The 66,077-nt window shown below is 38.5% G+C and overlaps 1 protein-coding gene across 1 annotated transcript; it reads left to right on the top strand.

The window, feature by feature from the left end:
• Positions 1-5,363: 5,363 nt before the first annotated feature.
• On the top strand, positions 5,364-27,977 carry LOC150076303 (uncharacterized). The gene is made up of 6 exons (XM_090387537.1): positions 5,364-5,514; positions 12,480-12,544; positions 12,897-13,019; positions 15,201-15,233; positions 24,504-24,570; positions 27,838-27,977. The coding sequence occupies exons 1-6, from the start codon at positions 5,415-5,417 to the stop codon at positions 27,855-27,857; spliced, it is 408 nt and encodes a 135-aa protein (XP_090243663.1). The 5' UTR covers positions 5,364-5,414; the 3' UTR covers positions 27,858-27,977.
• Positions 27,978-66,077: the final 38,100 nt, after the last annotated feature.

The following is a 66,077-nucleotide window of genomic DNA, read 5'->3' as shown; positions in this document are numbered from 1 at the left end:
AGGAGTCGTCACCTTCAGAAATGTTTCAAGAGGCGTTTGTTTCCAAGATAACCTCTTTTCTTTATAAATTTCACGATTGCATGCATAAGCATTTTTTAACGGCACACACAAATTGCAGCTAACGCGATTCGCGTGCAGTAACAAGTTTACGAAGCTTAAAAATATATGAATAAAGAGAAGTTTCCGAAAATTTATGTTTTTATACGATTGAAGATTTCAGTAAAGGGCAAACACATTTCGCCATAACAACGTAAAAAAACCACACAATTCCAGTTATCGGTATTATAGCAATTGCAAGAAGATCGAGTTTACTACCCGTTTATAATTGTTTGCAGTAACAGAAAAGCCCGGGGCGCTTCGTAGCCAGGTGCGAAGGAGCAGCACAGCGTAGCACACGCTTCTTGATTAGACCGGGGCGGAAAGGTCAGGGAATGCCCACCGCATGTTCCTGGACCAATATGGCCTTAGTTGCTAATGCTCCTAAAAACCAAACAAACAGAAAAGCCCAATAAACGCGAAAGTGCAAATTGTTTTTATTGTTTTATGGTCGTGACCTCCAGAAATGTTCTTGAGAAAAATATCACAAAGGCGTTGAAAATTGATTTTTATAACGGAACACATGATAACGATGAAAGTGTAGTGCATTTGAAGTGTAGTGATTTGAATTGGTAACTAACACAATTTACAAACCACGCTCACGATCTTTTATATGGCCTTAAGGCTCGTGACCTTAAAAATACGTTTTAGAGAGATAAATAGCTTAGTTATACAGCGAAAATTTCAACTTCCGAGATCTTGAAACGAATTACCAAAAAACAAAGGTGTTATTGGGTTCACATTACGATATTTTAACGATACGATGGTGTCTCTGGAACTGATTAATATCGTAAAGGGAATGTACTGTATTGTATACCTGCGCACGTGGTTCGGAATGCGGTATTTATGAATGTTTAGCATTCATTATTTGCAATTAATGTTCATATTTTAGATTTTGTTGATACTTGATAGGAAAAAAAAAAAACTCGTAAACCCGGGAACTCGTAAAGCGAAAACTCGTAAAAGCGAGAACTGCCTGTGTGTGTGTGTGTACACACATATATATATACTACACACACACGCACACACACACACAGGGTGATTCACTACCAGTGCGACAAACTTGCAGGAGGTGTAGGGGGCACAAAGACGAATCGGAATCATATAGCATTGCAGGGTCCAAAATGGATTCCTCATGCGGAAGAGGACGTTGAACGGGTAGTCGCGTGAACAGCGATCCCGCTGGAAGTCAGCATTTGTGAACCGGTTCCCGAGGCAGTAGGATGGACGAGTATTCAAACGTTGAACTGGCCGACATGCACCTCGCGTATGGAGCTGCGGACTGTAACGGGCGCGCCGCTCTGCGCTTGTACCAGGAACGTTTCCCGCACAGGCGTGCTCCTCATCATACGATTTTCGCAGGTGTGCACAGAAGGTTACGTGAGACTGGTTGTTTCACGAGAGGTACTTTGAATCAAGAGCGAAAGACGAGGACGCCAGACAATGAGGAGAATGTCCTACATCTTGCAGAAGGCAATCCGAGTAAGAGTACTCGAGCGATAGGCCAACGATTGGGTATTTCCCAATCCACTGTATGGAGGATACTGTCGCCAAACCAAATGAGTTCATACCATCTGCAACGAGTCCAATCATTGGAACCTGCAAATTATCCACTCCGGAGGACTTTTGCTACTTGATTTCTTCAACAGAAACGGTTTGCAAATGCTGACTTCCAGCGGGATCGCTGTTCACGCGACCTCCCGTTCAACGTCCTCTACCGCATGACAAAGGCATTTCGGACCCTGCAAGGCTATGTGATTCCGATTCGTCTTTGTGCCCCCTACACCTCCTACAAGTTTGTCGCACTGGTAGTGAATCACCCTATATATATATATATATATGTATGCAAAAATGCAACTAAAACTACTAATGTGGAAAATTAATTTTGCGATTAGAGTTGTGCTTGAAAAGTGAGCTTCTGTTATGAGTACCCTAATATTTAAAATAAAATGGAACCACAAAAAACAGAGCAAAAGGAACAGAGCAAACCTTATCATGCACCACTGCAAACGTACGAATTCGCACCCACTTCTATAATAAATATAGTAAGATCCCCCTGTCTGCGAGGGCCACGTTCCAAGACCTACCGTGGATGGCTGAAACCGCGGATATAAGTGAACACCTGTTGACCCCATATATATAACTTGATTTTCTTGTACATACATACGTATAATAAAAATTTGATTGATAAATTAAACACAAAGTAAGACATTACCAATATTAAATACGGTAATAATAAAGTAGAGCAAATTCTCGATTTACCAGGATTGGATTAACCGCGACACTTCAAGATTCCAAATTAAAAAAATAAATAAATAAATAAATAAATAATAATAATCAACGAGAAATCATAAAATTCAAATAATAACTAGAATAAGTATAAACAGACATTTTGCAAGTCGTAAATAAGCGACAAAAACCGGCGTTATAAGTCGTGGGAGATTAGTGTACCTATTATTTTGCAACCCCCGCTGTCTTCACACCTACCGCTCAAAACAAAACGAAAAAAAAAAATGTTTAGTTTGTTTTAGTGCGTCGATTGTTCTGTTCCGTCGCACTGCAAAAGGACAATTTTGATTTGTTATTTACGTCAGGGATGTCGGTTTTTTTTTTTTTTTTTTTTTTGTTTAGAAATCGCGAAAATGATGGGCAAACACAAGGGTTGCGCTTTCAAGTTAAACGACAACTTAAAATTATTCAAAAGTTTGAAAACGGTGTATCGGTTAAATCTCTAAAGAACCATTATAATGTTGGTGACCAAACCATACGTGACATTATAATAATTAAAGGGAAGTATTCGATTTAAAATCGACATCGTAAAAAATAAAGGGAAGCAACGTAGTAGACATGCGAGTAGTACGTCTTAAGTTTTTTTTTTTTTTTTTTCGTGGTTAACACAGGGTAACTGAATCAGTGGATACGGGGGCACAATAGAATAGAATAGAATCTTTAATTGCAGCAATGATAGACATACAATTAGTCCCGTCACGGCATGGTGGTGCCAGGGGTTAACAAAACATATTTACAAAAGAGATACACATGAGAAAAAAAGATAAATCAGATTATTAACAAAGCACAGTTTTACATTTTCAGTTCGACGAGGATACCTTTCCTGTATTTTTTATTATTGACCACTTCTTGGAGGTCCCCGTCGATGGCGTGCAGTGAGGGCAGCATTTGCTTTGGCAGGAATCTGTCGGTTAGTACTAGCCGGTTACGGTTTGCTAGCAGCTGTGCTGAAGACCGGAGATAAGGGGGAGGAATGCGCCAAGAGCAGTGATCCCAGAAGTTCGGCTCTGTAATTTTACCGGTGGCCATCTTGATGGTGAACAGCAGCCTTCTTTCTGCGATGTAGGACCGATTTCAGTATACAACTGTATACTGAAATCGATAAACACCACAGTTAAGACAAATCAGGGGATTATACTGGTTTGAAGTATTTCTTCGGCTCTGTAAACTGGAGAGATAACTGTAAGCTGCTGGATACCCAGTGGAGAAGTACCGCAAAAGATGTCCAAGTGATTGACAAGAGGGGGGAGTTACAAGTTTAATTAAACAAAAGAAAACAAAAACATGGAATACTTAGACTATCGCGAAGTGATGATATACAAGTATCATAAATATACGTAACAAAACCACTAATGGGGTGAAACAGGCGAAGGCCAAATACGAGAAAAAAATCATAACAAAGACAACTAAAATAGAGAAAAGGAGCTTGTTTTTGCAGGTGAGTGAAAAACGGAGACAGTACTTCAAATAGGCCACTTAAATGATGGAAGTGGAAGAGTCATACAAATGCTTCGTACAAATGCTGTCGTTGTACTACAACCAAATGTACTTCGTTCATATAGTTGCGTCATTAACTCGTGAAAGAAAATATCTGTACTCCTACTAACTTGCTCTTTCTTGGAGAGCATTTAATCCTTTTGTAACTCTTGATTTTAATATTTTCTTCATTTGTTTTTAATGGTTTGTATGAATATCCAGAAACATCGTAACAGTTTCATTTTTATGGATGACTTTCTGGAAGAAACAATGTACAGTCAAATTAAAGAAATTTATATTGCTTGATTCTCACGTTTTCTTTCTGTGCATTACCACCTTTTTATGTACACGTTTCCACTCTGCATGAATAAACACGCTCAACAGAAGTATTCTTCTTCTTCTTCCAACATCGGTTACTGCTATCACTTCAGCCGAGTCCCAAAATGATCCCAATAAGAGGCGCCCACTGTACATACGGGATAAGACCAACAAATATTATACAGTTGAAATTAAACTGAATGGCAAAGTTTAGAGAACGTAAAACTATAGGTTTATTCTATAATCTTATTAATTGATAACGCAATAATTATTTTTACTTTCTAGTAAAACTAGATAACATTGACTAAAAATGAAAGTTCATTTTTATTTCGACTTCATTGTCACGTCTAGGAGAGTTGAAGTTACATCTACTCGCCAATATCATCTCTAACAGAATTGAAGAAAAAAAAAAAAAAAAAAACTAGTTCTGTTGATGACGGTCAGTAACGCAATTTAAATTATTTTTGGGGAGGGTGATGAATGAACAATACCACTGTAAGTTAAGCGTCGGTAACTTTCATGAACCCCTCAAAACAAGGAAGTACAATCATATAAAATGAAAATGTTCTTAGAGGGCTTTAGTCCTTCAGCCCTCCCTGGGTGTTCCCTCCCTATGGCAACGGGTACAGTTTCCAAGTATCCTAGAGTTGAAAACAATTTTAAAAGTAAAATAAAAAGTCTAATTTTATGCGATTAGGAATTCTTTGAACTTTTAATTTATTAATATATCAATAAACTATAATTTTTGCTTATAAACATTAAGTTAACAAAATTTATAAACGCAAGTCTTTCGTTTGAAAAGCACTGCTCTTAAAGATATGAGTTGATACTTATAATTTAAGTTCGATAAAATACTATTGTGCTCATATGAAGCCAAAATACGAAATTAGTTCAGTTAATTTCGGAAATAAAACTTATTTGAGAAAGTAGATCTTTTCAAGAAAACTAGATTGAAGAAAGAAGAGCATCAATTTTTTTTCCAGCTGTAAAAAAAATAAATAAAATAATAAAAATCCTCCCTTTTATAATAAAAAAATTTAAACAACTGCCATAAAGTCAATATTTATCAATACTGCCGGCAATGTGAGTCACTACCACGTGTTGAAACATCTTAAACTGAGTAGCACGCAACACTATTATCCTGAAGGAGATATAAAGTCACAGCACAGTGTCCAGATATCTGAAATCAGTGAAACCAACTTAGGCATTCTCTACAACTGTAAAAAAGGTGGAAGATGCACAGCATGGTGATTTCAGTTGCCTTCTCTATATTGCTCTGCTTTGTCCTCGTATCGACTCAGGAGGAGAAAAGCAAAACTCAGCAAGCAGTCTGCAGTAAGTATAAAATAGTTAAATTTCTTTTACTTTAAAAATGGGGGCGGGGATTAATAACCATATGAACTGAAGATCTGCCACTTCAGATTTGTTGGATCATTCTGTTTCACCGGCCCATTTTTCCGTTCATTTCTGTCTGTCAATGGTAATATTTTTCAATATTTAAAAATCACACAACTGGGTGATTTTTTTTTTCCCAAGAGCCGTCTGGATGTAAAGAAGACGAGCCGTGTACTTTCACAGTTCGTCATTTTCCCCTTAACCCTTCCTATTTTCCATTTATTTCTATTACGAATGATGGTGAATAGAAACTTCTGCAACGCCCGTTGGCTTAGTTTGCGAGACTAAGTGAAAACGGGCGTCGACTGTTACAAAAAAAAAGTGTGGGTACATCAGTATTAAGGAAAACATACCGATACCAATCAAAAAAGAAGAGATAATTAATACTATAGCTATAAAAATATATGAAAGTAATCTTTTCAATGGTACTAAAGAAAATATTTTTAATTCTTTATTACCCTTTTACCTTTCTTCAATACTGTTCTTTATTTCCCTTTATCTTAGTATTGGCACGCATATTATTCAAAATTTACCTTCTCCGTCAAAATTGGCAGAATGCTACAATATTCATTCTAACAGAAACCCTTTTTCTGCACATAAAATATATATATATATATATATATTTTTTTTTTTTTGAGATTTAGGCACATTTCAGCTACTTAGAACATAATGCGTTGCATCTATTGTATGTCTATAAATTGTGTTTTGTGGTTGAATTTTCCCCGTTGCTGAACGAAACACCCTAGTTTCTGGGAGAAATAAGAAAATGCAATCTTCACCTGACACCGACTAACTCAGCATTGAAAAAAAAAAAGCTCAAAAATTCCTAGCGTCATTGACAGGATTCGACCACCTTTTCCACCCGGCGTGAGAGGGACGGTACTTATAAGCATCGCGTTACTTGCCATTCTAGAGCATGATAATCTAACTTGTTACCAGTATAAAATGGGTGGAATGAAGATAATCAATGCTATACCTATAAAATCAATGCTATACCTATAAGAGCACAGCAGCTGATCTGAGAGATCAGCTGCTGTCCTCTTACGAGTGTAGTTCCCGATCAGATCCTAGCAATTAACATAGAACTATCATTAAACTAGTTTCTAGTGGGATCTGATTGCAAACTAGCACTGAATCACATTGACAGGGGTGGGCAACGTTTTTCGTATCATGATGCGGGCAGGAATAGATTGAACGATTTAACAAAAAAAAAAAAAAAAAAATCAGAACCTAAAAAATGTTAGATAGGTACATATAAGAACTACAATTGGGAATAAACATTTTTATTGTTATGATAACAAAGTAAATGCAGAAAACAAAAACTTTAATGTGAGGGAATGTTCCTGATTTATGATTTCATCAAAATTGGGATTCAATTCACTAGTTGCTATTCGTAGAACTGCTCCTAAATTTTCATCCGTTATTCTTGATCTACAAAGTATTTTGCATTAAAGAAAATGTAGTTTCGCATAGATATATCGATCCAAAGAATGCCAAATATTTCTGTGCATTATCCAGAATATTTTTAAACATTTCTGGATTTAATGAGGCATAAAAGTCCGCTATTGTTTTTTCAGCAAATTGATTCTTTAATATTAAATTTGATCGTAAATTTATCAGTTCCAACTGGATACAAGGTGGTGCATCACTGATATTAAAATTAAATGGTAGACTTACTAAAGATAAATCTTTAGAAATTTTCTGAAAATCATCAAATCTTCTTGTAAATTCATTAAATAAGTCACTTATTATAGCTTCATATTTCTTAAAATCAGCACATTTCAAGTTTTTTCTCTTTTCTTGTAAGATTGGAAAGTGAGTTAACTGTTTATTTTGGAATTGTTGCGAAAATAACTTGTTTTCTCGTAAACGATGTGACATTTGTATACATATCAAAAATAAATAGTCCTTTCCCTTGTAATAATAAATTTAATTCATTTTGATGCGAAAACATATCAACGGAGAAGAAAAAGTCGTTCAGCCATTGTTCATCTTTTAATTCACAAAATTCATTCAGCTTGTCATTAGAATTTAAGAAGTTTACAATTTCATCCAACAAATCATGAAATCGTTTTAACACTTTTGCAAGACTAAGCCATCTTATGTCCGTATTGTAAGGAATATCAGTAAAATCACATTCAATTTCTTTCAAAAATGTTATGAATTGCCGGTGGTTTAAAGCTCTTCCACGAATAAAATTAACTACTTTCGTTACAATCGATATAACATGCTTCAGTTTTAAAACTCTTTTGCAAAGGGTTTCTTGACGAATTATACAATGTAAGAAAATTATTTCTTTTCCTGGAATACGCTACGCTTTATTTCGAAGGCTTATTCTTTTTAATAATCCAATGTTTTTTCCTGTCAAACTAGGACATGTATGTATGTATTTAACTGTCGAAGGGTGGCACCCGGACATACATCCATCTCCACCAATTTATCATATAATACCATGTTCTCATAATGGCCTGTTAGTGTCAGTGTGTGTACAATGTGTTATAAGTGAAACAGGCTACTCTGCCACCAGGTGATAGTCCATTGGGCAATTACCACCTGGTGCCCATCCCTGGCACGAGGAGTTAAGCCTGGGTCTACTAACTCTGGCGGTGCATATTGCACCTAATCGGCACCCACCAGTAAGGGTGCAAGACTGGTGGGTGCCAGCAGTCCCGCTCCTGGGGTGCCACACCCAATAGCAAAAAAAATTTTCTCCCCTCCTCCAAGACAGAATGCCTATCCGTCCAGAGAGGGGAAGAGGGGGAAAAAAAAACAACAGGTCTTTAGTCAGTATTAGTAACCACAGGTATACTCCTTTTATTAAATGTCAACCTGCAAAAACCGTTGAAATTCTACAAAATTCCTTTCATTACACAGCCAAATTAATTCAGAACCCCTAATAAAATTAGGTACCAAATTAAAGTCTAATCTAAATTCTTCATACAAATTGCATTCATATAAGATATGATCCCATGTTTCCAACCTTCCACAAACACAGTAAGGATCTTCCACTAAACCAAACTGATGCAACTTACTTTTTAAGGAACCATACCCCGTAATCAAATATGAGCATTCCATACTTGGATAAAACCAGCAATGCAATTTGTTATTAAAATTAAATTCGACACTAGGTATAAATAAATAAGTTCCTCTAAAAGTACTACTGGAATCCCAACGGTCCTGCCATAATTTAATTAATTTCACCAAAATTTCTTCTTCTGTTTGCTGATTGCAGAAGACACTTCATTAGTAATCCACATAAATGTAATTTGTATTCCTTTATGGAAAAATAACAAAAAGCTCTATACACGACTGCTAAATCCAAAGGCAATACCCCCGCAATCGCCTGTAGAGCATTAGTCGAAACGGTCTTACAAACACGCAAAACAGTTAACAACATTATTCTTTGTATTGATAATAGTTTTCGTTTAAATTTTACATTGACAGTACGAACATACCAAATTGATGCAGATACGACACAATCGGAACAAAAATAGCTTTATAATATAGATACAAAATGCGTTTACCTAATCCCCAATCTTTTCTGGTAACCCTAACTATAGAAGCAGTGTAATTTTTTTTTTATTTTCCTACTTAAATAATTCAAATGCTGTGAAAATAATAACTTATCATCCAAGATAACCCCTAAATATTTTACCTGGGAAACAAGAGGAATTTGTTTATTGTGGTCTAATTTCCTTTTAATAATATCATGACAGTTTTAGTAGATGAAATTTTTAGTTTATTTAATAACCTCCATTCTACTTTCTAATACTGCTCGAGATCTTCCTGTCACGCACAAAACCAAATCATCAGCATAAGCCACCTTAAAAGTGAAACGAGGTGGAGATGAACTAACGTTCCGGGTACCGTCCAAGACGGCACCCGGAACATACAATATACTTACAATACAGTAAGTTCGGGCAGGACTTGCTGTAGAAAGATCAAGTATGCCCTACCGTCCAGACGAGAGGTCATAAGGTACGGTCCAATGAGGTGGTCTCCAACAATGCCGGCCCAAACATTGACAGAAAAACAGTGTTGAGTTGCAAGTGTTCACGTACCATGGGGGTTCTCCAAAGCCCACAAATGGGCGTAATGTTGACTGAAAGTTTCCTCTTGTGAAACTTGCCTCATCCGTGAACAATACGGACGCAGCAAATGCGCTGTCTGCCGCACTCTGTTGAAGAAACCAAGTAGCAAAAGTCCTCCGGAGTGGATAATCCGCAGGTTCCAATGATTGGACGCGTTGCAGATGGTATGAACTCATTTGGTTTGTCGACAGTATCCTCCATACAGTGGATTGGGAAATACCCAATCGTTGGCCTATCGCTCGAGTACTCTTACTCGGATTGCCTTCTGCAAGACGTAGGACATTCTCCTCATTGTCTGGCGTCCTCGTCGTTCGCTCTCGATTCATGGTACCTCTCGTGAAACAACCAGTCTCACGTAACCTTCTGTGCACACGTGCGAAAATCGTATGATGAGGAGCACGCCTGTCCGGGAAACGTTCCTGGTACAAGCGCAGAGCGGCGCGCCCGTTACAGTCCGCAGCTCCATACGCGAGGTGCATGTCGACCAGTTCAACAGTTGAATACTCGTCCATCCTACTGCCTCGGGAACCGGTTCGCAAATGCTGACTTCCAGCGGGATCGCTGTTCACGCGACCTCCCGTTCAACGTCCTCTACCGCATGACGAAGGCATTTCGGACCCTGCATGTGATTCCGATTCGTCTTTGTGCCCCCTACACCTCCTGCAAGTTTGTCGCACTGGTAGTGAATCACCCTGTATATCTGATGCTACATAGGCAAATTTGGAAAATATTAGTATGTGCCTGAGTTTTGATCACTTTATCATGTTGTACATATATGTAAATAAACTGTTATTTATTAATTAGTGCATTTGTTATTCTTGAACACTCATCCTTTCCGAATGGAATTATACATAATTGAGAAGTTCCCTGGAACCTGAATTCTCCTGTGAATCCAAAGTCAGATGTGTAAGTGGGGATATAAGACAAGGGGTCTTTATATCTATTAGGGAACAAACAAGATATTTAATAATAAATAAAAAAAACCAAAACCAAAGTAAAGATAACCCTCGCAACAAGGTGTTCAATCGGCACTTAGGTTGATAATACATGTATTACATATTATCAACGTATATAATATTACATATTTAGTACTTAAGTTGATTACAAAATATTATGAAATTTTCTTGTTTGTAATTTTTTAATAATTAGTAGGGGACTTCTCCCCCTGCTCGCACAAGCTTTTCTACGTAAAATGTAGAGGTATATGGAGTAAGTCAAATCGTTTCTACGTATAAGAACGCACTGGTCGATATCTAATCAGGAAATGACCTAATTAATTACCTGTGCAGTTGTAGTCCGCGGCATTATCAAGGGCGAATAAATATCACGGTAAAACTTCAGAACGGTGTACACCCAGCACGGCAACAAGCAAACAGTGGGAAAGCAGTGATTGACAAGCTGTGACTCCCAATATTTCGACAAACGGACAGGAACAAAGCAGTGATTGGCAGATGTCACTCATTTCCCCGCCCACTGTCCTCCTAGGTTTATATGCCTAGGGTGTTTTTCCCCACATTTTCTTTTTTTAATCGGTAACTCGTTTTCCCATTTTAAATCAGCGGGATGGAGGGATAAACACCTATTTAAGCTGAGCCTCCCCCGCCTCCTCGACGACACAAAACAATCAGAAAAAGGAGGTGCCTTCAGCTCTCAATTATCGCTGCCTTCCTCGCTTTCATCGAAGTGCCTGCCCATGTATACTATCCTGGACTTCAGCCAATAACACTAAGTAATTATTTACCTGCATTTACGTAGGTCACTTAGGAAAAGGCGTTTCGCTTTGAGTTCCATAATATATGAGGAATATTGTTGCATCCCAAAGAGCAGGACTGAAATATTTAACTGAAATATTTAAAAACTATACACTGTATTTAAAATATTTACAAAATATTACAACTACAGTATTTACAAATATAGAATATTCGTTAATATACAAAAAAAAATGTTACAATGGAGCATCAAACGTCAGACAGGGAATCACGTGCACGAGGTTGGCGAACGATATGGAGACAATTGTCAATTAATTGCATTTGCAGTGACATAATTGCCTCGCCCTCTTCTTCCATTGGCTTGAATAAATATCACTAGGAGGAAAACTTTTTTAATGTATACATAGATTATAAAATAACATATTTTCAAAACTTATGTGAGAGAAATTTTGAAATTTTAATGAATGGACGAAGATACGATAATTATTGTAATTTCATTAAAAATGATATATTTTGCTTTTTCTTTAAATTTATATTATTTTCAGAAAAAAATTGTTTATAAATTATTACGAAAGTAATATTATGATCTTCATTTCCATTTAAAAATATAGTATTTTTGTTAGCTTGTGTGTTTCATTTTCAAAGCACCTAGCTTTAGTTTGGAGGTCCTTTCAAAATTGATGATTCTTTTCGGGGTGAGGGGGTGGAGACTTGGGTCGCCAGATCTCCACCATCCTCCATTTTGCGTCACGGCTTAAAAAAGGTTAAGAACCCCTGCCTTATACACTCACGTACCGGTAGGTCGGGAACACCACTAAACGCGCGCAGTCTTGGAAACAGACTTGTTTTCGTGCAACAATCCTGCCTCGCTAAAAATTCGACATAGAGGGTTCTTCCTATGCCCGATACTGTACATACCTATCTGTACACATCCTCACGCTTCGACTATTTATTGCGTTCGAGAGATCTTGCTCTTTAATCCAGTGATGCAATCCACTTGCTCCCATTAGGATAAGCGATTCGTAAACCTTACACTACGATTGTTTATTAGCTTCACCCTATGATACGCTTCTGCAAAACTAACTGTAACATTTATTTTCTTTAGACTGTCCTGAAGATAAACTGAAAGAATGTATTGATGAGCAATATCCATCCGAAGCGCACTCTCAGGTAAGTATAACAAAATTAGGAAACAATTTGTAATTACTTTAACACTTTATATGTACCAAGATATTTTAAAAATATAGGGAACACAGTATGTAATGAAGCCATACTAAAGAATAATTTTCAATTGCTTCACTTCCAACTTAAAAACTTTATTAAAAATTTAACTTTTAATGAATTACTTCAAATAGGACCTCACTCCTTTATGAAGAATTGGTACCGTGAACAAATTTTAATAAAGAAAAAGGAGAAAATTTTTCCCATTGGCCCTTGCGGTGAACGTCGTCCGGTCACCTGGGCCAATACGCCACTGCACGTTACTTATTATTTTTTTTATTTCTTTTTTCTTTTTTTGCAGAAAGCTAAAGATATTTACCAGGAATGTGTGAGGAAAGGTAATGTGGAATGTAACGGGGACACATGTGGACAAGACTATAAGAAACTGGTTGATCTGTGTAAAGATGATAACAATTTTAAAGCAGTAAGTATATATATATATATATATATATATATTTTTTTTTTTTTTTTTTTTTTACTATGACCATATTGCTAACTGGGATATCTAAAATATAACAAAATATTAATTATATTTATTCATTATTACGAAAGCAAGATAATCTTACTTTCGTTGAAAACTATTGTATTTTTGTTAGCTTGTTTCGGTTGTGTTTAATTTTCAAAGCACCTAGCTATAGTTTGGAGGTCCTTTTAAAATTGTTGATTCTTGTCGGGGGGGGGGGTGCAAATGAACTAATAATTGAATTAAAAAGGACATCACGGAATCGTCAAAATGGACGATTCCGTGATGACTGAAATATCACGACTATCTGTTAATTATTAGGATTAATAAAAAAAAATATGCATTCTAATAATTTTGCAGTCCTATTAAAACAACCATCTTCCACGCTTATTCTAACATCGATAGGTAGACGCTTATTCTAACATCGATTTTAGTCTCTGGCTGAAATCAAATTTCTACAGATCTAATGCACTACGATTCTTTTGCAATTTAAATTTGTTACTTTTGTTTGTTACCTTTTGGTTTACTCAATACATTAAATGCCTTAAACATTTCAAATTTGTTGAGGTAGAGCTGCCGGGGGGGAATGATACTTTTTTAGAATTCCTCTTAGGTTAACGTCTGATAAGCGTTTAGTACACGAGTTCTCTTTGTTCCTTAAAATTCAGTTAATTTTGTAAGTTACTTTCCGAAATAGTTATTTTTAGTTCTTAACATTTCTAAATGCTAACTTCGGCAAAGCAATCGCTGTAGCCTAGTGGCTAAGTCCCCGCCTTCCTTCAAATCTCGCCAATGCAATAACCTAGGCGAATAACAGCTGTTATCCGTACGACGACGGCCAAACACGGTATTAGGTAGGTGATCATAATTCAATGATCACTCCGGGTAAATCCGTTGGATGAAGGCCGAATATGGACAGTGTCGTTGATTGAGGAGTGTCCCGTTATTTTTAACGGGACACTCCTTAAAAATAAACGAGGTGTACAGACCAAAGAAGAACCAATATTTTCTTTACTTTTCGAACAGGAAGGTACCCTCAGGAATAAAAAACCTCGTAACTTGTTCAGGGAATGAAGTGTCCCATCTTCTTTGCTAAACATATACAAGTTCATTCCAGATTATTTGCTTTTCCTTTTTAATATCGTTCTTTAAATTAACTGGGATAGCAAGAAATTCCGTAGGAATGCGTTTAAATACGTCATTATTCATTTTCTAAGAATGACTATTATAATTATGAATCATTAAATGGTCTTTTTATTTTAACTACTAAGACTTGAAAGGAATAATACAAATCTTCCGTATTAATTATTTAAATGTCTCATTTTATTATTTATGACTTCAGGATATTTTATTTTTATTTTCTGCGTTCTTCAATCACTTCTTCACAACGGCGTCATCATCCAAAAAAATTTGTACCACGGTTGCCATCCTTCATATTACTGAAAATGTTAGCCCAGGATCAGGGCTGCATGAACGTTTTGCTATGTACAAATAAAGATTTCTCTAATTAACCTTGAAGTACATTACGTGTTAATACTAAGCAAGAAAATTTGAGTAAAATGCACTTTACCTTATGAAATATTTAATATATTTATATCGATAAAAGGAGAATGATTTCAGACCTAGAGCAGTATCAATAACTGTATAAAATTGGCTACATTTAGGATATCTCTATTGAAAGTTCCGAAAACGAGATTTATTTTTTGGGACATTCATTACAGAAATTCCGTCAATGACGGGTGGACTTTCATAGGTCCTTTTTACAGCATGGTCGAATTAGTCTCAGGATTGCGTTGGGTAATTTTATCTCCCAGAATCTCGGGTTTCTCTTCTATCAAACAGTCGAAAGGAAACAAGCAAACGCAGCCGCATATAGAGATACCTAACAGCTTCGGCGCAACACACAAGCGAAGCCTGCTCACGTCATTCACTGCTTTTTGGTATATCTAAATCCTTTTGAGAGAATGTGTGTTAAGAAAACACAACCCGATTTGTATTAGCAATCAGAAAAACTTTACAAAATACATTTTCTTGAAGAAAAAGGTTTTTTTTGTTTGGCCAGTTATTTTTCTTGTATTTTGTTTCAAAATTTATTATATTAAACATCCAGGATTATTGATATTTATATCTTTTTCATTTCAGTTCGAACAGTGCATTAAGGATAACGACGCAGAAGTAAGTATGCTTGCTACATCTGCAATTCACTGTTATTAGAAATCGTATTTAGTAGGCTATTTTAATAATTATTTACATTCAGTGGTCAGTTTATTAGTTCCACCAGCTTAATAGTAATGAACAAATTGAGTTGCAATTGATTTACATATTGGATGGTTGCGGATCTCTTCTCTGAATATCTCGTTCCATCTCATCCCACCAAACTGAATTGAAATGTAGTGATGCAGGCCAGAAGGCTCAAATTACTCATATTCCAAAAACCAGTTCTATATAATTTTGGTATTGTAATGACAGGCACATTATCCTGCTTGGAATAATCCATTTCCAAATGGAAAAACTACTGCATCCAAAAATTCGTCCACTGGTATCCAGGGGCTCAAAATGCACTATGAAAATATTCGCAACACCGATAATACGTCATTTTACAAGATAAGTATGTGGACTCAATTATGTTTTCGCCATATTTTTCTCCTTCCAACACCATGAAGCAACAGGAACCGAATTTCATCAGAGCAGACAAGGCTTTTCCAACTGACCACTATCCAAGTGTTGGAATTCAAGAAACCGCTTTCGATCGTTGTATGCGATATCGTAACCATGACATAGCACGTCGAGTTTTGCACTGTGAAATGCCGCTCTGGCTACCACTCTTGTATTGAGTATTTTTTGGATGAGCTACAGACTTTCTGTTACTCTGCACAAGTCTCTTTTCATCCTCCGTTGGTGTTTTAAATTGAATTAGCTGTTTCCGACTTAAGGCTTTTTTGGTAAGACCACCCCTTCGTTCCTAACACCAATCTTGTTACCCTTCTCTGTACTCGTTCCAGCAACTCTACATCCTTCCTAAAATCACGCCGCCACACCTGTACCCAGTACGCAAGGCGTAGCCTGACCATTGCATTATAAAAAGTAATAATCACATTTTTCCTACTAGCAAAATTCCTGTATATCATTGACAATACCATATGACCTGCTCTGGCAGCCTGTCTGCACTGCCCAGAAAACTTCATATCTGACTGCACAATCACTGCTTGGTCTTTTTCATTTTCTACCACCCTAAATGTAGTAACCACACAGTTGGTACGTTTCTCGGTAGTTACTTCTACCCATATGCAGTACTTTGCATATGTCAATGTTAAACATCGGTTGCCACTTTTTATCCCATCTGACCAACTTTTCTAGATCCTGTTGTAGTAGCACACTGCCATTATTGTTATTAACAACCCTGGCAACCTTTGTATCATCTGCAAACTTCGACATCAAACGTGATACACTTTCATCAATATCACTGATAAATATACAAAACAGTGGGCCCAACACCTGAGCTGGGAGACCCCACTAATAATATCAGTATACGAAGAGCAGCGTTTACAACAGTTGGTGAGAATGTGTGTGTCTCAAGAAGTGAGAAAGCTTAAGGTTGCAGAATAAGTTTTAAAGAGGAAACACTAATTCGTACCCAACATTTGTTTCATATTTAAAATTAAGTTTAAAGGTTTGGGGAAAAAATTGGATCAAACCGCTGACATACCCGAAGCAGTATGACACCGGAAATAGAATTATTACCTAATTTTCATACAGTGTTTATCATTTCAAAAGCATAGTAATTAGTCGCTATGGTGCCCATCAAAAATTAGAACAGTTTCAACAGAACTTGGATTACGTTTAAATTCACCCCCACCGGTAGCACACTGGTTATAACCATCGTCCACCCACATGGGTTGGAACAGACCCGGTTCTACTTACGTTAATAAAGTGAGGAGTTTTAATATGTATTTGTTTTTTTCATGGTTGAGTTAGTCAGTCTCATGGGAGGATTGCATGGTTTTATTCCTTGCGGAAGCTTTTGTCCAGAAAACAGCAAACCGAACAAAGAATCAACGCGAATACAAATGCCTCGCAGCCCTTTGCTTTTGAATTGAACATGCAACTAACATACCAACGTTTAAATTAAGTAGAATTCATTACATTAAAGAAATTTCATATGTGACCTCCCTCCTGAATTATGAGGGAGGAAGAAAGAAAAACATCTGATATAAATTTGGCAGTCCATATGCGCTTTACAGAAAGATCTGATAAGGCAAATACTTTTGGTAAAATGATAACGATTGATCTGGAAGAAATACAAATTTAAATACTAAAAATTTCAGCAGACACGAACTTTGAAGGAGATATTGATGTTCAAAAAATATCCCTTTCTGAAAACAGAAATTCAACAATGATACTACAAATTTCCATAGTCTAACTCAGTTTCTTAACCAGGGAAAGATTTCAGGAGGTCCGTGAGCTTGGTTGAGAAAAAAATCAACTCATTAATTTCCTTCACTTATGAACATATGTAATAAATTACAATTTTATTAGCTGTATCTGTAGTCACCAATAGAAATAACAGATATTTTCATATCATATTATAGTTATTGCATATCTCGAAAAATCGCTTACGCTCATCGTTACTTTTAAATTACGGCAGACCTGCCCCTAGGTCGCACTTGATTGCAGTCCTTCTGTGGACAGACTATCGTGCGACGTAGTTGGCAAACTATCCGGCAAATCAGCGCCTAGTAGGCCACTTTTAACACGAATAGACACGCTGGCCATGAGTGTAAACCAGGTATGTTCAAACACGTCCTGCGGTTTAGATAACAGTTGAAGTGTGTAATTTAACCTTTTCGCTGCTATGCGCGTGTATACCGGTCCAACGGTGGAGGCCCCTGCAGTGCTACAGGCGTGTTGCACGCCCACCATGTGTCTGTTGATGCATACAGTCTTCGTATGTCTTTCTTAGTTGCTAATATTGCATTAATTATTTAACATTTGTTACAGACCATATTTAAGTTGAAATGTCGAAGAAAAGGAAGTATGATGAAAACTATGTATTATTTGGTTTCACTTGCATTAATGAACTTTACGGGCCTCAAATACCGCAGTGTTTTTTGTGCGGAAAAATTCTTGCGAACAGAAGTATAAAGCCAGCAAAACTGAAAGATCACCTCAAGTCTGTCCATGCTGAAAATGGATCTAAAGATGCTGGTTTTTTTTCGTGCGAAAAAATCAATTCAGAAACTTGGATTTGCCATTTCACAAAAACCTTTTTTTGAAGCATTCTATAAAGTTGCTTATCGGATTTCTAAGCAAAAAGAAGCCCCACACTATTGGAGAGACTTTAGTAAAGCCATGTGCACTGTAAATGGTCGAACTGATCTGTGGACTTGAACAGAGAAAAAAAACTGGAAGCTGTTCCCTTGTCAAATGATGTAATACATTCTAGAATAGCTGATATGTCTTTTAATATTTTGAAGCAGGTCATTGAGGAAGTGTAACGTGTGTTTGGGGTTAAACGGCACCAGGGGTTTCCCCCATCTCCGCGTAGTTTACATTGTCGTGTGATACAGTACGCTGTAAAGGCCAGAGATTTAAAAGTGTATGGATATTGTACATGAGTAATGTTGTGTACCGTTGTTCTTCTGGCCATTTAGCCGCCAGGCCTCTGCTGAGGCCAGACGTTGCCCACACTTCGCCTCCACGGGGCGAAGTGTGATACACCAATATTTTAAATAAGTACTCTGGCAGGTCCTGCCACCTAGTTTCCTGAGATTTCAGTGGCTAGGACCTAAAAAAAAAATAATAAATAAATAAAATAAAAATAAATAAATAAATAAAATAAAAATTAAAAATAAAAATAAGTAAAAAAAAAAAAAAATTTGAGAGGTTATCTCGTGGTAGTTGTGCTAGAATTGTGAGGCCGAAAATTGTGGGCGAATCTAATTTGGCTGTAATTAAGTTTGGATGTGTGGGGCATTCGCTTGCGTGCAGGTAGAGTGGGAGGGAGACTGAAGGCTGGGGGAGCGACAGACAGAAGAATGGAGTCGATAGAGAAGGTAACTCCAAGATTTGGTGGGGCATGCCCATGCCCCACCAGAAGGGAAAGCGTGGGCGGCAAGGAGACAGAGGGACCGTCACCTCCCCCCCCCCGCCAGGGAAAGGGAAGAAAATTGGGGCAGGCAAGGGCGCCAGGTCAGATCGCCAATAAGGCTAGTGTGCAGAGAGGCTCTGCGGTTTCTTCAGTCGGTGGAATGTCATTTCTTGGACATTGTCCCATCCGAGGTTTACAAAAGTCCAGTTTATTTTCTAGCCATTCATTGGTTAGGATCCCATCCGAGGTTATTTAGTCCAGTCAGTTTGGATGTGCATTTGCGATTTCATTTTGTTCCTTCTGTTATGAAGTCGGATCCCTGCGGGTTTGATTTGTTCTGGTGGTCCTTAGTGGTGTCGAATTGTTTTTCAGATTATGGGCAGCTTTGATGGGTACTTGCATTCTCTTCATTGCAGTGGTTGCGGCTGGGGGAAGGTCCGACTTCTGCTGAAGAGGCCCTGAGCGAATTTTGTTAGCGCTTTGTAGCTCTCTTCTTCTTCTCGGCAGGCTCCCGGAGCCTGCCGAGGACACTTGGCCACCAGAGAGTGTCAAACGCCCCAGCAAAATCTATTGCGATGACGAGGAAGTACTTTCGGTTGGTTGTGATTGCGGCGTTAACAATATTTTCCAATGCATGTACGGTGGAGTGTCCTTTTCTGAACCCGAACTGATTTCGGGATTGAAGGCCTGCGTTTGAGTAGTGAGTTTCTATCCGATTTCGTAGAAGGTGTTCCATCAGTTTGCTCAGTACAGACAGTAAGGCTATGGGTCGGTAGGACCCTGGGAGATCCTGCTGCTTTGTTGGATTTTTGAGGATGAGCCGAAGCGTTGCCGTTTTCCAGGTGTGTGGGAAATAGCCTTCTTTTAGGCACTGGTTAAATAAATTTAGTATTTTTTCTGGGATAGTCTCAACTGCCTTTTTTACGATTTCTGGCTCTAATAAGTCTGCACCTGGTGATTTCCTGTTTCTTAGTTTGGCGGCTGCAATTCGATTGTTGTGTAGGTACTATTTCTTAGGCAGAGCGATGTTTGTTCTGGGGTAGTTGGATCCAAGCGTTTCTGGAACATGGCTAGGATATTATTGATGGATTCCTGCCACGTTTTGGTGTACTCCCCTTGTGGCTTCTTGGTTGTGGGGATGATTTCGCCTCTGGGGAGTTTATTTGTGGTCACTCTCTAGACCACTCCCCAGGGGTTGTCGTTTCCAACTGTGGATACTAGGTGCTCCCAGGAGCGTTGTTTTCGTTCACGGATCTTTGCTGTATATTGATTCCTGGCCGTTCGGTACTGTTGTCGTAGTGCTTCCACCTCTACTGCAGGCCAGCTACGCCTGGCACGTTGAAAATGTTTTCGGCAGGTGTTTACCACACGTCTGAGTTGTTGTAATTCTGTGGACCACCAGGGAACATCTCCCGGAGCAGGTTTTTTCCGCTTTATGGAATTGTTTGTTGCATCTGTGATAAGCTTGACAATTTTAGCTTGGTGTCTATCTGGGTCTAGTCCTTCTGTGTCAAGTGCTTGAGCAGCTGTACGTAATGACTCCAGTATATGTGTTGCATTTGTCCATGTACCATTTCTCTATTTAGTTTTCGGTTTAGTTGAAAGGTAATTGTTCGGTGATCAGATGAGGTCCAGTCTTCTCTGACAGTCCAGAATGCAATGTGGTCCGCTAGAGATCTGGTAGCCAAAGTAACATCAATCGTGGCCTCCCACATCGTGTTTGAAAATGTTGGTAGGTTCTTTGGTTTGTTAAGGATCATATAGTAACTGTTTGCCAGATACTCCTCCAGGTGTTGTCCATTTACCGCGCCACGTCGCTCCGGGGTTTCACTAAACCACGCCGGCGAACGGCAGTTTGCATCAGCGCCCACTACGATTTTAGCGTTCGGGAATTCCTCCAGAACATTTTGCAGGTAAGTTATAGCTGGGGGGATATCTTCTCCTGGCCGACAGTAAAGCGATACTGCATAAAATTCGCCCAGTGCAGTGATGACGTGGGCACATACAGCCCATGAGAGACAGTAATTTGTGATTTTGGTGACTGTGTAGTCTGGATTTCTGATTAGAATGGCCGCCCATGGCGTTTCATCATCAGTTTGCACGATTTTGTACTTCAGGGGATATCCCTTGACCTTCTTACTGTGCGTATATGGTTCCTGGATGAGCAGGATATCCAGGTTTTCCTCGTTTGCTGTCCTGGGCAGCTGCGCGGCAACTGCCTTGGACCTCTGGGCGTTTAACTGTGCAAATAGTACCCTGTTGTTATTATATGGTCTAAGATGTGTACCCATAATCGAGTCTCAATTGGTATGTACTCCTCGTTTTTTGGTATATAGGGCACTTATTGTCCCTGATGGAGTGATCCGCCTGCAGATTTTGTGACTTGCAGTTTGCACACGTAGGTGGTTTGTCCTTTTTTGGGCATGATTTAAATTCGTGGCCTCGTTCAGCGCAATGGCCACGTGTAGGCTGGGTTTGGACACAGGTATGTGTTGTGTGCCCAAAGCGGCCACATCTAAAGAATTTGAGTACAGACACATGCTCCCTGTAGCGGTGGTTGCCCCAGTTTATAAATACTCTGTTTTGCTGGCTGATGGTTTTCCACGCAGCTGGCGATAGTTCCACGACCCAATTTGTGACCATGCCTGATCTGGATCTCGTTTGATGTTTTGGTGTTATTAGGCTTGTGGGTTCCATGTCTGGGTGATCTCGCTGGAGGTTTCTTGAATAGAGTTCATCCTGCAACATTTCTGGAGTCAGATCCTTATCGATGTCGTAGATTACGATGCTTGGTCCTCTTCTTTTTGGTGGTGCTGCTTCCAGGCCAAGGGTTTGAATCTTTGGATTTGTAATTATCTTTTTAGCATCCTCTGCTGTCTGTGTCTCAATTATCACACCTATATTACGCGTTTTGCGGACTGACTTTATTTTAGTCGTTTTTAGATCGCCTGCGAGGTTTGTAATGACAGTGTTTTTTACCTCTTCGCTTGTGGGATGTTCCTCTGTGGAGGTTGGTCGGACGAGGTCATCGAGGAAATGGCAGCTTCGCCATTCCCCTTCATTATGCAAATGGATGAAACTACAGACATTTCTCAATGTAGCCAGCTCCTTGTTTTTGTTCGCTATGTGCATGCTGACTCCATCAAAGAAGAATTTTTATTTTGTGAGTCTCTTTCGGAAACTACAAAGGCCGTCGACGTTTTCGAAATGGTAAAAAGTTTTTTTTTACAAACGAAACTTTGAATGGAAAGGAAAACTTCATTCTCTTTGCACTGATGGAACTAATGCGATTCTTGGTAATACATCTGGTGTTGCCACTTTAGTGAAAAAAGAAGCTCTTCAAGTCGTCCTCACTCATTTCTTTTTACACAGACATGCACTGGCAACAAAGACTCTTCCAACAACCCTGAAAGAAGTATTGTCAACAGCCATAAAAGTTATCAACTTTATCAAAAGAAGTTCTCTGAATCATCGTATTTTTAAAAGATTTTGTCAAGAAAATGGGAGCAGAATATGAAGTGCTTCTCTACCACACAGAAGGGCGCTGGCTTTCAAGAGGAAAGATTTTATCCATGGGTTGGCTTACCTGAAAGATATTTTTCACCATATGAACGAGATAAATCTTTCCATTCAAGGTCATGAAGTCACCATTATGGATGCAACTGAAATATTACAAGCTTTCTTGGCTAAGTTACCAATATGAAAGAAGAGAGTAGAGACCGACATTCTTGCAAACTTTCCACTGTTGCAGAAAGTGCTTTACCAAGATGTAGTTGAAATGCAAACTTCTCTCTCAATTTTCTTGAAAAGAGATATCTGAGAACACTTGGAAACATTACAGAACTCTTTTAAAAGTTATTTCTATCTTGATGGCATGAAAATTGAACCATGGATCCGAAATCCATTTGTTTCTGATATAAACTGTATCGAAGATGTCGACTTAACCAAAGATAAATTTATTGATCTTAGGTCAAAAAACTTACGATTGGAGTTTACCTCAAAAAGCCTTGGAGAATTCTGGTGTTCCATGACAGAAGCCTATCCTCGTCTTGTAAAGCGAGCTATTGAAGCTTCGATACCATTTTCAACAATATATCTGTGCGAATCGGGATTTCCAGCACTTGTAACAATGAAATCAAAAAAATCAAAATCGATTAGATGTCCACATGACATGCGTGTTGCCTTGTCAAATACCACACCACAGTTTAATGTTCTTATTCAAGAAAAAGTCTTCACACTGATATGTCCTTAAAAAATAAAATTTAACTTCAACTTTCCTATATTTCAAATGTATTGTATTATTATTCAATGTGTTAAAGAAAGAAACATATTACTGTACAATGTTTTTTTTTTAAATTATTTTGGTAACTATTTAATTAAACTGGTTTTTTTGTAATTTTATTTTATGCATTTTAAAACATTATTCTGAGAAGGGGTCCGTGGAACTAAGAAGGTTAAGAACCCCTGGTCTAAATGAAATGGTGTAAAACCAACTGATGTCCAGTACTAGCTTTATCAGAAATAGCCTGTCAGGGCAACTTTCCCGTGATAAAGATGCTGTGGCAGACTATTTCCATACAGGTAATAGATTTTAAAACGGAAAAAAAAAAAAATCATTAAGAAGGCAAACGCAAACTGGAACCTTCTTATACCATAAGCCGCCAGCGTCTTAGATACTGAGAGATCATAACAAAAAAAAAAACTACAAAACCACCCAAAACAAGATCATTCTCTCACAGTAGTACCGAGGAATGAACTATAACAAAAATTCTTTGAGTAATCACACCTAGGGATGATGTGCACGTGTGCTAGGCACAGATTTCTTCTGTAGATGGAGTCCCTACTCTGTCTCCAATATTTATGAGCAAACGCAGGCTTCAGAGTGAGAAAAAAAAAATGGACGGTATAACGTCGATGCTGAATTCAATGGTTTTGAAACTTTAGGCAGCAACTTTCCTCTTAACGCAAGATTTGATTGCAGCATTCTCCCTTGTTTGTAATGAATAATTTACCCGAATAACCAAACAGCAGCCGTAGAATAATTTGAAATGTGCTATCTATTTATATACAATTAGTACAGAATAGTTAGCGTTTCTACAATTTAATGATTGCTTGCTAGTATAAAATCATGATATCATAATTTATTCCAGCATTTACTTAGAAGTCACAGATGCATCCATAGATATGCAGAATCTCCTGGATTTTTTTTTTTTTTTTATTTATTTCCCCCCCCCCGACGGAATTATTTTTACATTTTGAAGTGATCTACTATAAATGGTAAATCGTTTTCATCGTTTGCTATTACAATTATACCCATTTGGGTTCGACGAGCTTGATTTTCTTTTTATTTCCTATAGCTGAAAAAGGAATGCAAACCTAAAGAAGTCATGGATTGCTTGAAAAAGAATTGCAGACCAGGTGGAGGTAAGAAAGTGTGTTAACTTACGTTAGAAGTAGGCTGTTAGTTCCCCCTCTCCCCGTTTATCGAATGCATCAAACTTCAGTTGTTCAGATTAAACGAAACAAGCCAATGTTCTCGTTTTCTGTTTTGCACTCCGGTTATTAAAGATAAAACGTATAAACGTAAAACGATCCTTACATCGTTCCCTTAACCCTTAATAAACTAAAACTTAAACTAAAGTTACATCTACATACCGGTGGTTCAATATCATTTTAGTTTATTTACAAGTGCATTTAGAACTACACAATTTTATGCCGAAAGAAAAGCATCGTTTCAGATTGGTACAGAGCGAGCTGTTCAGAAAATGAACAGCGCAGAAGTCTATACTGGTATCACTTTCACTGCATCTTGCTAAGTAATTTCCCTTTAAACTCCTTTGAGAAATTACTTAGCAGAATGGAGTGAGAGTGATACGAGTAATATTTATATCAAGAAACGTTAAGAAGTTAGGCATTCTTATATTCGGTGGCAGTTTTCTGCCCCAGAGAAATTTTCCCAGAAATTAAATATTAACGAAGGAGAGAATAAGTATAATTTTTTAATAAGAAAGATAGAAGATATGACTGAAATGAACCAAGTTGTTTGCAATGTCAGATTACCTCTAAAGCATCCAGTAGTGCTATTCCGATACCTACAGTTCTTTTTGCAATCCAAATAAACCGTAAAGAGAAGGAATCACCCAAAACAAGTTTTCACAAGAAATTTTTCTTCATTTATTCTAGAGGAAACAAAGAAAATTGAGGCCATAACATCCACTTTCCCCTCTTCTAATGAAAGTAATCCTACAGAATAAATCCTACAAGAGCAATTAATCGTCCGAATGGTACAAATTGAGATGTGCTTCCCAAAAGAGAGGGGTAAAATGAAACCTTCAAAACAGCAAAAAGGAATCTTTCGATAAAAGTAAAAAAGTAAAGTGCAGCCATTATCAACCCACTACAGGATGGAAGCCTCCTCAACAATTCATGCTGAGGGAAATGGACCATAATCTGCCACGCTGGTCTAGTGCGGGTTGACAGATCGACCGTATTCAGCAGTCAGGGGCTTGAATCCCGGTCTACTCAAAGAGCGTGTGCTAGTGCACTCCCGCTCCTGCCCACTCGGCTACGGGTAGCATTCATAAATTCAAAAACAATACTAAGGATAAAGTACTCTTGGGAAATCCTTGTACTATCATCTGTAAATATGATTTATATTTAATGGAAGAAACGGACCGATTTTAAAAAAAAAATTTAAAAGAAAGCGAAAGAAGAAAATCCGTGCTGCTCAGCCATTAGTATCCGATATCCAGAATTCTTAATTAGTAATACTTGTACAGAATATTCAAGATTTGTTATAATAACCACTTTTCTACCACGTGATATTAATATAGTTTATTAAGCCTACAGCCGAAACCACTATACAGAACACCTACAAAAGTTTTATGAAGACCTTAACAACAATCATCAAAACAAAATTTAAAACTGAAACAGAATAACAGCAGGCCTCTCCATGACACCTTGTCCACCAGAAAACCCACGGAGCTACTATGAGAATCTACAGGAAGCCTAGAGACACTGGACCTTCTTAAACTACAAATCCTGCCACCAGTTCTCAGCAAAAATCAGGGTTCTCAAATCATTGATCCTCAGAGCATACAGAATTTGTAAAGAAGAACATCTCCAAAGAACTCCAAACTATAACCATGACTGCCTTCAAGAACGGATTTCCTCTACAAGTTATTAACAGAGCAATAGAAGATATCTCCAAGACCTATTCTTCAAATAGGCCTCTGGGGTTGAGAATGTTAATGTTCATAATGACTGCAACAATACTACAACCAACCCCAATAAACCTTTTATTAAAAAAAAAGGTACGATAAAACCCGGATTAAAATTAAACTGATAATAAAATAAAATACAATAGTATTTTAATGTATTGTATTTTATAACAGTTTAATTTTAATCCGAGTGTTACCATACCATTTTATTTTAATAAAAGGTTTATTGGGGTTGGTGTAGTATTGTTGCTGTCATTATGAACTGTCCAAGACCTTCACAGAAACTAAACCCAGCAGGGACGAAAGGACCCCCCCCCCTGCATACCTTAAATACCAACAATCCGTACAAAAATAGCAAAAGAAGCAAGAAAGTGTGGAATCACCACCTTCAAGAGAAGCTCAAGCAACGATGAGTGGATGCCAAAACAACTGCCCCTACTCATCAAATAGATGTCAGGTGGGGGGTCAGACATATTATTACCACATAGGAGAATCTTAAAGAGGACACCTGAAGAATTAAAGAACATAAAAAATGTGAAATATAGAAGAATCCTAAAATCCGAACACAGCCATACATGCATTCCAATGTGGTACCACATGGGACTTCAGCAAGACTAAAATCCTCCATACAGACAACCAGCACAACAAAAGAAAATTTAAAGAGGCCTTTTTCATAAAAATTTTCGGAATCTCAATCAACCAACAGGAAACAAGGAATATAATTTAACCCTCAATATTTCCGCCTATTCAACACGAAAATAAAGGAAGATATAGAAAAACTGGAAAAACAAAATACTCCAACAATCCAGAAGAACAGCCCACACAACCCCCAGTATCAGCTTGCAGATAATCTGAACACGAAGATAGCGCACCTCAAACAAGAATCACTGGATCCAGGAGAGAAAAACTTAGCACCCTACTATTGGTCAATAGACTTAATCCTATAATGTAAATTGTTGGCAGCACCTCTTGACAGTATGCGCAACAGTTTTGGTGGCATCGGCAATCAGGAGTCTTGCAGCAGGTAAGAATTTTTATGTATGCATGTCCGTGTGTATTTACCTTAATCTAAAGTAAAACACTGTAGTCCTAATGTAATTGAAAACCCTTATAATTCATAATTATTAATTAATTACAAATGTTCCCAAATTGTAACACCTGATATTTCTCATTCCGAACAACGAATGTTTCCTCTGATGATAGGCAATGGTAAGTTGTCTGAAAAGTCACCTTAAATGTATAGTGATTTGGGATATAAGCTTAAACTGTATTATGAATATCACGTGGTAGAAGAGTGGTTATTATGACAATTAATTTTCAAGGGGAAACAACCATGTAACGTCCTTCCCTAACTATATTCTCAAAATTGTTCAAGGGATTACTGATCATTTTTCGCCGTTATTCTTAATATTATTACCATTTAATATGAAATGAAGAAAGCAAATGATAGTTCTTACTTGGTTATTTTTAGCCCCTCCAGGAAGACGATAAAGGAAGTAATCTAGTTGCCGACTCCAAAAAATTGATTTCAAGACAGGAACGTTCGAGTCACGCTTTGGAAAGTAAACTTCAGTTTTCTTCGCCTCATGTATGACGTTAATCTCAATAAATGCAATATAAAGAATTAGTATTTTCTTTTTCGCTGATGTGTCAAACATTTCTCTTTAATAGGAGCAGGAGCTTACTTCGTAATACCAGTGTAAAACATTCAGCGAGCTGTTTGCTCTCCAGAACTGTAAGTTCTAGAAAATGACTTTACGATAGCAATTAATATTCATTTGTAATGTGTATTACAAATGAATGACTTTAGTTTTAATTTAAAAAAAAAAAGACACATTCTTTTACAATAAACTGAAAAAATTAACATTTACACCAAATAAAGGAGGTATATACAATAAGTTAGCATTGCATTAGCAGCGGCCCCTTGTTTAAGAATGGACTGTCTATGATGCTGGTGAAGGCTCAAAGTCGAGAACGAATGATGTCGAATTGGTTTTGATCGTGAAATGATTGTGGGGGAAAGATGTGCAGGTGCCAGCATCTCGACAACAGCTAACACGGTTAAGTCATTCCTGTTCTGTGTTGTCAAGAGTCTACCATGATTAGCGCTTAACAGTGGTCGAACATCCAATCAAAGGTCACACTTGGCTGTCCCACGTGCGACCTTTGATATAACTTTTTTTTTTTGGTAGTTGTTGGTGCATAGGCTTCTGTGGCCATAATGCACCTCCCAAGGTTTTTTCAGTACATTGATCCAAGCCCGAGGCGGGAATCGAACCCGCGACCTTTGGGTTGCCAGGCAGGCACTTTACCCACCCGGCTAGCCCGGTCGGCATATAACCTTTACACAGCAGTTATGCAGCACAGTGGCCTAACTAACCAACCAGTAAAACGTGGAAATAGTAAGACGAATATCTACATCGAGTTAGTGTTTAGGGTTACATGTCCTGCGGCCCCGAACGTTTCCCAACTCAGTGTTGTAATTTTGTGACAGTCCAAACAGGGGAGTTAGGATACGTTTCTGTGGGATTATGTTGGTATGTTGTTCATCTGGTCACTTAGCCTAGAGGAACATGAAATACCATCGTCCCCTGAGAGCGGAATAATTACGAAACTTTTAGCTCCAGTGAAAATATCACAATTAATGAGTGATGGTCACCAACACATTTCATCATAACGATAACGTTCACTAGAATGGCGTATAAAAATGTTTGAAATTGATTATATATTTGTTACAGAAGACAGATACAGTCATCACAGATCATTAGAAGTAATATTAAACTTTATTATATAGCGATTATTCGAATACATTAAGTTAGTATGACTGTTTTATTGATTTCGGACATGAACATCCACGATATAATCTATGAGTCTTCGCGATCTGAGAACAGGATAGTTGTATTTGAGCAGATTGGAGTAAAAACTATATTTATTGAAAATTTGTCCAACCAAATAAAAGTTTAATTATTTCAAGCTTAAAATACTTAATCAATATCCGAACAGGATTTCTTTAATATGTGGCGGTGTGATTTTCTTCGTTTTCTCAAGGGTGAGAGGATACTGATTCCTTTTGATGTGAAACTTCTTTAGGTGCGCCCCAGGCAGTTTTCATATGGGAATAACGTGCGTCCATGGATTAACAAAAATCGCCACGAAAATGCGACACGAAATGACGTATGCAGCAGCGATTCATGACGCAATTAGTACCCCTACATGTGGACATGTGTGTGTATAGGTAGGGTGGCTCTTAGAACGTCCGTTCAAATCCCCCTCGTATCTTTATACGTTGAACAGACTCTGCAAAACAGGCCAGCGTGTAATAGTGCCATGTTCGTGTAGTTTAATGCATGTTGTGTTATGCTGACCTCTTGGCTACCCAGAAGCAGCTATCACCAGGAAGGCTGCTTCTAGATACTCGTCCACACCACGAGAAGGTGGGCCAGTTCCAGTAGATGGGACACATCTCAGGTTATGAGACAACAACACTTATAAAAAAAAAAAAAAAAAAAAAAAAAAAAATTGGAGGCCCAATGCAGAGCTAAAAAAAAATAATAATAAAATTTAAAAAAAATAAAAATAACAATAAAAAATCCTCCTCATCATCACCACCATTAGTCTCTTGAGCATTCTGGACACACTTCAGTAATCTTTCCAACACACTATTCTGGTTCAACTGTTTAACAGGGGTTTCCTCAATTCAAAGGCTCCCTTTGCAAAATCCTGGAATAGTTGAAATACACTCCTATTAGATAAGAACATTTCTTCCCTACCTAACTCATTCTCAGCAATGATTTCCCTGATTATTTCCCTGACATTATCATAAATTGTACACACATAATATATGGTGCCAACTTTCAACCTCGCCACAAAAACAGAGATCTGTATCCGAAAGTCACAACTGAAATAATTTCGCTTTCATCGAGCCGTGACCTGTTACTAAAAATGATGTTTGTAAACTTGGTGTAAACCAACTTCGAACTGTTCTGTCACTTAAAAAAGTAACATCCGGAATAAATTTCTTTGTCACTCGACCAGAAGACACAGTGTCCCATCTTGTTTGCCACAAGTTAACAATCTATCATTTAAACATCTTCTCTTCTCCCTCTTAATGTCAGAATTTATATCAACTTCTATGCCAACAAGGCTAGTAGATATTTTCTTCTTAATGCCATAGCACAGCCCTCGATAAGCCACGAACAAAGCCAATGGGACTGCCCCAGCCATCACTTGAAGTGCAGTTGTAGCTACAGTTCTACATACCCTTAATATACTGAGAAGCATTGTTCTTTGTAGTGAGTTTAATTTAGCCTGAAATCTAATAAGAGCCACTCTGTGAGACCAAACTCCCGCTGCATACGTAACCATAGGCAGACACACCACCTTATAATATAAAAATAAAGTTTTATTGGACACTCCAATCTCCTCTTGATACTCTTATAATATAACCGGCAAATTTCCTGATCTTGCTATGTAGATGGGTTATATGCGCATAATAAGACAACTTGTGATCAATAATGAGCCCCAAGTATTTAGTTTCAGAAACCATAGTCAACTGTCTCCCATTTAATTTTATTTACGGCAGTCGTGGCGCCGCCGTAGCCAGGTGGGAAGGAGCAGCAGTGCGCAGCAAAACGCTTTCTTGATTAGACCGGGGTTCGAGCCCGTCATCACCAAATACGGAGGGTGCGGAAAGGTCAGGGAATGACCACCGCATATCCCGGAGCAATATGGTCTTAGTTGCTAATGCTTCTAAAAAAACCAAAAACGACAACGGCAGTCGTCCCAAATCAAGTTTTGTTTTAAAAACCATAATTTTGGTCTTTTGGGGGCTAATGGTAAACTTAAATCCTTGTGCCCAGGTATTAATATCATTTATTACACGGTTTGCATTTTGCTCCAAATTCTGTCGTGATCGATCTGCCACAATTAATGTGACATCATCAGCAAAAGCTATCACATGACAATTTACTTGTGGTCGAACCAGCCAGTTCTGTAGCACCAAATTCCAAATGGAAGGACCTAATACAGAGTCCTGAGGGCAACCTCGCGTAATTTGTCTTTGAAAGAGAAAATGTTTAGACCTTACAGTCACATATCTCTGAGAAAAATAACTCCTCAACAGACTGTATAACTGCTTAGAACACTCAGCACGACACAGTTATGAAAGAGCTGCCTCCCACCATACCGAGTCGAACGCACCTTAAAAATATATATATAGCAAGTTCATATTTTGAATCAGAGTTTGAAGTGTATGTAAGAAAATCCAAAAGAGCATCCTCGCACGATTTTCCCAGTGTAAAACCATACTGATTAGGTGTAATCATGTCATGGCGTTCTAACAGTTCTTGTAAACTGTATTGCCATTAACCTCTCTAACACTTTCCCCAGATTAGCCAACAAAGCAATTGGACGGTACGACTTAGACTCAATTAAAGGTTTCCCAAGCTTCCTAATTAGCCTCAATAAAGCAATCTTCAATTTCAATGGAAACAGTCCTTCCTCTAAGCACTTATTATATAACAGAAGTAACATGTTAGGTATCAACTTAAAAAACCTCACTATAAATGCATTCTCAATCAAATCTATTCCTAGACATTTTGCAAAATTAAGTTTCTTTAACACCCCTGCCAGTTCATCTATTGTAAACGCCATGGTATTGCCTCTAGCTACATAGAACTGATTTTGTCTCCGCAGTTCGGATTGGCACTGAGTCTAAGATGGGATCGTCAACCGGGAACAGGCTGGTTAATATTGCATCTACTGAATCCTCCCAGCCAATAGTCTCAGTAGAATCCTCTTGAATTGTATTAAATACCTTCAAACTTCTCAGTTTATCTCTTGACAACTTATAGAGCAAACCCCAGGGATCATTTCTCTCCGATTCTTTTACAAACAATCGCTAGGTTTCTCTCTTCCGAGTTGCCATGGATTTTCGAAATTATTTTTAAGAGATACGTAATTGTCATGCAATCTAGCTGCCTCAGAATGACCCCAATTCCGATGCCGCTGGTACTGTCTCCTAGCTCGATATACAGCCCGTCGTAAGACAGTCAGTTCGTTTGTCCACCATGGCCAAGATTTTAGTTTAATAACCTTCTTCCTACCTGACTTATATGCCGCTCTTACTATTGAATCCTCTATAGTATTAGCTAAATATATTGCAGATTCACGAACTATCTGTTGTTGTTTATCCGAGGAAAAGTCCCGAAGAACAGAAGCGTCATACATGGCCTAATCAAACGATTTCAATGAAAACATTTGATCACTTGATGTTCAATCAGGCATTACCTTCCAGTTACAAATACAATGTCTAATATCAGAAGTTGTTATAGTTAAATCAATATTAGATTCACCCATTGGACCACAGAATGTAGACAGTTGATTTGACTTGTTCATTACAAATAAATTATTGCTTGATAGAAACTCTTCCTTCCAGCAATAAACCTCTCATGTCAGATGTTGCACTATACCACAATGGAGACTTTGCATTAGCGTCTGTCGAAATAATCATTTGTTTAGATCTTAAAATGAGCAACGCATACTCTAAATAATCCACGCAATTATTAAAGTCCATTGGAGGAGCACAATACAGAGATGTAAGATAGAATTGAACATTTGCCGAGGATACCATGACACATGTAGCAAACTGGTTGCATAACCTATGAACAACCACAACGTCTACATCTCTATTATTGACCACAATTCCAGTTTTAGGCTCTTTCTGCACCGGTTGTATTATTCATGACGTTAAGGGATAACCAAGTATTCTAGATGTTTGCTCACCTGGAACTCTACCCCAATAAGGTTCCTGTATTGCCACCAAATCAATTTGAAAATCCTCACTAATCTTCCTAATCTCGTCCGCTACCAATCTCGATCGTTGTCCATTAATCTGCATTATTTTAATTCCTGTAGTATAAAAAAACTTCAGTTAACTCAGGGTCTTCTTCCAACCCCCTCTCTCTTCGTTCATTACAACTATTCATTAGCAGTCCGAGTTCGTACCATTTCCAGTGCTCTTTGATATTCTGGGCATCTAACGTCCCTTACTGAATGGCAAAAATCCCGCTTACGGCGCTTGCAGTTAGCACAGCTTGGCTCATGATCTTTGTTTGGGCATTCAGCATATACATGCCCCCCCCTCTTTGCACAATGACCACAAAATTTCGTAACGTGTCAATATCCAAGACATGGAAAGCATCTAGAAATTATAGTAAAGGGGCAGTGCCTATGCGCACTTACTGCCAAGTATAAACGATCCAATGTGGATATAAGGTTATATAACCTTGGGGAGAGAGTAATAACCCAGTGTACAAAAGCTGTACTTCTAGACTTGGTCGTAAACCTAAAACTTATGTCTTTCTTAACTTCCTCGAACGTGATCCCGCGTTCTTCCAAATTCTTACAGTATAATTCTTCAGTGATATCTTCCTGACTTAACTCCTTAGGAATATCATATAATCACAGATGGGTTGCCCTTTTTTGGGAACACCCGTTGTTATTCCAACAGACGCCAAAGAATCCGATGCAGCTATATTCACCAAATCCGTCTTCATAGCTGTTTCTAATAACACCTTTATTTCGCACCAACCGTAGCACTCGGACTTTCACTGACTTAAATTCATTTTTTAAAGCATTTGCCACAGCAGTTTTCACTTCAGACCTCGATTTAAGCTCACTACTATCAGAAGCTCGAAGAATCATAAGATTTTCCCCAGACCTGGGTATTCCTTCCTTAGGACGAGTACCACTCGCTATCTCCGCATAAGTACGCTTTACTTCCACCCCCTGCACTTGCACATGATCTTGACTACCTATTACACCCTCCTCTTCACTCGCTACTTTGTGGGCCTCAGTCTTACTATAAGGCTCAGATGAAAATTATTGAATTAAATGTTCTAGTAAATTCGCCCGTTTACTGATCTCAGCATTTAAAGCTCTAAGTTTTTCATTTTCTATTAATACAGCCGTAGTCGCTGTTTCTAACTTAGCCCATTTGTCCATAATTATGTCTCCTGCCTTCTTTGTAACCTTATTAACTTCTGCCAAGAGGAAGCTCCTAATGTCTTTCCTCATTTTAGAGATCCCCTTACACATTGACGATACATCTTGTACATTGTATGGCTCATCAGTCATAGTTTCAACATCCTGACTTGGTATAAGTTGCACCTCAATATTCGCAGCTACCAGTTCACTAACTTCCTCTTCATGCGCTAACTGAATAGCCGTATTCCCATAAGCTCTAAACTGATCCTGACTACGTCCTCTAGAGTATACAAACTCTCCATATTTTATAAACTCTTCCTGCGACTGTGGCATTTTAGGTGGAAGTAGGGGGAAACCGTCCTCCACTGTATGCTTCCTAACTGTGCCACTTGATCCTTCCATAATTCTTATTAAATTCAATTATCCAACTACACAACTAACAATGTTAGTTCTTATTAATTTCGAACAGTAAACTCTAATTACTTTGCAGTGAAAACTAATCAACTGCTAGATTATCAAAAAAAAAAACACACACACACACGCAGAACAATAAACCAGTACGCTATTCTTTTCTACTGATCCCTATTGATAATAATAAATAAATATCAGTTCCAGAAATACAGTTTTCAGACAAAACAGTAATTCTGACTATGTATAATCAGACTACTCCTCCCACCTCATAAACGCCGGAAACCCTACAGCGCGGCCACAGCGAACTCGCACGCGTGTACGCTTTAAATCAACATATCTCAGCTTCTAACAGCCTGATTTTAAAAATTTAAAAACCAAACGAAAATATTTTTTTCGTCATTCTCTACCATATTTAATAAAAAATTTCGACGGGAAAATGTCTGAGATATCAGACCGAAGACTAATAGTGAGGGTTGTAAGAGCACGTATAGTACACGTGCAATTCGACCAACCGAAACCACCTCCATTCAGTACAAATCGGTAAAAACTTTGTAACGAACTTGTAAAATATTAAACCACTGTAACATTAAAAAAAAAAAAAAAAATGTTTCAAAAGAAGTTTCACTTAACTTCCACTATTCGTGCTCGGCTCGCGCAATTTTTTTTTTTTTTTTTAAACAATCTAAATATCGTTACAGACTGAATGTCGCACTCGACAGGAGAATTCATTGTCTACAATCACTCCAAACTTTTACTTTGTGAGACGGAAAACACAACACCATTCTTCACACTAGTAGCCTATGAGGTACGATTGAATGCATATAAAAATAGTTTATTATTCAGTTATTTTTTGTTTTATTATATGTTTACAATCAACCTTTTTCTTTTTTTTTTCAGTCTGAAAAAGGTTGATGTAAACCTATAATAAATCGGTTCTGAGATATAAATTTTTAATTTTGGATACATATCATCCGGACATACTATATTTAAATAAGCTAGAATGTGAGGTTAAGGATCTATGGTTAGTTTTCTAAACCAAAAGAGCTCCGCGAGCAAAAAAACGTTTGTGGGAAACACTGCATTAGGTAAATGTCATTGCGACCATATCCCAGGAGAGGCTTCCAGAGGCCACAGTTTGTGTGTATATGTATGTATGCGCGCGCATGTTTTAAGTGTCAAAGCAATTAGAGCTATGAGGCGTCAATATTTTGTCTACCTGAATCGTTCAATCGATTTTCTCAACGAACAAGACCGAAACTTCGCATTGAGAAAAAAAAGTCGATAAAAGTTCCTCGCACCACTGACCGGATTCGAAAATGATCTACTCCATACGGTGTGAGAGGACGGCGAATATAACCGCTACAACTCGATGATAGACAACGAGAGAGTGGGCCATATAATGTATTGCTTGGTTAGTTTCCATAGCATTCAAAAAAAAAAAAAAAATTCTGGCTTTCAGGAAAAGAAACATAATGATCTAATATGATCCATGAGTGAAAAGTTGAATGGGTGCAATTTTCCGTTTAAGAAAAGAAATAAGCGCATTTTTCTTTAAAATAAATCTGAACGTATTTGCTAGAAATGAAAGAAAGATGCGTTTAGTGATAATGATCCCCTACCACTGCAGTGTCTGCGAAGGCAGACAATTTGACAAGGAAAATCTATCAGTTCACATAATTCTTGCTTAATTTAAATTGTTAAAAATTAAGGCACTGCTCAAATGGCTAAATACTCTAAGTCAGAGTTACCTTAACTCTGGACCGAGGACCCTTGGGGTTCCGTAGAGATACACCACGGGGTTCACGAATTATGTCCGAAATTTCACATATTTAAAAAAAGCTGGAAGAATCAACAGCATAGATAGAATTTTGTTAAAAACAGCGAAATTAGAAAAGATGTTGATTTGCATCGTTGCTGTGTTCAATTAGAAATCCTTAAAGACTGAACGGTTTCTTTATACGTTATTATAACGCAGGAAAAAGTATAATTTCTTTTCCTATAGACAAACAATGTTCGCTTGATACTGGTGTATATCTGCCTTAAGATATACCTTTTTAAGATAATTTAAGGTTGTTATTTTTTTGTTATACTGTACATATTTTTATATTACCCTATATCTTTGTCAAGCCCCTGGCCTCCTAGCTGTGGCGGGCACATTATTGTGTCCGTATTATTGCACATTATAAAAGAAGGCGAGGAGCGACAGAGCCATTTGCCTCGAGCACTACAGTTAAGAAAACTGATGATGACAACTCATATGATGCAGTTAGTTATAAAAGAAAAAAAAATCATTTCTGTACAGCTGCATTAGTGCCGACTGTTCGAATCCAGGCCATTTCCAAGGTGAACAACAGCAAATTATGATCACTATGCTAGCTTGGAACTATATTTCGTGGCCATACCCTACGACGTAGTGACATCTCTGAATTGCCTGTATTCAATTGGATAAAATCGTATACAGGTAACTCGAAATTAGCCATTTCTTGATTGCTTTTATGAACACTTGAACTACTAAGTTTGAGCCAAGTTATGTTCATACAAAGAGAGGTAAAAATAACATTTAATAGTTGTTTCTGCACAATTTCGAAAAAGATTTGAAGAAGGCACAAACGACATCCGAGTTTTTTATCATTACCTTTTTTTCTGGATCATAACCCCTAATAGTTTCGCTAAGTGAGAGCTAAGCATTATAGTATGGGGTTTGAAACATGCCTCATACACAAAGTGCATGTAATTTTTGCTGAGAAATATAATTTTATTAATTTTCGTGAACAATTTATTTTAAAATAAACAACCTGTTTTTACTCTATGTCGGACACATACAGAGGTCAGGGTATTTTTACGAAACAGAGAGCGTATGTATTGCAATGAAAGCGCATCCAGCCGTCAGAAAAAAGTTCCCCTCACAGATATTTTTGTTCTCATATATCAAAATGTTTGTAGTGTACGTAAGAAGATTGACATCATGGAGACGATCCTCCTTACAAGCGAAATCGACATTCTTTCCATTACCGAGATGTTTCTAGAAACTGATCAGGAGTGCATTGCCGTTGCTACACCCGCAGGATTTCAAGTTGAGTTTACCTCTAGAGAGTCTAGACGGGGTGATGGAGTGACAACCTTTTTTAATCTGTCAAAGTTAAAGTTAATTTAATAAGAAGTCCAGTGATTCCACCAAATTTGAAGCACTAATCTTAACCCTAGGTCACAATAAGGCCATTATTGACGTCTGCACAGTCTATGTTCCTCCAATTCCCAATCGAGATGTTATTACCGAAGTTGCTCAAATCACCTCCACCCATCCGCAGGTCATGTCGTGATGGGCGATTTCAACATACCAACTCAACATGAATCTTGAGGGAACGCCTAACTCAAGATATGAAATCCGCTCAAATTCTCCTCGTTAATGACATGCCCACTAGAGGGACTAACCAGCTCGACCTTATGTTCTCATCCACACGATGCACATTGTGTGAACCTCCTGAAACATCTTTTAACTCTGATCATAACCCTCTTGTTTCGCAAATTTTACTGCCTCCATGCAAAGAGACTGTCCATAAGCCTAGTGAACCTATATATAAGCGAAGTAAAACGTCCATCATCCGCCCAAATTTTATAAATACTGAAAAATGCCTTATGGCTGCTACACTCATTCTTTGGCATGTCCTCGAAGGGTGCGAGGTCACGCTTGCAACAACCATTAATTAAAAACTGGATTAATGCTGTTGCAAACTTTTCCGCCTCCAAGAAAGTTAAAATTCACCTCCCACTCGAAGGCGTGGTGGAACAAGAATTTCAATGCAGCCTTTCAACTGAAGGAACAACTGCACAAAATTTGGAAGGAAACAAACGATGTTCTTGATCGAATTTCGTACTCAAAAGCACGGGGCCCGTTTCGAGAGACAAAAATCATCAGCGATTGCTAATTTCTTCAATGCTCAGAGCCTTACATGTGGAAAATCCCCTATCGTCATAAATGCCTCAGCAACCACATCGTTATTGATAAACACTGACCCCTGGGGCATAGTCTACAAGGTGATAACCAATAAGCTGCCCAGGGGCAAGGTCATTAGTACTACCAGGACACCGGAGGGAAACCTAACGACTACCTGGGAGCAGTCAATGGGCAACATACTGGACAAAATCTTCAAGGAACCAGCAATATTAACCATGCAAGAACAACGCGAAATTTGCAAGGACAACGCAAACTATAACACCTCGGCAATCGAACCCCCCTTCACCCTGGAGGAGCTCAGCGAGGCTGACAGCAAAATCAGAAATCGCAAATGCCCAGGATTGGACATGATTGAACCAGAGATCTTGAAGAAAACTGCAGAATTTGCACCGCACTTACTACTTACTCTATATGACAGATGCCTGGAAACAGGAAAATTCCACACAGCATGGAAAACAGCAAACACCAAGTTGTTATTTAAAAACCCTAACAAAAAACCGGACTGCCCAGAGTCATATAGACCTATCGAACTGCTCTCAGTGGTCAGCAAACTATATGAGAGACTGCTGCACAAGCGAATCAAAAACCACCATGAGAGGACAAACCTGGCGGCTAGGAATCAGTTCCGATTTAAGCCGGGTTCCTCCACAGTGGATGCACTTGGAAACCTGCTTCGGGAGGCACAGGAATGCAGAAAAAAAAAATACCTACTAGTCATTTCAATTGATTTTGCCGGAGCGTTCGACGCACTATGGTGGCCGAGCGTCCTAGGCAGACTAAGGGTGGCTGCAGTCCCTATCAACCTATACAAAGTAATGGAGGACTACCTATCTTGCAGGAAAGTAGAAATAAATGCCAACTACCAAAAAGTCACAAGATCTGTACACAGGGGCTACTCCTTTGGACCATGGTCCTCGACGAGCTCCTGAACCTGGACCTGGGGCTGATCGGGGCCCAGGCTTTAGGGGACGACCTTATTCTTACCATTGAGGCTGACTCAAGAGCCCAACGGGAAACTACCGCAAACCAAGCTCTACAGAAAATACAAAACTGGGCTACAAGAAACCAGTTTAAAATTTCACCGAGGAAAACCACATCTATTCTACTAAAAGGAACGCTGCAAATACGGCGTCCACCCCAAATTAAAATAGGTGTGACCATTAAACTTGCCAACCAAATGAAATATCTAGGAGTTATCCTAGACAAAAACTTATCCTTTCAACCTCACCTACAATATATAAGGACGAAGATAAGACGTTACTCGGCACTGGTGGCGAGGGTGACGAGAAAAGACTGGGGATTAAAAAACAACAACACTAATGTTGTATTATAAGGCAACCTTCATCCTTGCGATAACTTATGCTACTGCAGTGTGGTACAGCAAAACGACGCTTGCAGTCAATAAGAGAACTCTGGATATGATACAAAGGACCATTTTATTAACAACCACACGAGCATGCAGAACAGTAAGCACACTGCGTTGCAGGTGCATGCTGGAGCGCTCCCCCTCGATTTGGAGACTGTAAAAGCTGGCTTGCTCTTCCTGCACGCCAGGGGGGTTGCTGCCACCTTCCAGAATTTCATAATTGACCCAGAGAGTAGTACAAAAACAGAAAAAGCCGATTACAGGCCTACCTACTTCGGGAGTGGCAACAAAGATGGACCGATACAACAAAAGGAGAAATCACAAGAAAATTCCTCCTCGACCTCAGCAAAATATACCCCAAACAACCAGCCTGGTACTTTCCAGGGAAGCACTTGACTTCGCTCCTTACTGGTCATGGCCCCATTTAAGGAGAAGCTGCTTGGGTTCGGCCTTGAGTACCCCAACTGCACGTGTGGGGAGATCGAGAACTGGAACCACTTGGTCTACGACTGCCCAGAATACGAAGATCTCAGAGGCATCCTGATCACAAAGATACACTACTTTCCGAAAAGACTGCAATCCCACTTCATTGACACAGAAGAGGAATAGAGAGCACTTTCTCAATATGCGCAGGACCTCTTCGAGAGGACAAAACTGCTAATTACCATAAATCGTGTCTGACGAAAGACCACCACAAGTTAAACTGTACAAGACCATAAAATACTGTCCAATGGAGTTACTACAGAGTAAAACCTTGATATACGTAAGTGAAAAACACAAGGACGGGGCTTACCCCATGAGCGACTGGACTGAAATCGACTCGACATTGCAGATTGTTATTGTTTGTTATTTGGTTTTTAGGAGCATTAGCAACTAAGGCCATATTGCTCCGAGATATGCGGTGGTCATTCCCTGACCTTTCCGCATCCTCCGTATATGGAGGTGACGGGCTCGAACCCCGGTCTAATCAAGAAGTGTGCTACACACTGCTGCTCCTTCCCACCTGGCTACGGAGGCGCCCGACATTGAAGAAAAGAGACTTAACGCAGCACAGCTGCCAAACGCCATTTGGCGACTTGAAGAGGACACCCTAGCCACCTTCATCTTTAATACCCATATCCCCGATGGGGGGGGGGCCGTCTTACTGTCTCCTCCCCTTCTCGCCGTTCCCACTTTCCCTTTTGGTGGGGCATGGGCATGCCTCACTGTGACTTGGGGTTGCCTCCTCTTTCGACTCCATACTTCTGTCTTTTCTCCTCAGACTTCAGTCTCCGCACCCACTCTACCTGCACATACGCAAGCGAATGCCCTACACGTCGGAATTGATTTAATCATCTCCAAATTACGTTTTTTGCCCATACACTCGGCCTTTCATAAATTTAGCGTTATTTCTCATCGAATTTACCAAAAAAAATATATATATATATTATTTTTTTTTTATTTATTTATTTTTTTTTAAGATCCTAGCCGCCGAAATCTCAGGAAATTGAGCGGCAGGACCTGCAGAGTAAATGGTGTTTCCTGGTCTGCCTCCACGGGGCAAAAGTGGGGCAACGTTCGGCCTCAGTAGGGGTCCAGCGGCTAAACGACCAGCTGAACAACGGTATATGACACTACACATATACAATATCCATACACTTTTAAATCTCTGGCATTTCCCAGCGAACTGGTTCACCCACAATGAAAGCAACGCGGAGATGGGGGAAACCCCTGGTGCCGTTTGACCCTAAACACACTATACACTTTATACTGACCAATGGATGGACCGCATTACCCGATTTCAACCGTCCAGCGTGCTGGCCGCAAAACTTGACATACCAGATTACATATCTCGATATCCTTCACAACTATCATTTCACTTCACCTCAACTTATAAAAGCCATCAACTCATTGGCTCCCACTGCTATTGCAGGAGCTGATAATGTTCCAAAATTCATAGTTAAGTGCCTCAGCCCTTTTATTATTCAACCACTGCTGTCTATCTACAATGACATATTGAAGATCAGCTCCTTTCCAGTTGAGTGGAACAGCTACACTGTCAGGCCTATACCCAAGATTCGTAACCCATTGCTACGCAAACATTACCGCCCAATCTCTAAAGCCTCAACACTTATGAAGTTATTGAAAAAAAATGCCGCTACCTGTCCTCACTAAACAAATACTCGCATATAAGCCTCCCCCAGATTCACTACTCTCTCTCACAGCGTTCAACAACAACAAACCTCCTTGTAACCACAAATATCATACTAGCAGCGTTCAGGAGCAATTGCGATCTTGCCATAACTTACATAGATGTTAAGGCTGCATTTGAAATGTGAATGTTGATGCTGTGAATGACCCTTCTCTTTTGTGGCTTTTAAAATCATACTATAACATCAAGGGACACATCTGTGCCTCCCATCCGCTCTCCTTAGCAAGAGAGGTTGTTGCGACTTGACACTAGAAGAAGGCGCTGTTGGAGGGCTTTACTGCTGGAATACCACGGGGGGGGGGGGAGGTATCCTCTCTGGATTATTGTACACAAAAATTATTGCCCCACTGGTGAGGAATAACCAAAAAAAAAAACCATCTCCTACGCAGATGACCTTAAGATTTTTTTTTTTTTTATGAAAACCCCAAACACGAAAGGTATCAAAACCTATAGTACTTAGTACCATGCATGGGTTGAAGGAGAAGTATGGGGGGGTGGGGGGTTCTTACCCCAATCCGGTCCAATCCCAACCTCACACGACCCTAACAACATTATTAATAGTCTTTTGGAAATCGCATCCTCTCTACAGCTCTTTGGCCTGACGATTAATGCTGTGAAGCCCAAAATAATGATGTTCTCTCTGAAGGCCAACCCTTCTGTAATTGCTCCCACTTTTGGAAAAGCCCAAATTCCTGTTGTTACTTCACATTCTGACTGAGGTGTAATCTTCGACTCTAAACTCCGTTTCAATACGCAACTAGATAAACTCGCTTCACGGGCTTCGGAGTCTTCGTTGGATAGCAAAACAAAATCTGTTACACATTAAAGATTCCAAAATAATCAGGAAATACATCAAAACAATTATCTACCCACCATTACTGTATGCATCGGAAGTCTGGGCGTGTGCGTTTAAGGCGCCAGACCCTGCCAACAGAAGGCAAATACCGAACGCCAATATGATTTAATACTTATGTTTGTTAAAACGACTAAAAACCTCTCATTACAGCTGAATATTGGCTACTCAAATGGGCCAATTGGAAATCCAATCTGCCGCCACAAGCTAGAACTACAGCAAATTAGCAAACGCAATGGGAGTTCCCTGTCTCTCCGAACTAATTGATTCCGAAAGGTTGGTCATCACAGTGAAAATGGTTGCAGGACCTATCTCCGAGTCATCCATTTGGGATACATGCTGTTGGAGAATCTCGATCTCTGCCTTGCGGACTACTCCGCATATAACACGCCATCTTCTTCTACAACCACCAAAGCAACTCCATTATCTTCTCCCTAACAGATAAACTTTCTCCAACCAAACGGCAATTCTAAATGCATTTGAGGCCAGATCAGAAATGGCGGCTGTTTATGCCGATATCGAAGCTGCTTTTGATGGACTCAACATCGCAGCCCTTCTGAATCGCAACCCTTCTGAAAATTGTAACAATTTTTTTCCAGATAAAAGGTGACGTTTTCGCTTTTCTGCACTCACTCCTCTGGAATAGAACAGTGTACCTCACTCATCGCAAACTCTCCTATACCCGATCCATTAATGTAGGTGTGCCGCAAGGTGACGTTTTATCGGGACTGCTTTTTACCGTCCTCCTTATTCCGTTTGTGTGTAACAGAGATGTTATTACCTACGCCGACGATATAAAGTTTTTACTGAAATACCACCATTAGCCGACAGAGGAGTGATCACATCGGAAATCTGTAATAAGATCATAGTTCTCTCGGAGTATCTCAACCATTTCGGTCTTAAACTAAACCCCCAAAAATCCGTTATTATGGTTTTCTCCCTGAAGAATTATCCCACATTCATACAACCCTCACTGAAGGGCAATTATTCCAAGTGTAACTAAACACAAAGATCTTGTTGTTGTTGTTACGGGAGTTTAATGGCGCATAAGCCACAAAGAGCTCTGTGTAACCTTCGACCCAAACCTTAGGTTCAACTGTCACATCGAATGTGTCCTACGCAAGGTCAGCCAAATTGCCTGGATTTTCCGTCAACATCGTCTTCATATCACAGACGCAAGAACTACAACCAGTTATCTGCAAACCGATGTGTATCCTACCTTTCTGTATGACTCTGAAATATGGGCCTCCGCGGTACTTTCTCTCACGAAGCCAATCCTCGCCAGTGAATACTGAAGTGGGCAACTCGCAAACATCTACCCCCCCCCAACGGAGGATCACCAGCATGGTCGACCAACTTCAAATCCCACGGCTGCCTCAAATAATCTGCATGAGGAGAACTGTGACCCGAATCAAAATGCTGGTTGGCACGATCAACTCCCCTGACTTCTGGAAGTTATGTCAGTGGCATGTTTCACTTCCTTCCCTAAGAGCCACCCGTCTTCTTCAGCTACAGCGGAACAGGCTGCAGATCAGTGACAGATTTCTACCCGGCCAAGTACTTCGTACAATACAAGCCCTGCTAATGATCGGAGTAGACCTCCGGAAATTCGCTTTGGATCGCAAATACATGCGCTCGCTAGCTGAACTTGTTCCGCTATTATATGGCCCCTGATGTCCCCACCTGCTATGAGGCGCATAGCACATACCTGCACGTCGCAGGTACACCGATGAACTGTTTCACAAGAAAATGCGAAACCAGATACGTAACAACTTAATGCACACCTGTGAAATATTCTGACTTTTAAGCATATACCGTATGTGCTTTGTACATATGAACGTGTACATATCTTGGTGTACTGTCTACCTCAGGACTATGTATATACTCATATCTATAGCATGGTTTAATGCCACGTTTGTTACTTTCATGTTATCTTTTTGTTATACTGTACATGTTTTTGTATTACCCTAAGGGCCACCGTAGCCTAGTGGTCAGGCGCGCGGGTGCATAAGTACACGTGCTTTGAGTGACCGGGGTTCAAGCCCGTGACTGCTGAATACGGTGCTGTTTCTTGTAATCTGTCTATCTTGTGAACTCCTCTGACCGTTTGGTCGTCCCGGAGTATAAACAGAAAATTTATTTATTTATAATCTTGTCAAGCCCCTGGCCTCCTGGCTGTGGCGGGAACATTATTGTATCTTTGCTATACAATAAAGATTTCTTCTTCTTCTATTCGTGGCTCCCAAGTCTGGCCGCCAGTAATTCGAGACTGTTCCTGACAGATCGATTCCTCCCTTTTCAGATGCTCTCCAAGGTCTACAAACTTGATGCTGATCTCAACAAATTCGCATGTGATAAAAGATATGATATCAAAAGAAGGGAGTTTTTCATGCAATGACATCAGTTGGACTGAGTTGTTTTTTTTTCTCTAACTTCATTTTGTATCAGTGTTAACCCCTGGCCTGAGTGCCATGACGGGTCGATTGCAATATTAAATTCTATGGAACCACATTCTTTTTTAAGTTGCAATAAAGATTTTCTCTCTCTTGCAATATCACGTAAATTGCAATAAGCAGCATGCGTGAGCGTCTTGCCACTCGCAGTTATCCTATGGATTGTTTTCTACCATATTATTAGTATTATCTTTATTTTCTCCTAAGAGACACCCGCTTACAGCTATTAACCAGGGGATGCACATTCATATATACAAATATAAGTTATATACATAATTATCCATTTATAAATTATACATTGTCTAATTAATTATATATATCATAATTGCCTTATTTTTACAAATATTAAAAGTACAAGCAGAATTTGCAATTTTACAAAAAATTAGGGAATATTCACATCTACACCACTATTTACAGCGAGATAACAGAAAGACAAGACATCCAATAGAAACATAACAGGAGCACCAGTGCGGAGCAAAAACAGTCCTGACCAGTTCATTTTTGATTTCCTGCATTCGCTTTTGTTTTCATCTGTGGGCATCACTCAACATTTATAGGTGGAGTAATGCATTCTGAACCATTTCAGTCTTGTACCTCTTCTCTGTGCAAAGCCTTTCTGGGTCTGCTTGAAGATCGTTGTAGATCTTAATGGTGTTAGAAGGAAAAAATCGCCGAAGGCTTTCCAGCTGCGTGAGCGCGCTACTGATTGGATAGGATGGTGTTCTATTCGCCCACCTTTGCGTCATGCGGGGCCGAGTCAGCAGGTAGTCAGTTTTCGGCAAGTCGAGTCTCCCGGTCAGCAGTTTTGCAAGCGTGAGAATGTTCTTGGTGACAATTATGTGAGACCGAGGCGTGACATCCAAGTTGGCATATAAAATGGCTCTTGAGATTGTAAATGGCTGCGCAGTGATCCCTTTTAACCATCTCAGCATCCAGTACTCTAAACCCAGGAAAGGCTTGATGGTAGCATCTGTGGCAGAAGACCAAATCTGAGATGCGTAGAGAGGGATGGGGATGACGCATCTTAAAATATATTGTTTAACAAGGTCAGGGTTCCTGATACCTACCAGTTCTTGTCTGGCGGTCCATAGCGCTGCGTAAGTTTTCTTCTTTACATATCTGAAATGGGGTGTGAAGTTTAGGTTTTCATCCCATTTCAGACCAAGATGAATATGTCCTAACTTTTTTGACCACGCGTATTGATATGTGGTTCTTTATTACCTTGTTCGTGAAAACCACGTAATGTCAGATGTGAAAAATGTTTAATGATTACTATATTGCATGATCCAGCGTCCCATTTTTTTTTTTTTTTTTTTTTGTCGATAAATAAGATAACAGGAAATGGCAGAATAAAAATTTAAAAAAATGCACTGACTATACAAACTTCCTGAATTTTATGAAAAGCTACTGAAAAGTAGCTCTATTCAACGAAGGCTGGATAAACAAAGTATGGATTCTTTAGATAAAGAATCTTTAGTATTTAGGCCTTTTCCTTGAGTATTCACCGAAGATCCAAAAAACAAGCAACCGGGTCTCGGATTTTCTTTTCCTATCAAACAGCCCAATAACTACTTCTGTTGATGCAGCTATCCTAAGAACAGAATTCATGTATGTGATTTTCCTCTGGTGGTCCGTTTCTGCCCGATTCAATGCTCAGAGTAGGCAGAAACGCAACGGAACACGCATTCAATTGATAATTTTCAATTAAACACACACCCAAAGTTTTATAGAGAATTAAGCTAAGCTATTCATGAACGATTGCAAATTCCAGCACATGCTTAATTAATGTTGGCGTTGCAATGCTTGTACTAATAAAAACTAGAAGTATCATTTCTAATGGATAAAATTTTGACAAAAAAAAATAATAATAAAAAGTAATATCGTTTCTATTGCCAAATATTATTATTGAAAAAAAGAAAACAGTTTAATGCGATATCACATTCAACACACTCAAATAAGCGATTCTCTCCATCCAAAATTTCATTTAAAATACTTCATTTGGAGGGAACCACAACTTAGACATAGTGTCACGAAGGACGAAGATAGGCTTGTTTTGTGCCTTCTGTCCTAATAAGAATAACCGAATGATGACAAGAAGACGCAAGCCTTCGTGTTATCGGCGTTTTTTCGTCTTTCCTCAGACTGTGCCGAAGTTGCTTTTTCGTCCAAATGAAGAATTTCGGATGGCTTTTTTGAGGGCTTTCTTCGTCCATCAATGAAATATAAGGCAAGATAGCTAAAATAATGGGTATCTTCATTGTCAGAGCACGTAAATGTTCATTCTAATTGATTCCTTCTTCTCTGTTCTTAATTGTTAAATTAAGAATATCATTCTTAGTACCGCGCAAATATAAAAGTGTGCACTCTACCCAGACCATTATTAACCATTCCTTTTATTATTTTTAGAAATGAAATAAAGTTCTTTAATTACAAATAATTTACAGGCGACAATTGATATTACAGACAGCCAGGGGAATATAAAATGTAATCTTAAAAAGCTATGATGTAACATAACATGCACACAAGTCTATTTAGAGGATTTTATGCGTTACACTAAAGAATAAGATAATAACGTTCCAGTAAGAAATTCAAATTTAAATGTCAAACTAAACAAGTAATCTGGGATTCACATTGCATCACAAAAAAGGAACAATCAGAATTATATCATGACGCAATTAATTAGGAATCCTGAAAAAGGCCTCTGAGGTTGGGCAAATTCATATATTAGCAATAGACTCATATAACAACCATGAAAATATAAGTAAGTACTTTACTGTAACTAAAATATTTACAAATAAAATAAATATTTACAAAAACTGCTATTATATTAAATTAAATTATGTACATTGTAAAAAACATTAAAACTATGATGAAATCCTTGCGATAAAATACACTAAAATAAACCGGATTAAAAGCGATAAAAATCTGGAGCTTTCGGAAGCATCGGCTTCCTTCCTCAGCGGTAACAGCAGGAAGGAAGCCGATGCTTCCGAAAGCTCCAGATTTTTATCGCTTTTAATCCGGTTTATTTTAGTGTATTTTATCGCAAGGATTTCATCATAGTTTTAATGTTTTTTACAATGTACATAATTTAATTTAATAGCAGTTTTTGTAAATATTCATTTTATTTTATTTGTAAACATTTTAGTTACAGTAAAATACTTATATTTTCATGGTTGGTGTATGAGTCTATTTATTGCTAAAATATTAATTAAGATCTTGAAGCCAGCAAAACCTCGATTCAAAGGTGTACTGCATATGGATAAGGTTTGCCCGCTAAATTCGCAGGCGGTAGATGACTTTCATCAACCGGTGAAATACCACCACTTTGCTTATTGGAGGCTTGAAGTGGTGAAACCCATGTTTAGTCTCTAGAGCAAAGTTTCCGGCATCCCCCCCCCCCCATACTTCTCCTTCAACCCATGCACGGTACTAAGTACTATAGGTTTTGATACCTTTCGTGTTTGGGGTTTTCATAAAAAAAAAATAATAATAAATAAATAAATCCATAGTTTTTTTTTTATAGTAACTTTTTTTTTTTTTTTTTGTTTAGAAATCGTGAAAATGATGGGCAAACGCAAGAGTTGCGCTTTCAAATTAAGCGAAAACTTGAAATTATTCAAAAGTTTGAAAACGGTTATCGGTTAAATCTCTAAAAACCATTATAAAGGTTAGTGACCAAACCATACGCGACATTATAATAAATAAAGGGAAGCTATTCGATTTAAAATCGACATCTTAAAAAATAAAGGGAAGCACCGTATTGGACACGGGGTAGTGCGTGTTAAGCTTTTTTTTTTTTTTTTTTTTCCGTGGTTAACACCGGGTAACTGAATCAGCGGATACGGGGGCACAACTGTATACTGAAATCGATAAACACCAGAGATAAGACAAGTCAGGGGATTGTACTGGTTTGAGGTATTTCTTCGGCTCTGTAAACTGGAGAGATAACGATAAGCTGATGGATACCCAGTGGAGAAGTACCGCAAAAGATGTCCAGGTGATTGACAAGAGGGGGGGGGGTTACAAGTTTAATTAAACAAAAGAAAACAAAAACATGGAATACTTAGACTATCGCGAAGTGATGATATCTATCAAGTATCATAAACGTATACGTAACAAAACCACTAATGGGGTGAAACAGACGAAAGCCAAATACGTGAAAAAAAAATCATAACAAAGACAACTAAAATAGGGAAAAGGAGCTTGTTTTTGCAAGTGAGTGAAAAACGGAGACAGTACTTCAAATAGGCCGCTTAAATGATGGAAGTGGAAGAGTCATAGAAGGACTAGTAGTAATGACGGACTTGTTGAATAAGTACTTATTCAACGGCGGCAAGCGAGTGCATTGAACCACTGAGGCTGGTTATGCAAGCATCACTAGACTCTGGGGAGATTCCCTTGGATTGGAAAAGTGCAAATGTATCTCCCATACATAAGGGTGGCTCTAAAAGTGAAGTGGGAAATTATCGACCTGTCAGTCTGACTTCAGTAGTAGGGAAAATCATGGAGGCAATGATCAAGGGTGGAATTCAGGATCATTTGGATCGAATTGAAATTCTCAAAGATACTCAGCATGGTTTTGTAAAGGGAAAATCATTTTTAACAAATCTGGTTCGCTATTTCGAAAGGGTCACTCACGAGCTGGATTTAGGGAATAATTTCGACATTATTTAGATTTCAGCAAAGCTTTTGACTCAGTCCCACATGAGCGGTTGCTTTATAAGCTGGAACAGGTTGGAATCACTGGGAAAATCCTTAGATGGATAGAAGGATGGCTTCAGGGCAGGAGGCAGAGGGTTGTGATAAATGGCTATTCCTCAGATTGGGTTGATGTAAGAAGTGGGGTTCCCCAAGGATCAGTATTAGGACCACTGTTGTTTTTAATTTTCATAAACGACATTGATGAAGGGATAGAGGGTGTGATGTCTAAATTTGCAGATGATGTTAAAATTGGTAGAGTAGTTAATGATCACTGTCAAGCTGAGCTTCTTCAGAGAGACCTAGATAGACTTCAAGAATGGTCAGAAAAATGGCAGCTATGCTTTAATCCAACAAAGTGTAAGGTATTACACCTGGGAAACAGTAATCCCAAAATAACTTATTCACTTGGTGGAGTTCAACTAAACCCAGTACTGGAGGAAAGGGACTTGGGTGTTACGATACGGTCAGACATGAAATTCTCTGAGCATTGTAAACAGGTTGCAAGGAAGGCCCATGGTGTCCTATCGATGATCTATCGAACTTTTGCAAGTAGAGATAGGGACGTGATAATCCCATTATATAAGGCTTTTGTTAGACCATGCTTGGAATACTGTGTTCAAGTATGGAGACCACACCTAAAGAAAGACATCGAGCTTCTTGAAAGGGTGCAAAGATGGCTAACTCGTCTGGTGAGATCGGTAAAAGAGCGTCCTTATGAAGAAAGACTTCGAATATGTGGGTTGCAGAGTTTGGAAACTAGACACCTTAGAGGAGATTTGATTGTGGTGTTTAAGGCTCTGAGAGGCATCAGTAAAATGAATGAGGACAAAATTTTCAAGATTATAAATGATGCTAGAACTAGGGGACATAAATTCAAGTTACGGGGGGAAATGTTTAGATTGGACTGCAGGAAGTTTTATTTTAGCCAGCGAGTTATAAATTATTGGAATAAGTTGCCTTCATGGGTGGTAGAGGCCGACAGTTTGGGGAAATTCAAAGGTCATCTGGATAGTACTTTCGGGTAAGGGAAGCGCATAGGATGATAGGATTAATTTCCTTTTTATTTATTTTTTATTTCATTTTATTATTTTTATTTATTTATTTATTAATTATTATTATTTATTTATTTAATTTTTGTTTTTATCATTGTTTTGTTCGGATTTTTTTTTTTTTTTTTTTGGCTGGTGCAGCATAAGCCATAGGCTTTCTTGCACCATACGGCCGTTACTAATACTAATACTAATACTTTGTAACAATCTGTACATTCATAAGACCGTTTGAAACCACAAGGGAATAAGGACAATAAGCCAAACTACTGAAAACTAAGCGTTTTATTAATCTTGGAGAAGAGTATTGGGGGGGGGGGAAGCTACGGCTTCGGGATAGTTCACATCCTGTTATACTTAAAAAGGGTTACACGTGAGTGTATCATCCCGTTGAAAATGTTAATGAAATCATCATTACACTCTAGGAAAATCTTCCTAGACTGGAGAAGCGGAAATATCTCCCCACTCCACAAAGGAAGTGGAGTGGGAAGATATTACGCAAAAGACAAGATGAGCAACTATAAACCAGTGCGCTTGACTTCAGTGGTGGGAAAGATCACCGAGTCTTTAGTTAACGATTCAGGACTACCCAGATACGAATGGTATACTGTACTTAAAGACTCACAGCACGGATTAGTGAATGGAAAGTTTTGCCTGACCAATGTTTTTAATTACTATGATGAAATTAACACATTCAGATTCAAGAAACAACTTTGGCATTGTTTGTTGTTGCACAGCTTTCAGGCGCATCAGTAACCTAAGACATATTGTACCGTACATAATGGCTCTAAATTGTGTGTGTTCTTTTTCGATTTGCTCTTTGCTAGTCCAAAAATCAGTTTTCGGGAGGAATAAACATGCTACCCTCGCCTGAGACCGACTTACTCAGGCACGTTGTGACAAAGACCAGTAAAAATTCATTCCTCGCGTCACAGACGGGACTCGAATTCAGGTCTTTTCCGCCTGGTGTGGAGAGATGATTATACCAACTGTACAAACCAACGAGGGCATTATTTACTTTGAATTTAGCAAAGCTTTTGATATTACTCTCCATGAAAAGTGGTTACATAAACTGGAATTACTTGTGGATCCTTCACGTAGATCAGGGCTGGCTAAAAGATAGGAGATAGAATAGTCTAATAAATATACACTTACCTCGTTCATTCTACTGATTCCCTAAAGGGAAGTGTATATTCACTGGTAGAAGAGAGAAGAACCAGGAGCATAAATTCAAAAGTTTGGGAAGTAACAGAAGGCTGGATCGCATGAAATTTACTTTCGAGGAGCGTTGTAGATAAGTGGAATAAATTTCCTGCCACAGCGCTGACCATGGAGACTTTAGTAAACTTCTAAGTGGCACCGGATCGCTACTTTTTGGCGACGAGTAAGACATTAGGCCCGACGTAGCCGAGTGGTCAGGAGCGCGAGTATGGAACGGGGTTCAAGCCAGTGATAAATAGTTAATCGTATTTAGCAGTAGTGATACTACTGATAAATACGATTAACATTTGTATTGATTGATTTATTGTAAACTCCACTAACCTGATGGTCGTGCCGGAGTATAAACAAGCACATCAGTGAGAGAATTTTTTTTATTCTCTCTGTTTTCGGCAGATGCAAAAGAGGCCGCTACCTTACTTGATTTATCCTTTATAATACTAACTAAAGATCGGTCTTTACGTGCAAATCGACACTCTTTCCCGTTTTCATAATTAACTCATTAGCTAATTATGAAAACGGGCAAGAGTTATATATTTTAATTATAAACATATGTGTATAGGCAGAAACATTAGCGGAAACTTCTGGAAGACACGTGTCTGGGCACTTTTGTTGAAATTTTTGTGTCATGAGTGGCAAAAAAGAAATATCAGCCAGTTCTGAATTTTTCACACATAGGCTTCATACACTTGTCACCTGTGGTTAGATTTCATTACTAGTTATCAACGTGCAAGTAATCGTATCTGAAGGAAAATGTGGTCAGTGATGTTTCCCTTACTTTGGTAATCACTTTCATAGGCCACACCTCCTTAAGCCCAAGGGTTGAATTCTGCCATGCTGAAGTAAACTGGCGCTGAGCTGTGCTGTGAAGTAGGAATGGTAAAAAATACAAATAAAATAATGGAGATTACGATCACCTGGTATTAAAAAAAAATCATATACAGATACTAGACAAGTCAGGCGCCACCTGTGGTTCCCCACATATGTACGCTGTGAAGGAAAACAGCACTACTGTAAATGCGAGAAAAGTGTTGTGTGAATGTATAGTATTGTATGGGGTTCTGTTGTGTGTCCTGGCATTTGGTCGCAGAGCCTCTGATGGGACCCCATGTTGCCTGCACACACCGCTTGGAGGTAGCCAGGCTGCCCATTATTCTCTGGCTGGTCTCCATCAGAGTCACCTGAGCGGAGACCAAGTTATTGTTATTTGTTATATTTTTTTTTTTTTAGGAGCATTAGCAACTAAGGCCATATTTCTCCGGGGATATGCGGTGGTCATTCCTGACCTTTTCGCATCCTCCGTATTTGGTGGTCACGGGCTCGAACCCCAGTCTAATCAAGAACCGTGTGCAACACACTACTGCTCCTGCCCACCTGGCTACGGAGGCGCCCGGAGACCAAGTAAAAAAAATAAATAAATAAATAAAAATAAAATAATTATTATTATAGTAGAGCATTATTATAGTATAGGTGCAAGAAGAGAGTAAAGTTGGGCGAAAGTGTGGCAGCTGTAGAAAGGCTGTTGTTGTTGTTATTTAGTTTTTAGGAGCATTAGCAACTAAGGCCATATTGCTCCGGGATATGCGGTGGTCATTCCCTGACCTTTCCGCATCCTCCGTATTTGGTGGTGACGGGCTCGAACCCCAGTCTAATCAAGAAGCGTGTGCTACGCACTGCTGCTCCTCCCCCACGTGGCTACGGAGGCGCCTACGTGTAGAAAGGCAGCCGCCCGAGTTCAGTGAAGCAAGGTCCACCAGGCGAAAGAAAGGGAACAAGTCCCAGGAAAGGAAAGAAAGTCACACACCAGGGGAGCCGGGTGATATCGCCAAAATCGCCGTAGTAGTAGTCAAAGATCACTGTCCTACTCTGTCCAAAGACAGGGTTGGTTAGAAAATCCTATCCCGATAAGATCGGGGTTAGTAGATATATTCGGCAGAGTAGGCTTTGAAACATATGGTACTCAGCTGGCTCAAGTCTAGGCATCATCATGGTTCCCAGTATGAGTAGGCGATAGGATCTTCTGCCTTGAGAACAGATCTTGGGCAAATTTGGTGAACGCATAATAGTACTGTTCTTCTGTAATGAGCAAGTGTTCATGTCCCTGTGATAAGTCTTGGATCCTAGTGTAAAAGATGCTAGGAAGGTCCTCAGAGTGGGCAGAAATATAATAAATGGTTCCAGTCCTCGATTTCTCCACAAGAGCAGTAGGGATTATCTATTATGCCCATGTATAGGATGCAAATTATCGAAAGTCCATTTATCGATAAATGATTGATAAAAAAAATTCGGATTATCGATAAATTTTCTAATTAAATTAGCTGTTTCATTCATAGAAGAAAAACACAAAATTATAAGTACAGATTTTAATGAGCTCATTCCACATTGTGGCAGCCACAGTTATTTAAACAGATTTTAGTTTTTTATCCTTATTAAGGAAGCACCATTTCAAAAAGCATAAGGCATTAATAGTGGCTGGAGAGAGACTGCATCGAATCTTCGTTATGAAAATTCCCGCTGAAGAAAATGTACGCTCTGCTTTACAGCTTGTAGGATTGACGGTCCTTAATGCATCGTACAATCGATCCAGATTTTCACTTCTTTTTCTTTACTTCGTACGTTGCTGAACGTTTTGCAAACTTTCCGCAATTTCCTGATCAAGCCAAAACAATCGTCTTTAAGTGTCAATGACTGAATATTGTTTTCTTCGCTGTCTTCATGAACATTACATTCGTAAGTCTCTTGTATCAATATATATATATATATATATATATATATATATAATAAGGTAAAAACAGTGTAAATAAAGGAAAAATAGTTAATTTTTCCTTTATTTACACTTCTTTAAAAAAGAGTTAATTCGTTCCTAGCGCGCGCTCGTAAAGCGGGTATTTACTTCCCATAGACATAAGGTTAAAAATAGGGGTTATGTTCTCAACAATGAAATCAGTTAGCTAATTAATTTATGTTTAAACAATGATTGATTTATCGAAAGAAATGAAAACGTAGCCTGTAAAATCAAGCAAATTATAATAATAAAGAAATTATTTCATGTTCCTCATCAATGATATTTTCCTTATAAAGAACGTCCAATACAGCAAAATGAATGTCGTGCGCCAAACATTCTTGGTGTTCTGGGAGTATTTCTTGGCCAAAATTGACCATGACAGATGCACCACCGGTTGTAGAAGCCGTGATGTGCTCATTCATGTCGAGTCCGAATTCTTTTAGTCTGATATTGACCAACTCCTTACATTTAGCGCTATTTAGTGATCCTCTGATTAATATCATTCTCAAAGACCAATGCTCATTTTCATCATGGACATTTATGTTCATAAATCTTATTTTGAAGAGACGTATATTCATCTAGAGTGAGAGAAAATCGTTGGCCATTTTTAACTTTCTCTTTGAATAAGTCATTTAATTCCTTTTTATTTTCCTCATAAAATTAAATAACCATAGTTTTTTACTGTATTAAGACAATTTGGTGGAGGATTATCGTATTCATCCCTTCGTTTTTTTGAGCTATTTTGTATAAAGTCAATTTTTGATGTTTAGAACTGAAACCATCAACACTAGCCATTTTGGAGACTTCTTTTTTCACTGAAAATTTAGTTTTGTCGAAGTCAAGAATTTTCTGTCTTTTGGTTGCCACTGCTGCATCATCACTCAAATCAATATGGTGAACATTCTTTATGCGAAAGGCTAATTCTGTTGTTTTACTTCCAGGATATTTTAATGTTTTATTGCATGTTACATTTAGCTTCAACACTAATAAATTTGGTAAAATAGTTCCAAACATTGTACTTTCTTCGCATTATTAGGACTATATATGTAAAAAAAAAAAAATAATTTAATTATATACTGTGTGAAGAAAACGTTTTGAGTGAAAAATAACACGCACCCTAACAAGACTTCATACGTTTCCACATTATGAATAATTAAATTCGTGGCACTTCAGTCAAATCTTACACTTTCGCGCTTCGATTAATTACTAATTAGACTAAGTTTTACAAAATCAGTAAACTGAGAACATGCCTCTACAAGAACCTCTAAGTAATATTGAAGGGCTGTAGCATTCCTCGTGTGCACTTATAGTGTAGAACTGAAATCGATTAGATAAATGACAGAAATTGAAACAAAAATCACAGAATTGAAATCAATTAGATAAATGTAATAAACAGCCCACCTCATGGAGCGTAAGTACGCGAGTAACTGACAGCTAGAGGCCCCGTAGAGGGCAAAGCAAAACCAAGTTTTCTATTACTAACAAATCTCATTTGCAAGAAAAAAAAGTTATTTATTTAGCGTAAACTTGAAAAAAATCCGTAAGTGATCTGAAATTATCGATAAATTTGCGCGATAATTATACGATAGTTGACTTTAATTTATCGATCAATTATCGATAATATTTTATCAATTGTACGCACTATGCCCATGGAAGTCAATTTTTGATTAATCGAACCATGCCCAGTTATTAGATAAGTTGCGCAAAGATCTGGGGAGAACCACGGTGGAGCTTTGGGGAAAACAAGTGAAACGTCGGGAATAATTTTTTTTTTTTTTTTGAAATTAGACCCTTGTCAGTGTCTGTCCATCTGGTCTGTAAAAGCTTGGATGCCATTAGACTCTTCTCAGTCTTGCTCTCATTGAGGGTGTTGATTATACCCAACAATGGACGTTGGTAAACCAAGGACAAGCAGTAACAGAGTCCTCGACGGACGACCTCTAGATCGAGCCGAGGGACACCCGCAAGGACCTCCAAGGCCGCGAATCTGACCGTGCAGCAGGCCCCGGTAATAGTTAGTAGGATATATCGCTGGATAGTTTAGCTTGCACTGGTTGTGGATCAATGTAGCTGGATGAAACCAGACCCCGGAGCCGTATGTAATGATTAGATTAGAAAGATTTATTTGTAGAGCAACTTAAGCTGTTTGTTTGTTTGTTATTTGGTTTTTAGGAGCATTTAGGAGCATTTGGTTTTTAGGAGCAAGGCGCGTGCGCGAATGGTTACTGTGGTGTTGTGTTTGTTCTCCTGCAAATGTATGCTAGAATGAATGATTCAAGTTGAATCTGTTCCAACACTTTGATACACTATGGGTCAGCGAGCGTTACTCTTCACAACTCTGAAAAAAGAAGTACTCGAAAGATAGTTTTCAAGCGTTAGTAAACGAAAATTATGTTCCTCTTCAACAAGGTATCTCATATAGTTTCTATAGGCAGCCACGAAGCTGGGAAGTTTTCAGCGTAAGGATTACTGTCTCGCAGGTTAACCAAGGTCAGTCACTTTACTGTTTTTGTCTGATTATAGCCCGCAAGGTCACCTGTCATTGTTCCTACAAAGAGGACCGTGCCTTTTAAAAGACCACTGATTAATCTGCAGGGGTGTGACCTTGAGTACTACGTGTAGTTCAAATTAGGACTGTTCTAAGCTTATCTCAGGAATCGCACTTAAATCTTTGAATGTATTTTAAAGAATTCTAAAGTATTTCAACTAATTCTCTGATTAGTTTACTGTAAAATTAGTTCAAATAGCAATAATATTGTTTCGAATATTGCATATTGTATATTTTGCATTTAATTTTTCATTTTAACTTTCATATTAAATTTTCATCTTAATATAAAAAAAAAGAAATTTATTGTTTTCACTGTTAATTACAATGGCTCCGCAAGTGCAAATTATTTGCCATATGTGTAAAAAGAAATGCAAAGACTTCCTCCAATGCAATGCGGAATGCGGTCTTGTGTACTGTATAAAATGCATAGATTTGTCAACCGTAAACTGGAAAAAGATGTCGCAGGCAGCTATCGACTCGTGGAAAGGTCCCTGTTGTATAAATTACAGGCAGACGAAGAAAAAACAGACGAAAAATGAAAATAACTCAGGATCAACCCCAACGGATCTTTTAAGTTTTTCCGACGGTGAATCTCAGAGTTTCACCTCATTGTCAAATGGCACTCAACATAGTGGGCCATCCGAGGACATACCTCATGACGTGGTATCAGAGCAGACAAGTTGCTCCTTCTCTCACCTTCTTAACCACGAAGTCTCACAAGTTGAAAAGCCAAATGAGATGACCACGAAAATGATTTTTCAAATCCTGGACACTCAAAAATCCTTGATGGCCTCTCTTCTTGACGAAACTAAAAAAATCAGGTCAGAAAACGCCCAACTTCGCGAAATAAATTATAGCTTACTACAAAAAATTTTGGATTTAACAAATCTTATTCAAAACTCCAGTAGATCCTTCAGTCCTACAAGAAACTTGGCGAAATCTACAGAAAATCCCACATTTCAACCGACTCCTATAGCAGAAGCCACTTATGCATCTATTGTAAGGCAACCTCCACATCCTCCAATATATGCTCCAGTTACTAGTCAATCTCAGAAAGCGTGTAAATATGGCAATAGATCTGTCAATCCACTCCTAGAAGATGTCATTTTCTCCAGGAAGCAGGCAGATCACATCCAAGGACAACGGAATCAATCTGCCTCTAATCAGACAGGAAGACATCGACACACCCCTGCTGTTGTGGGAACAGCTACCAACTCTTCAATCAGAGCAGTCCCTAGAACTAAAAGTTCAACCAAGGGTATTTTCGTCTCGCGACTCGAACCCCAACTGGGCGGTACAGAAGTACAGCAGCATATCCGAACTCAACTGCAGATAGAAGTAAATGTAATAAAAATGAATTCCAAACACGATTCGTACAGCTCTTTCTATATTCAGTGTCAACAAACGGATTTTGATCTATTACTAAAGGATCACTGCTGGCCTGAGGGAGCCATCATTCGGCCTTTCTATGGACGCCCCCCTCTTCCTCGTACTGGGTCATCAGCCAGTGACTTAGCTATCGAAACTGGTCAACGGGATTGACAATTCGAGCATTTTTCAGATATTCTGGAATCTCAACTGGAAAGAACTTCTATAAATGATTCATCAATCTCTTCATCCTACCAGAATTTGAATGACTCTAACTCTTGCGAAAATACCTTTCTGCCATGTCACTTGCCAACAATTAAACCAAATAACTTATGCCTTACTACAGCATCAAAAGATGCAATTACTGTATTCTATATGAACGCACGCAGTCTTGTAAAACATAATGATGAAATCCTCGCTCAACTGACATCGTGGAATCTCCATCCAGACCTGATGGTTTTTACTGAGACCTGGTTCTCTCCTGAAGTTTCAGTCCGATTTCAAGACTATGCTCTCTTTCACAGCTGCAGATGTGATTCTAAAGGGGGTGGAGTTGCTATTTACGTTCACAATCATCTGCGATGCTCTGCCTTTCCTATCACAAATCTGCCTGATCAAGCTTGTGAAATCACTTTTATCCGCATTGCTTCTCTGGTGATTGGGTGTCTATATCGACCTCCCTCAGCTTCAGTCAACAGTTTCTTTGTAACTCTTGACAATATTCTATCTCACTTCACAAGCAAATCCCTTAGTCTTCTGCTGATGGGAGACTTTAATATTAACATACTTCAAAGCTCTTCCTCTCAAGTGCAAGACCTCCTAGATGTCATTTCTTCCAATGGTTTTTCTCTTCTGACTGACGGAATTATCCCGACTAGAATGGGAGAGTCCCACAATTCCCTTCTTGACTTCGCAATTGGGGAATGCTCACTAACCTATGCAGTACTGGATGCAACCATTTCTGATCATCGTCCCATCTTAATGGTAATTGAAAATGAAGAAATTGTGGAAGAGATCATGCACAATTACAGATCTGTGACTCCAGGCTCTCTCAATCAGCTCTGTTATGATCTCCAGCAGTCTTCGTGGGATGGGGTGATTAGCACAGATGATCCTGAAATTGCGACGAACGTCTTCTTTGAGCATATCCTAAATAGTTACGAAAAATGCGCGTCATACATCAGGATCCCAGGGATTAAAAAGACCACTAGGCCAAGACGGAAATTATGCCCATTTATGTCAAACAAAATTTGTAACATGCTAAAGAAAAGGGACAAACTTGCAAGAATTGCTAGAGAAACAGGAAAGGAGGCGGATAAAAACAAATACACAACGTACAGAAACAAAGTCACCGACACTATTAGGTCGGAGAAAAGGAATTATTATAGTTCCCAACTTAAAGGCGTCATTACAAGCAAGGAAAAGTGGACAGTCTTGGACAAGCTACTACCTGGAAGGAAAACGAAATCACAGAGCTACGTTGGAGATGTAGTTGAGAACGAGGTACTCATTTCGGATGACCACGAAAAAGCCGCAGCCTTCCGTAATCACTTTATCTCAAGTGTGAATAACCTTTTTAAAGACGAAATTGACTCTAGAGATAATGCAACGAGTGAATCTGTCAAGCACTCAATGAGGAGCTCTTTTTTCCTCGCTCCGCTCTCAGATCAAGATATTTTAGAAGCAGGACATCAACTAAAAGAAAAGGGAGCCCCTGGCTTTGATGAAATATCTCCTGCTCTGCTGAAAAAGGTCCTTAACTCAATTCTAACACCACTGAAGTATATTTACAATCTTTCCTTTCAATCTGGTAAATTCCCGTCTCAATTCAAAAAAGCAGTCATTGTTCCTGTTCCTAAGGGAAAAAATTGTAACTCTATCACAAATTTTCGTCCAATAGCTCTTCTCTCAGTTTTTGCAAAATTATTCGAAAAAATTCTTCACGGCAGACTCATGGGCTTCCTGGAAGTCAATCAGCTTATCCATCAACAACAGTATGCTTATCGTTCAAAAAGATCAACTGACCTGGCAATTGTTGACTTCTGCTCTAGGATCACGGACTGTCTTGAAAAGGGTCACTATGCAATAGCACTGTTTCTAGACCTATCAAAAGCTTTTGACTGCATAAATCACAATATCCTACTCAACAAGCTCAACAATCTTGGCTTGAGAGGAAAAATTAACCTTCTCATTGAAGACTACCTTACTGATAGGCCATTTGTCGTCAAAACAAACCAGTCCTTTTCAGACATTTCTTATTTCTCCAGGGGAGTACCTCAAGGCTCACTTCTCGGACCTATCCTATTTGTTCTTTACATTAATGAATTTCTCTCTCATCTTCCATCTTCCCACCTAGTAGCGTATGCCGATGACATCTCTATTCTAATCACTGATAAAGACCCTAACCAACTTCAATGCAAGATCTCTGCCCTGCTCTCTGAAATGCATAGTTGGCTTCAAAAGAATCAGCTGATACTAAACCCAGAAAAATCCAAATATATGGTGTTTAGGACGAAAAATAAACCATTAAATATTGATTTCGAAATAACATACAAAGGAAAACAACTGGAAAGGGTGAATGATACCAAGTTTCTAGGAATCTGGCTAGATGACAAGCTGAGTTGGGATAAACAAATGATCACCTTACGAAAGAAGACTTCGTCACTAGCAGGAATACTCGCCCGAGCCTCTGCCTGGGTACCTCCTTCCCTTCTCAGACTAGTATTCCTTTCCTTAATACAGCCTCACTTCACATATGGAATCATCTCATGGGGTACGACCAGTCAACATAACCTTAGGAGAATCAATTCAATCGTCAATCGATGTGTTCGTTCAATTTTGGGCCTTCCCTGGAATGCATCGGTGACTTCGAGATATAAGGAAGCGAGACTCTTAAGCATCTACCAACTGATACAAAAAGCTGAGGCGGTTTTTGTCTACAATGCTTTGAAAACACCAAACTTTCCTCCTCTCTTTAGATCCTTTTTTATAACAATAGAAGAAGAAGGAATAAGATATAATTTAAGAAACGAAGCGAACCTGAAGGTTCCGCTTTTTAGAAAAGCCATAGGTCAAAAAAATATAAAATACAGAGGCGCAAAAACCTGGAATAATCTTCCTGAAAATATCAAAAATGCCATTTCACTAAACAGGTTCAAGAAGCTCCTAACTGAACACATCACCAGGAATGTCTGATATAAATCACCTTCCACTGAACTTTCCACAATGCATACCAGCTTGGAAACTATGTAAACAAGTTGAAAGAATAGCTATCAAAAAGCTTGTAACTCTATACGCAATTATTTCATAATTTTTTTCTTTCATACTTGTTATTGTAAAAGTACTCACAATGTAATTATAAGTACTGTTGTTAACCACGCGACATGTGTGGTTGGTTTACGAAGTCTCTGTAATGGAATGTAGAAACATGTCCGATTCATGATGTATCTGTTTTTATTGTTATCTTTTTCAAAGGGAACACCCCCTAAAAAGCCTCTGGCTTATGTGTTCTCCCTCCCTTCTTGCTGTTAACTCCCAACAATTGTAACACAAAATAGGGATAAATAAATTATCAAATTATCAAAAATTTGCAACTAAGGCCATATTGCTCCGAGATATGCGGTGGTCATTCCCTGACCTTTCCGCATCCTCCGTATTTGGTAGCAACTTAAGCGTGCGGCGGTTTAACTCCCAGTCTGACCAGTTGATCCGAATAATAAGGGCTGTATAATTCCTAAACCTTGGTACGGAGATGAGAAATATGCAGGAAAAAGGTGAGTTTGGAGTCCAAGACGATGCCCAGGTGTTTAAGTTCTACGACCAGTTTGGTGGTAGTTCCTTGGATTTTAATCTTTGGAGGTCTTGTCTGCGGGGATCCCTTTTGGAGGATGGACTGCGTTTTCTGTGAGATACATAGCTTATGGAGTTCGAGCCAATCCTGCAAGATCCGAATGGCATGATTTTCGCTGGCTTCAAGGGATGCTCTTGAGTCTGCAGCGACCGATATGGTGAGGTCATCGGCGAATGCCTGGGTGGTAACAGGACCCAGGATATATGCATAAAAAAAAAAATATATATATATATATATATTAGAGTTACTCGTAATTTAATACATAAACCCGTATTTGTGTCTGTAAATTGCATGTGTTCTATGGTCGATTTGCCTGTTTTGCTGGACGAAAAACCCGTCTTCTGGAGTGAAAACCCCGCTACCCACGCCTGAGACTGACTAACCCAGCCACTGAGTGAAAAAAAGCCCACCAAAGTTCCTCGCGTCATCGACCGGATTCGAACCAGGGCCTTTTACATCCGGTGTGGGGAAGACTGTGACAATACTACTGTGCTACCGCACAGCCGATATATATACATAACAGTGAAAGATATAAATTACAATGCCATACAGCACAGTCTCCATTTATTGAAATCAATATCAATAGTGCCAAGGTTTACCTGTCTCCGCCCTGTCCTCCCTTCCTCTTCCCCCAAGAAAGCAAACAAAACCAGTAATCATCAGCAGTCCTTAGTTTATTTGATCATCAAAACACAATACAGTACAATTTGTTCAGAAACGTTAATGTTGCAACCAGTGTCACCATAGTTACGGTAATGCGCTTTGCATGTTTATGCAAGAGAAAGATTAATATGGAAATATTTTTACAGAGAGCTTTCTGTTACTATCACATGCAGAGTTAACTAAGTGTTTCTCATGTACAAATGAAAGTAAAAGGACTTCAGCTGAGAGTATAATTTATTAAGTTTATTTTTTGATAATACAATATTATAAAGATAGTCTCGATTTGCCTGTTAGCAGCAATTTAACAATTGATAAACTTCCAAACACATTAATCGGCGCTTCCATTTTTATTCCCGCCTTCAATTCCCCGAAATAACTACTTTAATTTCAGTTTGGACATTTTTTTCCTTTTTTAAAATTTATGCGGAGTAACTTATCTATTTGTAAACCTTTAACACCTCAAGACATCAAAATAAAAAGTTATTATTTTGTCATGCCTTGTTCTTGGCGTTTAAAAACAGGTCATTCTTAGGCTTGAGCACTGCTCGGATAACAGAACCCAAATTGCAAACCTCGACCGTAAAAGCTGCAAGGACATACAAATTTGTATATACTTTTCCAAAGTGAAGTCGAGTTATAAAGTTCCCTGAGAAAAGACAAGTTCAAAAGCAATGAAAACTTCGTTATTATTTCAACAGAATTCGATTAATACTGAAAAAAAAAATTAAAATCAATTATTTTATTGGACTTGTTGCTTTTGAAACAGCTTCTTTCTCTTGACTGAACATGTTTCTTGCCTAAAACTAGAAACTCTGGAAACAGTAAGAAAAAAAAAATAATAACAATGAAATCCAATGGGTAGTCCATGTTATTGAAAAGTCAGAAAGACTTATGGCTTTGAGAAGAAATTTTCAACCTCTTCTACGTTACAATGCTTTACTGTGTTACAATACTTGCTTTGTTATGCTGCAGGCTACTCAATGAGAATCTGTCGGGTATGACACTCTACAATGCGGCTGTCACTCAATTATTGTAGTGATTGGCGATAAAACCACAAATAATCGCTTATTTTGGATTTTAAAGAAAGTAAGAAAACTTGTTCATAGTTAAAAACTGTTCAAACACAAAGACGTTAATGTCATGTTTTCATGTAGTGTTTCTCAATCTGTGTGCCGCGGCGCATTAGTGTGCCTTGAGTATACTTCAAGTGTGCCGCGAAAAATACAAATTTAAAAATAATAAATCCAAGTTTTATAATAAAATTTAATTGTATTTTTGTTTGTTTTTATATAATTATGTTATTTTTTTGCACATTTTTTCTTTAATTTGCATGTATGTACTGTACTGGATTTGTCAGCTATGTCCAAAAAATTTCTTTTAAATTTCATGTAATTCCTATATGTTCTAAAAAGAGATATTAAAAGAACTTTAGTTGGTGACAAAAAAAAATGCGATATAAGAATTACATTCATATTATGTATCCTAACTTATATATCATAGCAATATGGAATAAATAGCAATAGCTGCTGTTTTGATTTAAATTTCTAGTAGTTTAGAAATATATGTACTGTATTGGGATTTTCCTGGAAGGTATCGAGTGTTCCACAATACAATACTGCCCCCGATAAGAGGGCTAACATTGTCGAAGCGTAAAGTCGTAATAAAGCATGAACGGTACACATGTTCGCATGTTCATGTGCTACTGACAGTGTTCCCTTACCAGTAAGTTAAAGCATTTTATAATTATTGAAAGATCTGTCTTTCAATAATTATAAAATGCTTTAGCTTACTGGTAAGAGAATGAAAATGTGTTATTTCCTTCCTATTCAGGAGAATGCATAAGGGTAAACGCGTTTATGAGAACTCTTCAAAGAAACATTTATCAAAAAAAAAAGCGTTGTGTTCATAACGAATTGAATGTAAAATAGCAAGATTTTCAAATACAGGATATGGCGATAATGTCGATAAAAAAAAACTCGCTAAAAAAATCAAAAAAACATACAAACAATGTCCTCTGGATCATCAAACTCAAACGATTTTTTTCCCACTGAACAGTATTCTAAAGTAAAATTAATATTGATTGCTGCACACATAACTGAAGCTTGCCATGTAGAAATCATTATCATTAGTTTAAATTTTCACGATGCGCCAGTAATTTAATAAATACTTTGTATGCGACCAAATCTGTCAGCACGAACCAAAAGAGCAGCTTTAATACCATCTGGTTTCATACCTCGATCCGTTGATGAAAGAAAAATTTAAAAACTGTTTTTATTTTGGAATTGAAACCGATGAAATCAAATTTTTTCTATAT

This window comes from Mastigoproctus giganteus, chromosome 13, assembly GCF_048544385.1.
Source record: "Mastigoproctus giganteus isolate SK-2022 chromosome 13, ASM4854438v1, whole genome shotgun sequence".
NCBI lineage: Eukaryota > Metazoa > Arthropoda > Arachnida > Uropygi > Thelyphonidae > Mastigoproctus > Mastigoproctus giganteus.
The sequence above is the reverse complement of the archived record's forward strand: the minus strand, read 5'-3'. Positions and strand labels throughout refer to the sequence as shown.

Coding starts and splice junctions, on each gene's coding strand:
- LOC150076303 (XM_090387537.1), top strand. CDS start 5,415: ATGCACAGCATGGTGATTTCAGTTGCCTTCTCTATATTGCTCTGCTTT. Junction 15,234..24,503: donor TTAAGGATAACGACGCAGAA/GTAAGTATGCTT, acceptor TATTTCCTATAG/CTGAAAAAGGAATGCAAACC. Junction 24,571..27,837: donor GAATTGCAGACCAGGTGGAG/GTAAGAAAGTGT, acceptor GGTTATTTTTAG/CCCCTCCAGGAAGACGATAA.